A 72,089-nucleotide genomic window follows, 5' to 3' on the forward strand; every position below is an offset into this window, starting at 1 on the left:
TTCATGAAAATCTGGAAAATTACTACATATTGTTCGTACCAATTGTTTATCAGTAGTCATGTAATTTTTGAAAATTTTACTTGAAACACAAAGCTTTTGGTACCTTATTCTATCATATCCCCTTTGAATATGCTTTTTGACTTGGAGTTTGTGTGGTATTGGTGAGAAAGTTTGGAGTTGGTGAGAAAGTTTCATAGATCCTATGTGTCTACGAGCATATGCTTCATCTACAGGTGAGACAAACCCAAGTGTACACTACTAGGGTTCTACCACGTACTAGAGCTGCACATATCCAAAATTGATTAAGTTGGGCGGCCATTGTTAACTTAAGTAAACCAATCTTAGTTTGTTGAGGGAGATTGTCATAATGTGATTTTTATTGTTTCATTGATATGCTTATTCTTTCATTTATTTCATAATAATTGACATTATATTGTGTGATTCCATCTTTTTTTTGGCGGGAAATTTATCACCGTACTTGTCTTTCTCTTTCTATACATATATATATATGTATAGATATGTATGTGAAGCTCCCTCATTGGTTCCCAACTCTCTAAACCCCTTAGAGAAAGCTTCACCATCTCAAAAACACTTTTACCCTTACCATGGAATCATCCAAGTTATGCATCAACCTCTTTCCTAAAGAATATGAAGTGAAAAAAGAGTTGGAATCTCCAACAAAACAATTTCCTATACCATTCCCGGCAGACTTTCTTCTAACTCCATCACCACCAACTAACAACAAGGAAAAGACGACCATCCCTACTCCTTCCTTAGTAACTAGTTTCGCAACAGCCTCCCGTAGTGATAATGGAAAAAAAATTCTAAAAACTAAGCCTAGGTTTCGCGGCAAGTGCAAAAATTGTATGAAGAAAGATGTGCAGATTGAGAAGCTTATGGATTTCAAGCAACTTGTTGGTAAGAAAGCAACGACTTTAAGGCTGAATTCAATGGATATTAAGTCTTTTCTTTTTGACCAGTGCCAGATTATGGATCATGTAGGGACTATGGCGAAACGACAAGAGACAATTAGTGGTGAGTTGCGTGTTGAAGCTACGGAGGAAGGACCTACCAAGGAGATCATATTTCTTGACTGATTTAACTTTAAGATTCTCGTGACATGGGTCTTCATTTTAGTTCTTGTATAAACTAGATGATTCCATGTGTATAAGAGACAATTAGTGGTACTTTTGATTACTTTAAACATTAAGAACCAGTAGGTACTAAAGTTACCTTAAACTATAAGTTAAGGGTAATGGATGTACCTACTATTGGTATTTTGGAAGTCATCATAGTGTGTAGCAGGAGATATATCTCCCTCAACCATCTATCGTGTAGTTAGACATTATGTAATGATGTGATGTTTATCCTTTATTAATCATGTTTATGTTGATTTTGGTTGTTTGCGTCCCTACCGTGAATTTGTATTTTATATGGGATGCCTGCAAAAACATGATAAACCCATTACAACTAGCTTCGATAGAAGATGTATATATATTGATAAAAGGTATAACTGAAATGCTTGCCAAATCAAAAGCAATTATAGTAAGGGTGGTCATATGCTCGAAAAGGGTTAAGTTGGAAAATGGGCAGTTACCTTAAAATTTGTTAATGCTTGAGAAGAGTGACAAGTTGTTTAGGGTTTAGGCCCTGCACGTACCAAAATGAAACTCACACTATAGGTAGAGACATACACGGTAAAAGTATAAAACTTACTATAATTAGCTTATTAACCATTGCATACCTAATCCAAAACTAAATTCCAAACCCATTGGCCCAAAAAAATGAAGTGCTGGAAAAAAATCATCTTTTAATAGGGTTGTGACTTGAAATGACATACATAGGGAGGCAATGTTATTATAAATTGTATAGTTTAATTTTTTGTTTCTTTATTATCCCACCAATACAAAACTAAAATTTTTGTGGAGGCAGAAACACCCCATTTCAAGGTGGGTACTTCAATTTTCTTACATATATCTTCCCGCCCTTCCCATTGGTAAGTTGGGGCTATAATAATCGATACCCTCACTAATTGTATGTAATTTCCACTTTAGTTATCGCTAAATAATTGTGTTTTCTAATGTTTCTTTTACCATACAATAATTAGTGATTTAACAAAAATATGTGCCTAATTTTAATTACATATGTACATTTACTAACGAAACTGAAGTGTCTAGGGTGATAAACATAGACATTCAATTGCATTTCCAATGAATATAAGATTGAGTTAGGTATTTCCATCAAGCCTTATTTTGTATTTGGTATTTCTTTTCATCTTTAACAACTATTTCTTTCGTGTTCAGGAAACGAAAAAATAATTACTCAAACAACATGGCGAACGACATGTCGGAAGCACTCGCACAACTAAATATTTAGAACAAGCTTCCACAACAATTAACAAAGGAAGACATTATAAACAAACACCTACCCACGGTTGGCCACTGGGAAGATTTTTACTACAAATACTCTCAGTCGATGGGGTTTTGTGTTAGAAAAGAAGATGTCCATCAAGACAACGAAAATAAAGAGTGGCAAAGAAAATGGGTTTGCTCTAATCAAGGGTTTAGGCGAGAAAAGTGGACAAACCTAAAGAACCGTAAGAAAAAACCTCGGGTTGTTACTCGCACAGGGTGCCTAGCACTACTGCGCGTTAAGTTCGACAAGTCCGAAAACAATTGGGTGGTGAAAGACTTTAACCCAACACATAATCATGACCTTGCTTTGAAGACAGATATGCAGTTCTTGAGATCTAACCATGATGTCCCAGATTGTATGGGTGCCCAAGTAATGTCAATGAGACGGTCGGGCATACGAACTTGCCACATATTGAATCACCTTGTTGCAGAAAGAGGAGGACATGAGTATGTTCCGTTCTTGAAAAAGGACCTATACAATTGGATTGGACGACAAAGAGAGTTAGAAGAGGAGAACGAAACGGATGCTGAGGGTGCCCTGGGATACTTGGAATGTCTTGGGTTACGTGACCCCAATTTTTTTGAAACACACACGATAGACGCAGAGTATAGGCTCGCTGACTTGTTCTGGGCTGATGGAATATCGAGAGATGACTATGGATGTTTTGGGGAGATCATCGCATTTGACACAACGTACAAGAAGAATGCGTACAACAAACCCCTTCTCCTTTTTGTCGGCGTGAATCACCACTTCAGAACTATTGTATTTGTAGTTGCATTGATGTACGATGAGAAGGAGGACACATACATTTGGTTGTTGGAAGAATTCCTTCAATGTATGAACAACAAATTGCCTCAGGTTGTTGTCACTAACGGAGATAAAGCTATGGCTAAAGTAATAGAGAAAGTCATGCCTAATGTTGTCCATCGTTTGTGTGCGTGGCACCTTCAGAAAAATGTTACCATTAATGTCCCTCACCCGATTTTCAAGACAAGGTTTAATGAGCTCCTATATCAATATTGTACAGAGGAAGAGTTTGACGAGACTTGGAGTGGCTTGGTTACAGAATTTCAGCTACAAGATAGCCAATGGGCAGCCATAACATACAACAATAGAAGGAGTTGGGCAGAATGCTTCCTACGGGGTAATTTCTTTGCGGGCCTCAGAACCACCCAAAGGTCGGAGTCAATGAATTCTTACCTGTCACACTTCTTGACAAGCAAACTTAAACTTAAAGACCTTGTTGGCCAAGTTAATAAAGCCATACAAAGCATACGCCACATGGAACGCGAAGATGACTTCATCAGCAACAACACATCGCCCCAGTTCCCTTCCAACATACTACAACAGTATTACCAGCAAGTTGCTTCAGTTTTGACGAGAAACATGTACAATAAGGTCGCACAACAAATCGACAATGCTCTTGCATACTCAATTGATTCGACAAATGTGGAATTTGGGTGCAGGGTATTTTCCCTAACTCGTTTTCGTATAGGACTAGTAAGAAGTTTAGTTTGCTACCTAATTGATCATGATCACTTTGAATGTAGTTGTATGCTATTCCAGTCAGAGGGAATCCCATGTCGACATATGTTTGTGGTAATGAAGCATTTGAACCTACCCTGCATCCCAAAACCTTTGTTAAAGGAACGATGGAGGAAGGACGCCAAATTGAGAGGTGAATTAAGTAGCGCTCCCCATGATAGGGTCCCCTGTGATGTGTTATTATGTATGTAGAGTCCAAGAACTTTACTTAGCTAATTGTTTAGTAGTATTATAGTATGTTTAGTGTTATCTTTGTTACTATGGATTTTTGGTTCAGACCGGGAATTATTTGGACACTCATAGTAGTACTTATAGATTTTCTAAGTTTAACCTATAGTTTAAGAATATTAAGCATAACCTAAGGTTTGATTATATGACTGATAATTAAGGGTTATATTTATTATATTATAAGGTTTAGACATCAACCAATAGGATTTTAAGCACATGTTATGAATGGTGATTAAGGATTAAAGATTTTTGAGGATTTAATTTAATAAGGAGTAAAGTTTGAATGTTATAGGGTCAGTCAGCAGCTTTGAGTACGTTGAGGGCTTAGTCAAGGCTGTTTACTCCATTCAAACTTAGCTAAAAATGTGTAATTTCGTGTTTAAATATTCAGCATGTGCCGATATATTGCAGCACGTAGATACGGAAAACACGAATCGATGCACGGTCGCCTCGGGAACAATGGTCCAGGCGATATATCGCCTATAGGGGGCGATATATCGCCTCCTCCAACATGTTTTCAAATACTTTTGAATTCTTTTCCTTTCAGCCATTCAAACTCCTCCATAAGTCCAACATCTTCTGAACGAGTCTTCAGCCTCTGCTGAACGATTATTCAAATGATTTTCACCTAAAAAGCCATTATTTTTATTCAAGTAAAATCAAGATACTTTCATTCCCAAACTCTATAAATAGGACCTAGTACCCAGCCATTATTCACCATTTGCTCTAAGTTCAGAAGCTGCTAGTGTTAAGGGAGTGTGAGAGTGTAAACACCTGGTTTGGGGAAAAACTATAAGCTTAAACATCATAAGCTTATCAAACACTTTGGGAAGTGAGTTCTATAGTATTTCGGTGGAGGTTAGATTGATCTTGCAAATCTTTGAGGGAATCCAAGTTCTTAAGCACTTAAGTTGTGGAGTGTTCCAAAAAGTCCCAACTCAGTCCATTTTATCCCGGTAACTTTGGTAAGGAAAATAGGCTAGAATCTATATGTTTATGTTTATGCTATTTTATGTGTTATGTTTTCATATGTTATGAATATGTTATTGATGTGTATGTTGTAGGCTTGGGCATATGCCCTATTTGACTAACAAGACCCCAAAAAGATTGTGGGCATAAGCCTATTTAGCTGGTAGGACCCCACTAATCTCATGGGCATAAGCTTGTTTAGTCTATGGGACCCCAAGTAATAATGGCCATTATAATAAGTGAATTATGTGTTATGATATGTCTTTACGTTATTATGAAATTATGTTTATGTTTATGACTATGTGTTAGATTTTTCCTTGCTGGGCATTAGGCTCATTCCTTTCTGTTTATGTGCAGGAAATAAGCTTTAGTGGTGGAAAGATTCGTGACGCTTGGAGGATGTGTATCGATGGTGAATGGAGTCAAGGGGCCGAGCGTTATTCGATTCGAGGATGTAGTCTCCTTTTAAATTTTTATGATTTTATGTGTATTTTCCGCACCAAATATGTAATGTCTTTTATTTTTAAATCATCTTTTGTTTTAAAAACAATGGGATCCCATAATCCTTCTTAGTATTCTGTTTGTTTGTAAATAACTCTCATTTTGCAAGTTACTCAATAAATTATGGTATTTTCGTAAAAATGTAAGTTTTATGTATAGTTTCGTTAATGGTCCAAATAGTCTAGAGTAGTGGGTCATTACAATGTACCCATTGGGGATCGTTGACATCATGGTTAAATGCAATGGGGTACTATGCCACACAACGTGATGATACATATGAAGAAGCATTAAGCGAAATGTCCCGTTTTGAGGAAAAATTTGTGTGCTCAGCCTAATGATGAGTCTGAATCGAGTCACGTTGTACATGGGGACCACCGATCGCAACAAAAACAGAGAGTAATTGGGGATCCGGCAATTGTGAGAATGAAGGGGAGGGAACCAAACAAAACAAAATCAAAATATAAGGGCGTGGACAATGCGACCCCAAGGAAGAATAGGTGTCGCTGCAACCAATTAGGCCATAATAAGGAGACTTGCAAAGTTGTTTAAGAAATGGACAATCAATCCATGGAGACAGAAAATCCAAGATCTTCCAACTATCCAATCTACTATACTCCGAACGTGGACGACATCAGTCAAAGTCAAAGGAGTGAATTAAGAGGAGATAATGGCCCAAGCGAGCAATGGCATAGTGACCAATGGCCTACTATTTCGAAACATATTCTCAATCCCTCTCTAGATTGTTACATCCCATAGTCATGCGATCAGTTTTATGCTAAGGGTTTAGAATTAGTTTGAAAAAAATTTCACGAATTATGTGTAATTCTTTGTATGTCTCGTTTTTTATCAAATGTAATCTTATGGACGTCAATCTTGTTTACTAAGTTCTACTATGTGGTATGCTCTTACTATGTTTTGAAGAGTCATTTATGGATTGATCGTTATAGGAATCCTTTGTTGACACATTAGTTTAAGAAATTTTGTGGAAAAGATACTACAATTATTCGTTAATAACAAAATTAAGGCATAATTAATTTATTTTTTGCTTGTGTAGCATGCATATATATATATATAGGGGAATTCTCCTATAGGGGCTTCACTTTAAGCCCTACCGGTAGGGCTCTCAGTGCTTACAACCCGTGAACAGTTTTCGGCGCGATTTTTTTTATGACCGTGTATATTTTAGCTATTTAGAGCATCCTGCAAATTTTCAGAAAATTTTGAATAGTTTACAGTACCGAAAACTAGGTTCAAACATGTTGTTGCACGCATGACTAATTTTTTTTATGTGCGTGGAAAACAACATGTTTGAACCTAGTTTTCGGTATTGTAAAGTATTTGAAATTTTCTGAAAATTTGCAGAATGCTCTAAATAGTTATAATATACACGGTCATAAAAAAAAGTCGCGCCAAAAACTGTTCATGGGTCGAGAAACACTAAGAGCCCTACTGGTAGGGCTTAAAGTGAAGCCCCTATAGAAGAATTGTTCTATATATATATAGGACATTTTTTTTATGGGGGCTTCACTTTAACCCCTACCAGTGGGGCTCTCAATGTTTCGCATCCCGTTAACAGTTTTCGGCGCGATTTTTTTTTGGATCGTGTATATCGTAACTATTTAGAGCATCCTCCTAATTTTCACAAAATTGTGAATAGTTTACAGTACCGAAAACTATGTTCAAACATGTTGTTTTCCACGCGCATAAAAAAAATTTGTCACGCGTGCAACAACATGTTTGAAACTAGTTTTCGGATCTGTAAACTATTCACAATTTTCTGAAAATTAGCAGGATGTTCTAAATAGCTACAATATACATGGTCATAAAAAAAATCGCGCCAAAAATTGTTCAAGGGTCGAGAACACTGAGAGCCCCACCGATAGGGCTTAAAGGGAAGCCCCCACAGTAGAATTTCCCTTATATATGATGTTCCTCGTATATTTTGTTTAGTGTGGCCACATTACTACTATCATGTGAGCCTAAATTGCTTGGTATATTATTGGGTCCCACTTGTCCAAAGTTAGTGAATTCTTACACGGTATGGAATAAGTTGTTCATTATCTTGCCTGGCCTATATCATCATAAGGAAGGTGAGGGCAGGTGGAGATTGAGTAAAACAAGTCATTGCTTCTATTCACAATTGATGCATAGTACGTTCAATATTACAATTATGCAAAAGGTATGATTGGATTGGAGACATATGAATTGATTAGTACAATTTATGCAAAAGGTATGATAGGATTGGAGACATAAAAATTGATTGGATCTATGATTTGACAAACCAGTTAACTTGCTCAATGTAGAATAGTAGACAATTATGATTACTTACATCTTGCAATTAATAGTTGTCGACATATATCAAAAAATTTGTAAAAGTTAATTGCTACTACTACAGAAACATTAGAACCATACAAATATTTTGTATTTAAATAATGTCTTCATTAATCCAAGTTATTCGTTACAAACATGTTTAAACCCTAACCATAAACTAAAATAAAATACAAACAAATCGAACCACTAATCTGTAAGGTGAATTAATAATCACCACGCCATCGCACTACAACACTTCAGATCTTCATGTTCTTCTACGTCCAAGTGGGGCAACATCACCAACTATATTGCTAATTTTCTCCTTCAGGTACTCATCGTATCTACTCACTGCTTCTGCCTTAAGTTCCTCTAGTGCTTTCAACACCCTTTCATAGGCTGCCATGAACGCGACATCCCTCAGTTCCTCTAATTTCTTTGTCTTCTGTTCAAGCTTTGTTTCGAGCTGCATTATCCTGGCTTTCATGGACTCGTTATCTTTCTCTAGCATGCGACAATCCAAATTTCTAAAGAAAATTTCTTCATCCTTCCTCTCTAATTTGATCTTGAGATCGTTTATATAGTCTATAGGTTCGGGGGGGAGGGTGTTTATGTTGCTGTTGGTAAACTTCTCCTAATTCGGTCGGTCTACATGATGGTCGCCCCTGTCGGGAAATACCTCAATATTGCACCAGTCAAATGAGGAGTCTGAATCCATGGGGTATGGGTGGAAGGAAAAATTATGGGGTGGAAGGGATGAAGGAAGATATGGCTGCCAAAGTAGTTGGTAGTGGTTTGTGTGATGGATAACTTTTTTTTACTCGTTCAAAATGGGCAGTTGTTGTACAATGTCTATATTTAAGGAGGGCCCCCACGTATACATGACATTTTTGTCATACTGTGACACGCCAAAGGTCAATTTCACATTGAATGCTGAGACATACCGTAAAGATGCATTATTTTTTGCACAAGGTACAATTCCTTGTCTAGGGAAATCATGCCAGGTGTTATGACAAAGTCAAAAACTTGAGAATTATATTTGAATTGGGGATTGGTTAAAAAAACCACTGGACGATAGTTAACCAGAATAAAAAAAACAACATTATTGATGGTTATCGTATATGTGTACTAGTCAAACAAACTTAAAAAAATAATCTATATGTTTAAAGTGTCATGTCATCATTAATGGAAGCACTTCAAACAAATATAAAAGACCATTTATTAGGCAACACAATTAGTTTATGTTCCATGACCAAATATATTATCTCCCTATTTTGTTCTATGGATGCAATGTCCTAATTTTGCTAATAACACTTAGTGGTTTAGGGGGCATAATTGGATGTTGATGTGTTAGTATAATTTAATTGTCATTATATATGTGAATATAATGAGTTATACTATGATGCGACTACTTAAGCATATTTTAGTGTATTAAAAATGATTAAAGGGTCGTATTTGTTGAAAAGGGTATTTATGTAATATTCCCCATGTAAGGGTATATATGTAATTTTATGTGCTTTGTGAGTGGGATCACATTATTATGTATACAATGACTTGAGATGTATGGCTGCAGGCGATCCTAGTGAGCAATTTCGCGAAAAGTCACAAAGGGGATTAATACCCAGCTCGGGTTGAGCGTACATAAAGTCCTAAACCCCAATAAGATTTTGGTCTTAGTAAATTGAAAATCAGTGTAGAGAATTAGAGTTTGTTATTTTATGGTTAGTTAGGATATTTGTGGATTAAATTGTTATGTAGATAATTAAATAGAGTTTTCGTAACTTTAGGGTATTATAACTTTGGAACTCTTTTTAACCCTGTTATTTTATTATTTTTGAGAAATATTTTTTCTAAAAAGTTGTACATAATTGAATTAGCTTTCTAACAGTATAAAGATTGTCGAAATCTGACTTCTACACCTCCAGTTATGTTTATTTTATTAGAACTTAGTCCACAGTTACGAGATTTAGGTAGTTAGAGGTTGAGATATTTTTTCTAGTTTCATGTTAGATTATTTTTTTCAAGTATTTAATAAAAATAATAATAAGCTAATGTATAGATATTTTCTATAGAAGTGAGGATTCAATTTTATTTAAATTAAAATTTGGATTATAGTTAGAATGAAATTATGATTTTTGAGAGACTATAAATAGAGCTTATTCGTTCTCATTTGTCTCTCATTCACTCTTGCTATTCTTAAGACCCAGAGCACACTCTCTGTAATGCCCTAAAATTCCTAATGAGGTTTATAATTGGATTAGAAGGCCGGGAGTGCCTAGGACTTGTATGTTGGGTATTTGGGTTCAAGAACCTTTTGTTGCTCATTTTCATTGACGGTAGTTATATTTGGTTATGAGTAGGTGACCGCAAAGGAATCAAAGGATCGATTGTTCTCAAGGATCGCTCTTTTAACTTGTTTCACGCTCGGACCAGAGGTAAGAAAACTGGACCCAGTATGTGACATGCATGATTATTAACGGGGCATGTTGAGTGTTATGTATGTCGACATTGATTGCATATTAAATGCTTAGCAATCTCGCTTATCTGTTAATTGCGCTGACCTATGACTCAGGAATCGGCAATGGTGTCAGTAGGTAACGCCCTGCTAATTAGGGTCTGTCACCCAATGTGTTTTAAACCAGTGCTGGACTTGCTAAACAAGTCATTTGGACTAAACATGTGATAAAGCCACTAAAGGTTTGGGTATTAAAAATTTTGGTCAACTTATGAACCCTTTTCATTAAATTAAAACATATGTTCTTCACATGGGATCCCAAAAACACCAGTTTAAAAAAAAAAAAAAAAACTACTTACAATACTCAGATTACACAATAAGCCGACCTAGGCGGCAAAAGCTGGGTTTAACCCTAGTTCCTCTGAGCATCTCGGCCGTGGTGGTCGAGCAGATTGCATATGTACATACCACTGCTAATGCCCTCCGACTCATGGTTGGTTGAGCTTCTCTTTACCTTTACCTGCACCACAAAGCACCTGTCAGCCAGAAGACTCAGCAAGAAAACATATTCAACAACTTACAGAATAAAATGATTATCAAACAGTAATAACTGTAACTGATGCATTCATTAAACCAAACTGGAGACCATAGAGTCACACAAGTGCATGTTGCACTTTCTTTCAAATTATTGGCATCCGAGCCAGTCAAGTGTATGTCGCACTCCCAGGGTGGCCCAGCCATGGTGGCCTGCACTCCACGTGCATTATGCCAATCTTAGCTTATAAACTAAGTTCCTTAAGCCCTTGACTTATAAGATAAGCTACCACGTGCCTCCAACTTATAAGTTCAAGCCTTGAGACTCTCAACTTATGAGGCGAGTCTCCTAGAATCCATCATATTCTCAACTAATAAGTTGATCCTCACTTAACACCCTAATAATACTCTAGTTTATAAACTAAGCTTCTCAATCATAACAAACAGTCACATGTTTCATATAGCATACTTATCAACTCCGAATATTAATCTCCGACCTTTCCCTCCTTGGCTAATACATTTATTGACTATTATTGTGTCATTTACTGATCATGCATTGCCACTTGTCACTTCTGATTGCCACGTCATCGAACTGAAATATTGGGGATAACACCTATTAATAACACGTAGATGCACTCTTATAACCAAATGACTGGTTTAGCGAGTTAAGCACGGTTTAAAGTTCACAATAACAATGTTGGAGTAACCAGGGTGTTACACTCTCTCTCTCTCTCTCTCTCTCTCTCTCTCTCTCTCTCTCTCTCTCTCTCTCTCTCTCTCTCTCTCACTATTGTTGTCGTGCACCACCATCAAAACATAAACTCTAAGGCCAAAATCTCCATCACCATCACCTCTTCAAATCTCCAAATAGTCCACACGACGAAGGTTATCTTTCTTATTGTCGAAACCCTACAACCAACATTTTAAGGATCTAGGAATTCTATTCAAGATCAAGGTTGCAGTATAGTTAAGTTTTGAATGTTTTGAGTTTTAGATCTACTACTTTATGTTTTAATAATGGTATTATGTTTATGAAATAGGATTTTAAGCAGGATTAGCATATAAATGTTAAGCATGTTGTATATGATTTATATTTTGTTGGTTAACTATTTATGCTTATTTGGCTTTTCTTGCTGGGAGGTGGCTTACGGGTGCTATGTGGTGCAAGTAAGGGCAAAGATAAGTTGGACCAACCATGAGTTGGAGAGCTCTAGGGGCTGTGTGTACATATGTAGCCTGCTCGACTGCCACGACCGTGATTTCTTTTAAGGATTTAGGGTTATGGTATTTTATGCCACTTAGGATGGCCATTTACTACCCTTTTGCTTTTGTTTTGTGTTACAAACTCTTGTTTGATCCTTTTACATAATGAAACCTTTTTAATGGAATGTATTACTTGTTTGGCACAAATTAATGAACAAACTTTCTTATTTCTTCCCCGCTATTCAATTTTCATTACGCATTACAGTCTGTATTAAACGTTTAACTGGAAAAGCTGGGTTATAGTGCAAAATGTAACACTGCTGGATTTACTACGTCGTTAGACACATCGTTGAAGTCTCATATGTTTATGTACGCCCTGGTTTTCCCACGGGCTGTTAGCAAGCTGAGATTCAGACTAATCATGGGAAATGGCCTAATCATATCTACCACGTGAACATCCCCAAGACCGGAGCTGCCATGGAAAGTTCCTACCTCCTCAGCTCGAGGTAGCCTAAGGGTTCGCCAAGATTAGACTGAGTTTGGACTCTGAAGGCCACAGGTCGAGGGAAGCATCCAGCTCGTGGTACAAGCTAGAGTTGGAGGCTGTGACCTTTTATAAAGTCAGCCTCGCAAGGTAAACGTGCATATATCAGACATCACATGTCTGATATAACCCTGACTTCTCGGAAACGCCGCAGGAATGTGCGCATTCAGATACCCACGACTGGGTTGGGCCGTGCGGCCCATTATCCCCCTTACCTATTGATTAGACCACACTTCATGTGTCAGGTTTTAGGAATTAATCATGAATGTCACAGAGTTGACATGACAGGTAAGAAGGTCACGGGATGACCTTCTTACCAACTCCCAGGTGCCCTCTCCTATAAATATGGAGACCCTGGGAGTTGCAAAGGGTTGGATTCTATTGTGTAAGAAATACCCTGTAAAAGAATACCAAGCATATAGCAATAATATTGACTAGTGCAGTAGAAGGATTTTAACCTTTGAACCACCTAAAAACGTAATTGTGTCACCAGCCCATTCCTAGAAAGATCATTCATCTATTTCGGTTCAACATAAGCACTAATCCCTTCCTCTTATTTTCTTAATTTCCTGTTGGCGAAGAACCGCGTCAACAGTTTGGTGCTTTCGTTGAGTGCAAGTTAGATTGGTGCTGTCGCAAACATCCACTATGGTGACCACTCGATCCAGACATGGTAATGAGACGGAGCAGCATGATGGGCAGGAGGCTCATCATATCGCCATCTCCGGAGAACAAGTCCAACAGCGGCCGGGCAAGCAGCCGGTGGGCCAAGATGACACTGGAAGTTCGGCGCCCCGGCCACCTAATCCAAACCCAGATTATTACACTGCGGTGGAGATGGAGAATGCTCAGCTGAGGAGCCAGCTAGCAACAGCTAATCAGCAGATCAAGGAGGTGTTGGCCCGACTACCCCCTCTTACAACCGACGCTAACGTCGGAAAGAGGCAAAGCGAGACTCATAAGTCCCGCCGGGGTAATCGGTACAAGCCTAGATACTCGGAAAGACCTCCGACAACCAACTCTATTCCCTCATCACATCGTCGAGAAGCAAACTTTGAAGAGATGCCTGGAGCCGAACAACAGTACAGCCGTTCGGTCCGAACTTCAACTCCCAGCTCCCAACCAGCCTCGAGCGCGCCCAGGAGAGCTCGAGGAAATTCCAGAAGGAGATCTAGGGAGGGCTCACAGCATCAGCCCATCCCCACCAGCCGTCCTGCGCCTCGTCCAGATTGCCAGGCGCAGGAGCCGCAGGTTGGCAGGGTCGCGAAGCCCCCACCTAACTTGATCCGCCCTGATGGAACCAAGATCGCATCTCCGGTCAGGCATCCTCCCTCACCAATAAGATATCCTTCTCCACCTCGGCCCATCCGAGATATCCCAGCTCATGGAAGCAGTAGGATAAACCCGCCGTCCGTGGGACCTTCCCGACGTAGGGGGGCACCGAGAGGGAGCCCAGATCCTCACCCCCAAAGGCGGACTCCGAGCTTTTCCAACGGGAGCTACTGGACCGGCAGTCACCGGAGCGACCTTTCTGGCGGAGACCTACGCCAGCGTTTAAGCTCGGCACAAAGTCCTCAAACCACCCAGGGGGGCGACCTGCGAGATCGCCTTAACTCTCATAGAGGAGAGCCAGTAGAAGGCGGCAGCCATGCTCGCTCGAGGGAGAACCTGTCTGAAGTACGTAACGATAGGAATGCCCCAAATAACCTATCTCAAGATAGGAGGGGCAGTAGCCCACCAAATATGTACAATGGATCCGGAGCTGTTGAGCAGCCCCGGAATAACCAAGGAAATCAGGACAAAACCCTCGAGCGCCTGGCTCAGATGGAGGAGCTGATGAGGAAGCTCTTGTCGGAGAAAGAAAAAGATGAATATGATTCAGGGGATGAGATGGAGCTCTTCGCCCCCAGCATAGCAGCAACGGCTTACCCACCCGGTTTCCGTATGCCGCACCTGTCCAAATTCAATGGAGAGGGAGATCCGTCGGATCATCTGGGGATGTTCAACACCCTGATGATGGCCTACAACATCGGCCCCGAGCTGAGGTGTCTGATATTTCCCTCCACACTAACTGGACCAGGCAGATAGTGGTTCAAGCAAAGCAAAAGACAATCAATAAGCTCCTCGAAGACTTTCTCGACTGACTTCAAAAGGGCATTCCGAGCCTCCCAGGCTGCCCGCGTCAAGGTCGATTCTCTGGCTAACGTGAGGCAGCAGCCCGACGAAACTCTGAAGGCTTACCTGAGCAGGTTCGCGAACGTTGTTGCTCGAGCTAGGGACGCGAATGATAGCTCCAAGCTCATGGCCCTAAGAATTGGAATCCTCGTCGGAGGGGAACTCTGGAAAGATATACAAAGGAAGGGAGTTAGCTCAGTGAATGAGTTCCTAAACAGGGCCTAGGAATGGATCAACTTGGAGGAGGCTGAAGCCTCAGCTGCTGGGACCAGCCAGGTTCCTGAGCAGCTCGCTGGAGTAGGGACGGAGGTCGTGACGGCGACCCAAAACTTCACACAGAACAACCAGTTTGGTGGAGGCAAAAGAAAGAGGAACGGCGAGGGCAGCCAGCACGGCCCAAAGAAGAATAAGTCTGTGGACAAGTTTAAGCCCATCTACGTGACTTATACAGAGCTCACCCACTCTAGGGAGAACATCTTCCTAGCTAACTCTACTCGCCTCCCCTGGAAGAGGCCGGAGCCGTTGAAGCACTAGAAGGGGAAGGGGACACTTCCAAGTTTTGTCGTTTTCACAACGATGTTGGCCACAATACATATGATTGTAGGCATTTGAAAGATGAGATCGAGACTCTCATCCGAGCCGGCCCCTTGGCCCAGTACGCGTGGAACAGGGTTCCAGCAAGTCGACCTGCTCCGGAAGTCCCAGTTAGTCAGCCCGGGTCTCGGGTAGATCAGGACGTCCCTCCTCCCGTGATAGGAGGAGAGATATCCACAATATTGGGAGGTCCGCATATGGCTGGCATGAGCAGGGGTGCCCAGAAGAGGTATGTAAACGAACTCAAGGCGCATAATGGAGTAGAGTTCGTCCCTAAATAGCGTCTGCCGAAGCAGCAGCGATTGGAGAGACAACCGATCATTTTTACAGAAGAAGATGTGGGCCATGTCCAGTTCCCTCATAACAACCCTCTGGTCATAGCAGTTCAGCTCGCTAATCGGAAGGTTAGGAGGGTGCTGATAGATAATGGGAGCTCGGTAAACCTTCTATTCCGATCCACATTGGAGAAAATGGGTCTGACTGTCGCTGAGCTGAAGGCGACCTCCATGATGTTGTATGGTTTTTCGGGAGAAGGATCAGCGGCTATAGGGACTATCGAGCTGGTGATCACCCTAGGAGAAGGACCTTGGACAGTCTCCAAACTCCTCAAGTTCGTGGTCATCGACTGCTCCGCTGCGTACAACGCAATTTTGGGACGACCCACACTCATAGCTTTTGAGGCCGTCACTTCCATTCGCCACCTCGCGATGAAATTCCCCACTTCCACGGGAATATGCACTGTCCATGACGATCAGCTCACTGCTAGGGAATGCTACAGTATTTCCATGAAGGGAAAATCGAAACCCGGGTAGCTGGCAATGGCCATCCAGGTGGTGGAGAGGAATCTCAGGAACCCTTAGCTGATCCTGAGATTGAAAAACCTCAGAGCGCCGAAGGGGAAAATATCATCTTAAGTGAGGATATTGACCCCCGAATAGGCAAGGACAGGTCCGAGCTCCAGGCTATCGAGGAGCTCGAGGAAGTAAACATCGATCCGCAGAACCCTTCACGGACGGTCAAGCTCGGGAAAAACCTCTGTAGCGAAGGAAGGTGGAGCTGACTAAATTTCTGCAGAACAACCTGGATGTGTTTGCGTGGTCACACGAGGACATGGTGGGAATCAGCCCAAGTGTCATCATGCACACCCTTCATCTGGATAAAATCATTCCTGCGAAGTCCCAGAAGCAGAGGCGCCTCGCAACCCGGGCTGAAGACTTAGAGGAAGAAGTAGCCCGGCTCAAGAAATGCGGCTTTATCCGTGAAGCCAAGTTTCCGATTTGGGTCGCCAACCCCGTGCTGGTCCCTAAGCCCAATGGGAAGTGGCGGACCTGCATCGACTTCTCCGACCTGAATAAAGCCTGCCCCAAGGATTGTTTTCCATTGCCAAGGATTGACCAACTGGTGGATGTCACAGCAGGGCACGAGCTCATGTCCTTTATGGACGCGTACTCAGGCTACAATCAGATCGCCATGAATCCGGCGGACCAGGAGCACACCAGCTTCATGACCCTGACTAACGTTTATTGTTACAAGGTCATGCCATTCGGGCTGAAGAACGTCGGTGCTACGTACCAAAGGTTAGTAAATAGAATGTTCGCAAACCAGATCGGGAAGAACATAGAAGTGTACGTTGATGACATGCTAGTCAAGTCAAAGACTGCCGATAACCATGTATCTGACCTGGAAGAGTGCTTCAAGAAATTACGGGAGTATGGTATGAGGCTTAATCCACAGAAGTGCACTTTTGGAGTCGCATCGGGAAAATTCCTGGGTTTCATCGTCAATACCCGAGGAATCGAGGCAAACCCCGATAAGATCAGATCCTTGCTCGAGCTTCTCTCACCCAGGTCGCGCAAAGATGTCCAAGGCTTGAAAGGAAGGGTGGCAGCCCTCAACTGGTTTATTTCAAAATCCACCAATAAGTGCTTTCCATTCTACAACCTGCTCTGAGGAAATAAGAAGTTCGAATGGACAGAAGAGTGCGAAAGCGCTTTCCTCGACCTGAAGGCACACCTGGCCGAACTGCCCGTATTATCCAAACCAAAGGCAGGAGAGCCTCTTTTTCTCTACCTAGCCGTCACAGAGGATGCAGCTAGTGTCGTATTAGTCCGAGAAAAAGACCGGGTTCAGAGACCAGTTTACTACATCAGCAAGAGACTTCTCGGAGCTGAATCCCGGTACCTGTTGATGGAGAAATTGGCGTTCTGCCTTATCACGGCCTCTTGAAAGCTCAGGCCGTACTTCCAATCCCACTCAATACACGTCATGACCGATCAACCTTTAAGGCAGGTTTTACAAAAACCTGAAGCATCGGGACGTCTGTTAAAGTGGGCTATCAAACTCAGTCAGTTCGAGATTTTATACACCCCACGAACTGCTATAAAAATTCAGTCCCTGACCGATTTTGTAGCAGAGTGCACAGGATTTTGGGAGGATCCTGCAGAAGACTCACCCCAGGTCACCTCGGCCCAGGCGTCGTGGAGGATCTTCGTGGATGGTTCATCCAATGAGAACGGCTCCGGGGCTGGAATCATTCTAATATCCCCTGAGGGACATAGATTCCACTCGGCGTTGAGATTCGGATTCAAGGCCTCCAACAACGAGGCCGAATACGAAGCTTTGCTGGCCGGGCTAAGAATAGCCCAGGAGCTAAAGGCGAGCTCCGTCCAGTGCTTCAGTGACTCCTAGCTCATGGTAAACCAGGTTTTGGGCGAATATCAAGCACGAGGACCCAAGATGGCTGCCTACTTAGCAAAGGTAAAAGTTGAACTGTCTGCGTTTGGGCGAGGTTTAATCGAGCACATACCTCGGGAGCAGAATGCTAACGCAGACGCTCTCGCCAAGCTCGCCACCTCCGGGGAGACGAAAGCTCTGGGGTTAGTTCCAGTAGAGTTCTTGGAAAAACCAAGTATAGAAGAAGCCCGGGCGGAGGTCGAGATGATCGACGCTAGGCCGACCTGGATGACCCCCATCCTTGAGTATCTCACCGAGGGGAAGCTTCTTGATGGACGTAATGATGCGCGACGAGTACTGTATCAAGCTCCGAGGTATGCGATTATAGACGGGGTGCTATACCGACGAGGGCACTCCCTACCTCTCCTACGATGCGTTCTTCCAGGCAAAGCAAAGGCCATCCTGCAGGAGGTGCATTAGGGTTTTTGCGGAGATCACACTGGGGGGCAAAGCTTGGCCCTAAAGGTCCTAAGGCAAGGATATTACTGGCCCACTCTGTCCAAGGATTCAATCTCGTATGTCAAGAAGTGCGACAAGTGCCAGCGATTCGCCACAGTTGCCCGAGCTCCCCCAGTCGAGCTGAAGATGATCTCTTCCCCATGGCCATTTGCAGTTTGGGGAATTGACTTGGTTGGCGCCCTCCCTACTGGAAAAGGCAGGGTCCACTATGTCGTGGTGGCCATTGACTACTTTACGAAGTGGGCTGAGGCAGAACCTTTGCCAACGATAACTTCCAAAAAAGTCCTCGACTTCGTGGTTAAGAGCATCATTTGCCGATTCGGGCTACCCAAGAAAATCGTTTCCGACAATGGGACTCAGTTCAACAGCGACCTATTCACCGAATTTTGCGAAAATTACGGAATTGTGAAAAGTTTCTCCTCCGTGGCCTATCCTCAGGCGAATGGCCAGGTCGAGGCCATCAACAAGACGTTAAAGGCGAGCCTCAAGAAGAGACCAGACGAAGCGAAGGGGGTCTGGCCAGAACAGCTCCCCCAGGTTCTGTGGGCATACCGGACCTCGCATCGGACTCCTACGGGTCATACTCCTTTCTCCCTGACCTTTGGGAGTGAGGCAGTCCTCCCTGTGGAGATTAAGGTACTTTCGCATAGAGTCCAGGCATATGACTAGGATCGCAACCACGAGCTACTCTGCACTTCCCTCGACTTGGTTGATGAAAGACGAGAAGATTCACAACTCCAGCTCGTGCATTATCAGCAAAAAATCACTCGTTATTTCAACTCAAAAGTCAAAAAGCGCGCCTTTAGCATAGGCGACCTGGTCCTTAGGAGGGTTTTCTTAGCCGGTAAGGATCCCAAAGACGAAGTATTAGGACCGAACTGGGAAGGACCATATCAAATCGTCGAGGTCATTAAAGAAGGAACTTACAAATTAGCTCGGCTTGATGGAGGCACAGTCCCACGAACTTGGAACGCCATCCATTTAAAGAGATATTATCAATGATTCCCTTGTAAGGCCTAAAAGTCCATTTTTTATGTATTACGCAATGAGAATTAACTTTTTCGTTTATGATTGTACATATTTACAAGTGTAATCTAAAGTAACCACGAAAGACCCTTTCCCAGTTACTTGGAGGGCATATGGTGCCTGGATATAACCAGGTCGCCTTAAAAGGCTTAGAAGTTAATTCAAATCAATTGATCGTTGTTCTTCTTAAAGAGCACGAGATATTGATAAAAATTAACGCGAACTAAGTTTTACCCTGGATATAACCAGGTCATAAAACTTAGAAGTTAACTTAAATCGATTGATCGTTGTTTTTCTTAAAGAGCACGAGATATTGATAAAAGTTAACACGAACTAAGTTTTCAAATTAAGTTCCTAGAAATAACCAGGTCATAAAACTTAGAAGTTAACTTAAATCGATTGATCGTTGTTTTTCTTAAAGAGCACGAGATATTGATAAAAGTTGACACGAACTAAGTTTTCAAATTAAGTCCCTGGATATAACCAGGTCATAAAACTTAGAAGTTAACTTAAATCGATTGATCGTTGTTTTTCTTAAAGAGCACGAGATATTGATGAAAGTTAACACGAACTAAGTTCTTTCAAAATAGTAACTAAAGTGCGTAAAGACAAGAAAATAAGTCAATTAAAAATAAAATTGATAATTAGATTGTCTCGAGGTGGAAACACCTCATGCAAAAATTACACAAAAATTTGAGAATATTAAAGGAAAGGGGGCAAAAGAGGAAGGCCCTAAGCTCCGCCAGGCTGCCCTGTGGAGGTCGCCGTCTCGCCCTCCTGCTCAGCTGCGCCGGAGGCTTCCCCGGTCTCGGAGGGTGCTTCTTTCTCGAGGCGAGCTTTAAACCCCTCCAGCAAGGGCTCCCAGACGTCTGCTCCCACGAAGGAGAAATCACCGTCCGAGTTGTAGACCCAGCAGTGATAGAGCATGTCCTCCATGGCGGTGCTGGATGCTGCCTGCTCGGCTTCCAGGGCGGCCTTGGCCTCCTCAGCCCCGGCCTTCATGTTGTCTAGCTCTTCCCGCGCAGTGGCGAGGGCAGCTTTGGTTGCCTCGACCTCCTGAAGCTTGGGACGGGCTTCTTCCAGCTCGGCCTGCGCGGCCACCAAGGCATCCTTAACCTCCTTCAAGGAAGTCTGGCGGGTGGCCACAACCGCCTGGTGCTCGCCCCTCATATCCTCGAGCTGGGCCTGGATACTGGCTATGCTCCTATGAAGGGCCAAGGCGCTCTGCAAAAACGGAGAAGCAACTGCCTTAAGAAAAAGAAAAGGGAGAAAGGAAAAACAGGGCAAGGCATACTAGTCAAAGATCACAAAAGGATAAGGTCAGCTTACATAAGGTCCATGCCCAATGAAGATTTCAGCACGCCCACCGGGCTCATCGTTTCGATGGCCCGTAGCTCCTTCTCTTTGAAGCGGTAGAAGTGGCTGACGGCGTAGTTCGTTGTCTCGTACACTGTCCCCCTAAAGGTATCTGGGATCTTCTCCAGAACCTGGGGGTCCACTGGGATGCGTACCTCGGGAGGCACAATCGCCGAAGTCCCAGGCTCTGCCCTTGTGTCCCGGACGAAGGCCGGAGCTCGCGGAAGGGGTGAGGGCATGCTCCCCCCTACAGCAGGAGGTGCAGTTTTCTCGACCTGGGCGACTGGGGGCTGATCTTTCTCCTTTGCAGGAGACTTGGTTGGGGTCCCGGAAGCTTTCTTTGCTATCCGGAGCTTCTTCATTTTGGGCCCAGAGGCCCCAGCTGAGGGGTTCCCCCCGGCGAACACAGCCCGCAGATTTTTCCCCTCGGACTGAGACATTTCCTCTGGCAAAACAAATATATGGTTAGTACACAAGTTAGCAGTCATGCAAAAACAAAAACAAAGGGAAAAAGATGCGAAGTTCAAGTATATATATGTACTAAAGGGAATCCTACCCCCCGAGCTAGAAGAAGAGTCTATGGCTACGACCATCGGCCCCGGAGCTTCCACAGGGGAATCTAAGGCAATTATTTCTCGAGCTGGCGCAGGTTCTCGATCCGAAGCTGCCTCAAGACTAGACTCTTCTACGTATTGCCTAAGCCCTGGAGCTACGGCACCCTCCCGGAGTGATGGCCATGACCGAAGGTTAGTCCCATACTCCTCGAAGAGGATCAACCTAAAAGCTAGGGTGTTGTCTACAACTATGGTACCCCTAGGGCGGCTACTTTCGTGATCCAACACGAGCTGGTCGACGCAGTGGAGCAAGGTTTCATCTAAGTCTCTGTCACTTTGATGGCGTTGGACGATCTGTCTGGGATTGAACCTAGCTAGCCGAGGGTTTGTAGTGGCCCTATCTAAGTTCCTAAACATGTAAGGGTTACCTTGGCCAGAGGGACCTGCAGTTGCTCTGGACCAGATCCTCTCCTCGTCCGTTCGTTGAGCTTCCTCCAGCGCCCGCTTCCTCCTCACGAGGGGCACCTCGTCGTCCTCGTCGTCCTCATCCTCATCCCCCGCGACCTCCTCCACGATGATAGGCCTCATATCGCGAGCTGGGGGAGGCACCCGGGGCCTCCTCAGGTTCAGAGTCTGGCCTGGGGAGATCAACTTACAGGCCACCATCGTCTCGTCTGTCACGAGCTGACGATAGTCCTTTTCACTGGGGGGCAAGCCCGCCAGTGTCTCGTACTGGCTCCCGAGGATCACAGACTTCTCTGTCCTCATGAAGATAGCTGCAGAATTAAGCTAAGTCAGAAATGGATACAGGAGGAGCTAAATGGTACTTAATTTACGAGCTAAGGTTGAAAGGCACTTACAAGGACAGTTGAAGTAGTGCAGCTCGCAGTTTTGAAACCCCGTCGAGATAAAGAATTGATCTTTGAAGTCGTTGGGGTGGCTGGGCAGCTCGATGACCGCGGCCGTGTTGGGGAACCGGGTTAAGTAATAAAACCCGTCACCCACCCTCGCTGCTTTGGGCTGGCCTTGAGGCAGAAGAAATATAGAATGTCTGCAGGAGTGGGGACCTCCCACTCCTGTTTCAAGAACAGATATCTTAACCCCACCAACAAACGATAAGAGTTGGGGGGGAGCTGGAATGGGGCCAACCTCACGTAATTGAGGAAATCAGTGAAATACTGATCCAATGGGAGGAAGGCCCCCGCCTTGAAATGTTCGTCGCTCCAGGCCGAGAACACCTCATCAAGCGGCGCGCAGCTCCGCTTGCCTTCTAAGGGAGGTCGGGCAACCACGTTTCCTCTCCCCAGCTCGATGTTATGGGAGAGGAATATTTTGTTTACCCTTGCCTGGTCAGTAATCTTCGAGACGATCCTCTCTGCCTCAAAGAACGCGTCGGGGGCCACCTCGAGCTCCCGTTCCACTGCTGGCCCGAAGTGGGGGATTGGGGAATCGACCATCACCTCATTTCCCTTGTTTTGTTGGGAAGACGAGCTGCCTACGGACTTCTTGGGAGCGTTCTTCTTGGGTCCCATCTGGTCGCCTAGCGGACAAAAAGAAGCAATTTTAGAAGAAGGCGACCTAAAAATGGAGAAGAATCTGAATGTGTTTCCTTAACACGAGCTGAGGTAAGCCCAGCCCATGGAGAGTGAGATCCCTGATTACTCGGAATTCATGTGTCAGGAGGGTCAGGATAGAATTTTCCTTGGAGGGAAAGTTTTGATAGGCAAACAAGGCAAAACTGCATGTGAAGCGTGTCCCCTAAGCTACCCGGTTTTGCACCCAAAATACTGGGTACTTTAAACAAGCATATCTAAAATCCTACCCAGAAAAATTCCCCAGAAAACACACCAATGCTCCTAAACAGTTTTCTACTGCAAAGATACCCTAACCTAAAAAGCTTTTACCCTTCATGCCCATAAAAAACCAACAAAACCTTGCATGTGGCTACAGTAAATATTTACCTAAGCTACAGTGAAAAACAATTTCAAAACATGCACAGTCAGGAGACTTACTGAGTGTTCTGGTTGAGTCGAGGGTGAAGGGGTCGTCTGGGTTGGGGCTTCGCCGGAGTGGTTGATTCCAAAGCTTCGAAGGGGCCCTTACACCTGAACTTCTTGAGTGCTGGGAATGACAGCCGGAAAGAAGAGGGTTTTTTCTTTTGAAAATGAAGAGAGAAGAAGAAGAAAATTTCTGAAAAATTTCAAAATGAACGGGTGGCCCATGCGTAAGGTGGCCACCCCTTTTATATACGTGAAGGGCCACTTGAGGAGGGTCGTTGGATTGCCCTGATGAGGGATCCAAGGCTCTCCACTCGAAAGACGAAACAGCGGTTGCATAGGCTAGGCCATTAAATGCGGTTCTCGGAAGACGTACCGTCACCAACCACGATGTTCCATGTATTCGACGCCTGCGTAAAATGTGGAATATGGAGAGTTCATGAGGAAGCCTAAAAGCCCCTACTGTGGCCCTATACGACGTCATGTACCACGAGCAGGGGCTTGGGGGGCAAATGTACGCCCTGGTTTTCCCACGAGTTGTTAGCAAGCTGAGATTCGGACTAATCGTGGGATATGGCCTAATCATATCTACCACGTGAACATCCCCAAGACCGGAGTTGCCATGGAAAGTTCCTACCTCCTCAGCTCGAGGTAGCCTAAGGGTTCGCCAAGATTAGACTGAGTTTGGACTCTAAAGGCCACAGGTCGAAGGAAGCATCCAGATCGTTACGAGCTAGAGTTGGAGGTTGTGACCTTTTATAAAGTCAGCCACGCAAGGTAAACGTGCATATATCAGACATCACGTGTCTGATATAACCCTGACTTCTCGGACACGCTGCAGGAACGTGCGCATTACGACACCCACGACTGGGTTGGGCCGTGCGGCCCATTATCCCCCTTACCTATTGATTAGACCACACTTCATGTGTCAGGTTTTAGGAATTAATCATGAATGTCACAGAGTTGACATGACAGGTAAGAAGGTCACGGGATGACCTTCTTACCAACTCCCAGGTGCCCTCTCCTATAAATATGGAAACCCTGGGAGTTGCAAAGGGTTGGATTCTATTGTGTAAGAAATACCCTGTAAAAGAATACCAAGCATATAGCAATAATATTGACTAGTGCAGTAGAAGGATTTTAACCTTTGAACCACCTAAAAACATAATTGTGTCACCAGCCCATTCCTAGAAAGATCATTCATCTATTTCGGTTCAACATAAGCACTAATCCCTTCCTCTTATTTTCTTAATTTCTTGTTGGCGAAGAACCGCGTCAACAGTTTACATTTTCAGAGGACAAAAGAACTACGGTACATATGAAAATCATAAACAGACACGATCGATGAAAGAAACTGGAAAATAACGGTGTTTTGATTCTCTCGATTTAGTCTGAGTATATTATGCAATATGTTATCACAATTATAGGGGGTTCACTCTCTCCAATTGATTATTTTCGAAAACGAAATTCATCAATTTCATGATCTTTAGTATAGATTTTACGAAATTAGTGGCTGGTTTTGAAAATAATGAAAAATAATGTAAATCTTTAATTTGTTTTAAGCATATATAGGAAAATAAAAGTTTCGATGCCTAAACCTTTTTTTTAGTTGCAGTAAATAGGAATTTTTTATATGAATATATAACAACACTCATATTTATGATAATTAACCTATTAGCACAATTTTCTGTAAGAAATTTAAAGATGTGGGGTCATTTTCCATTAAAAAAAATTCAATGGTAACCACCCTTTTAATATATACTTTATTGGTTTTCCTATGAGCAAAAATTTTCCTTGTTATGCATAATTTTCCTTAAATCTTCTTATTTGTGGTGTATTTGAAATGGAAGACTCAAATCTAAATTAACATAAATTGGATAATTTGTTTTATTAGGATTTAGAAGCCCGAAATGGTTTTTCAAACATGGGACCCGAACCCATTGTAGTGAACCCGATACAAAAAAGTAATTGAGTGGGAATATACCAAGGCATTTGCACTATATTTATTTTTAAAAAAATTCAGAAAAAAGTGTGAGGACAAATTTAGCAAATCATTGTCAGGGCATTGCGTGATTAAGTATATCACCACGTTTGGCAGAAGTGAGGACATTATGTGCCTATGGTACTAGACCTATAAGGACTGTTCAATTTCTCTGTTTGAAGAACAAGGGTTCACATTACTTAATAAACTTGAAAATGTACTCATGAATTCTTTCCCCCTGGACTTTACTTTGAGTTCCCACTCCAAAGAAAATGAGATACAAAGCCTTGGCCACCCGCTCCCCCGCAATGACGGCCGAAAAGATCGAGGACTCTCACAGGCCTCGTTCCCTCCAACGGGTCGGTCGTCCCAGGAAAATACTATCAAAAGTGATGCAAGCCCAGTGGAAGAGTGCGTACAGCCACAGAGTGTGGAAGGTGGCGAACTCCAAGGGCATCCTTCCACCACCCAACCACGACGTAAGCGAGGTAAAGACTTTATGTAGCAGCTGCCCTTCCTCTTGCTAAAGAACATCTTTTTTTTTTTTTAAAAAAGAAGAGGGTAGTCAATGCACGTTGGGTAAACTTTTTTTTTCACATACTGACATTTCTGTTTTTTTGTTTGCTATAACAAAGGACGTCCCTAGAAAAACTCCATCCCTGCGAGTTCTGTTCGTGCTAGACGGGAAAAGTCAAATGCAAAAATGGTCCCTTCCTCCTCTTCAGACTCAGAGATATCGGACCCTGAGATTTACATGAGCAGGAGTACATTCCAGAAAGTGGCTTTCAGCATGTTGTTCAATCTCCGAACGGACATTGGCGAGATAAAGAAGAGAAGGTTTTGCCATTGTTGCCAAGGGGCCAAAATGAAGAGTGTTGACTTATTCAGGGAAAAGTCCCCAAGTCCATCAAGTCGATCTAGCCCTGAGTTGTAAGGTGAGTGGATGTTGAATTTTTAAAGTACTGTACTTTCATGTACCCTTCACTCATTTGGTTTAGTTATTATGTTATTAGTTCCAAGTACAAACCAATCAATGATGTTGTTAGTTATTATTGAAGTTTAATTTTGAAGTATGAGAGTGGTTCATCATGTTTCCAGGTTCAGCAATGGGTCATTTCGCCCGTGTTTGGTGAAGTAGAACTATGATATATTGTGACATTGTTTAGTTCCTTTACTTTCAAGTAGAATTATCATATATATTTTCGTGTTCTTTGTTAAGTTTAAAGTTTTTAAAAATTCATATTGTCTCGTGGGTTTCTATATGGATTCCCTTCAAAAAATTCATCTCTGTCACCGAGGATATTGGTAAGGGTTTTGATCTAATGATCAGTTTAATAAGAATGGACGAATAAGACAGATAAGGAAATTCAGAAAAATGATTACCATGTGAATTCGAGGACGAATTGTACTGCATTAACTGGAAAAATGATACAATGGCATACCTAATTTTACTGGCAGTTTATTCAAGAATTATTGTTATTCAAATACAACATGCACATGCAAGTTTGAAAGTAATATTTTTATAAATAAACTAGAACCAAAACATCTCAGTTTTTGTTACGTTGGCCTTGTGCATTTATTCTCGACCAACAAAGAAAAATCATCTGCGCGTGTATAAAATATTACGTCCATAATATGTTCAATCCGCTTTGTAAAATATAATTTAAAATGAGAAATATTACCCAAACGTCCATAGGTGCACTAACTTTTTCAATTAGATGGTTAATTAATTACCGTAATACATGTGGCAACTTACAAGTCTTTCATTTGGACTGTTTATGTACAAGCAATACCATGGAATTAGTTTTTGTTACTCCGTTATTGAAGTAGAAAGGGTACACACAAATTTATTGGACATATGCGGTGCTCGACCAACACGGCCGGGGTATCTCATAGGAACTAGTGTAAAATCTATTTTGTCCCTCAGGGGTATCTCATAGGAACTAGTGTAAAATCTATTTTGTCCCTCAGGTGAGTTGGTTGTAACTTTTCACATTTTAAACGTTATTTTTGGATCCCATATATGAACGTAAACATTTTAATTAAATAAACATCACTTTTCCCCACAAATTTTAACCGTTAATCACATTTAATTACACATTTATTGCTAATATACTCGTTTAGAGAGTGCAATCACGTTTAATTACACATTTATGGCTAATACTCATTTAGAGAGTGTAACACTATTTAAAATACACAGTGTAACGATATACGCTGCTGTTACACAAACACTATTGGACGAGTTCCCCATCTTTTGTTAATGTACAATGATCATTGCAAAACAAAAAACCAATGGATTTGGAATATCCCAATTTTCTTAACAAATATAAAACAAAACAAAAATGAACTCTTCAAAAACATGTTAGGCAAGATTGAGATTCAGAATATTCTGTCAGAGCCTTGCGTCTCTTACTATCTTACCACATTTGGCAGAGTGGTCATAATGAACCTATGCTGCAAGGCTTATAGGGACTATTGAATTTCTTTGTGCCATGAGCATGCTCATTAAATTTCAATATATCATTTCTAAATCTAACCCTTTTTTTCAATGAGCACCTTCATCTCTTAAGCATTTTCCTAGTTGGAAGGTGAGGAGATACATTGCCTTGGCAAGCCGACCCTCTTCAATAACGGGCAACAACTCTGACGCCTATGAGGAGTCATCTCCCCCGCTAAGGGCCGCCTCTCCGAGGAAGAGGAACAACAAAGCCCATAAAAGGACAGCGAAACAGTTCGTACGTCCCCAATCTTCACAAAGTGCCGCAATCAAACAACATCATTCCACCAGACAGCCACCCCAGAAGCGAGGTGATAAGTTTATGGATCAATAGTTCCTCTTCTTTATGTTAATGTGTTTGCATTGCTATATATAATAGGGTTTTAACATTATGTTAGGAATGGTTACAACTTTTCAGGGACTGACTTTTATATTGTGTTTATACCATAACAAAGGACGACCATGCAAAAATCATTTGCCTGACACTGATGGAATTGTCAATAAGGTACCGCTGGCGGAAAGCAAATCATATTTGCAACCGGTCCCCTTCACCTCTTCGGACTCCAACATCTCAGACCCTGGTATTTACATGAGGAGGAGTAGATTCCAAAATTTGGCTTTGAGCATGTTATTCAATATCCGAACTAACGTTGACGAAATAAAGGACAGAGGGTGTTGCCATTGTTGCCACAGGGACCAAAATAGCAGTCCACCTCGTCAATCCAACCCTAACTTGTAAGCCAAGAATACTGAAGGTTCTATTTTGTATTAAAAGAACTCTATTGTTTAATTAAGCTCTTTATTATATTACAATTTTAAGGTACAAACCAATCAGTGAGGTAGGTAGTTCTTCTTGTTTAATTTGGCAAGCACACAGTGGTTGGGTTATGTTTTGTTTTAGGGGAAATGGCTCCTTCACCTCTTCTAAACCCATGTATGAATTAGTATGTATTATGTGGTGATAATGACTTTCGTTACAGAGCTTGTTTTTCACAAGTATGGAGCATTTTATTAAGCAAAAGAAAAAGTACTAACAATATGATTCTTAGGGCTATAAATGATACAAATCTATGCCTAATATAGATGGAAATATAATATTCAGTTTACTATAAATGCTCCTTGATTGACTGAAACACAACCAAGTGGACTATGTGGAAAATGGAATACTATTTAACACAAGGTTGTACAAGAAATAATTTGTAGAAATAATTTGTTAATTACACTAGTGATAAATTTACTGTCATCGAGCTCTAGCTTAACTGGACATAGGTTTACCAACAAAGGTGTTAGTTGTCATAAAAGGTAAATATTTCCAACAGGTAACGACTTCTAGTGAATCAACCCAAAATATGATACAATCCCAAACCTAATTTAATTAGGAACACATTCAGTGAAAATTTTAATTGATATATAACCTGATCGTTTTAGTTTAATATAAACATGTTTAAGAAAAACAGGCAACCATTAAATAAGTTTGTGTTACGTCGAACTTTCGTTTTGTTCTCCAATCATTAAGAAAAATTACTTAGTCTAATCGTCTCATCTACGTGGATAATTGTACGGTTTGTTCTCATTACTAGCCTTGAACCTAAAAAAACACCTATAACTACTACATTAAACCAATCTTGACATATAACCTATCTATTATTATCACTACTCAATAGTTGATGTACATTGAAATGAGATTCATTTTCTCACTGACATATAACCAATCATGTGAGACACCATGAGTACCCTACCTCTTAAATTACACCATACTATGTCAGAGAAGGGGTAGATGAATACAATCCAAGTCAAAGATATTAGGGAATGTAGTTATGACAAGTAACCATGAGAATATTCTAAACGAAGATCCTCAAATCATTTAGTGCAATCTTTTGTTCACCAAACACTGATACTAAATTCATTTAAGAAGAGAGGGTACAACACCAGGCATATTGGTTGGAATCACTTCTGTCTGACTAGCCTCCACCTGACAAATAGTCCATCATATTGTAAGAACTACATACATGTCTCCATGTGCCCCTCTCATGCATGGCCGACGATCTTTCTTCTAAGGAGGGGTACTGGACATTTTCTACCGCTATAAGAGTCAGATGATTTGGAAAACAATCAGAGCAAGCACCATTCAGCGAAATCGTTTTGGTTCTTCCACTAATAGAAATAGATACATCCATTACGACATATCTTCTGAAAATAACCCGATGGCTTGCTCTAAGGAGGATGAAGAGTTACACATCCACTAGATCCAAAAAAAAATTAAAAACAACCATAACTTTAGCAAACCAACCATATGAGTTGTATAATAGGCCCAAAGCAAATGGTCTTACTGTTTGCCCAGTCTAAGGCCCGAACTCACCCCATTTTCACTCAAAGAAAATTAATATGCATGTGCCAGTACACCAAACAAGAAAAATGAACGACGCATCAAGGAAGTATAACAAACAGTGAAGAAATAAATGTACATTAATATTGCTTCACCGATTGTGCTGTACTATATCAAATATAAAATCATCTCAATGCACCATGTTGTCCCTCTGGTTGTTAGGATGAAGGTCATTCACATTCATACCAACTTATGTAGTGGTGGTGGATCATCTCCATTTCGGTCTCACAAATTTCAAAGCAATGCCCCGTCCATTAGAGTGAAAACCGGTAAAAATTTGAGCTAGTGCAGCGGCAAAGCCACGGACCCCGTGGTGAAGCAATAAAAGTTTTTTTTCTACCAGGGTAACTTACTAATTTACACGATATTATGTAATGGTTCATTGTGCGGGTACTTCTCTAAAAATGGTCGTTCAACTAATACAATTCCACTATAAGTAATTCATTAAACACATTTGAATTTCACTTGACTTTGAAATGTGATTTAGTACTCGAAAACTTGATCTATATTCAAATAAATTTTATCATCTCACTCAACTGTTTCTTTTTTTTTTAATAATTTGGGCCTTTTTTTTATAGCCCACATATAAGTGGCCTACTTCATTTCCTCAAGGGGGTCATAATTTTTTTTTAATGAAACCACAGGATTCATTGTTTCCTAAGTTGGAAAAAATAACATGTAATCGTAATAATAATATTCTAAAATTGTTCACTGCACTAATTAAGCTTTGTTATTAGCTTAAAATAATAATATAACCAATAATATTTTCATAACAAACTTTCAGGGATCCTTATAATCACATAAACTTATGCAATAAATGGGAGAGCCACAACACAAATAATTGGAAACAAAACAAGCTTGAGTAGTAGGCAGTATTGGAAAATAAAATTGTGCTTACCACCCTCAGAGAGACAAGATTCCAACACACCTACTACACCATGTTTCACTTCCAAAATACCATATAGAACCAATATCTCTCCCATTTTCACAATGCACAAACTCCAAATTTATAAATGCAAATGGAAACCTTGGCATGATTGTGTTTGACGAAGGACACTGTGTTGTATACAACCTTCTCATAAGATCAGTAAGTCCTTCAATCTACAAATTGAGATTCTATTGATTCAATTTTAATATCTAATTTTCTTTAACCTGTCTATGTACTCATTTAGACAATGCTCCTTGTAAGTTCATTTATGACTTACGAGGAGCATGGAGATAAGGTTGTAAATATAGACATAAGGGGTGGTAGCAAAATGACAACTTACATACTCTCAGGATCCCCAAAAGACTTGCAATTAGATACCAAAATCAAGCAAGTGTGGTCGTAAAGTAAAAAAGTATTACCACTAAACCAGAAGGGTGTCTATGTTTACAATCGCTCTAGCATATAGTACAAAAGCATGAGTTGGGACGTCCTACTGCATCCAATACAACATACTCATACAATCGACACTTCTCAATTGGTTGACCTCATCTTCAGTGCAAACAATAATAAAATAATAATTTCCTCATCACCTTACTTTAACTCACATATCTCACTATGCATTTCAGCTTAACCAAAAGGAGTGTATTAGTGATTATTTTTACAACCATTATCTCCTAAATGTTATCGCTATTTCTTTGTTTCCACTAAATTAACTAGAATTAAAACACAACCCAAGTATTATTATTTTCTTTAAATATTGTCACACATAATTAGACGTAGATTATGAAGTCGTCCAATACTAGAAGAAAAATGACTTCAAACAAAAACCAAAACATTGAAACTTATTAGAAAAAAAAATGTACAAACTAACACTAAAATATATGTTCTCGTTGTGTTGTACTTTAATTTTCTCACTTAACAAACCCTCAAAAGTTACTTACCAGAATGAAACTTCTTACGTGGCTAATACATATACCAATATGCCTAATATTCATGCAAAATAAAAAGCCCATGCAAAAATTAACTACTAAATGGCAATGCGGTGTGTCATTCAATAATTAATACATTTAAAAAAAACTATTATTTATATTAAAAATTTGTCACCACATTATATTCATTTCTTATACAGCATACAAAAAATATAACAGCTTCAGTTTTTGTTACGTTATTTTATTATACACTTGTCTAAGTCAATTATAATAGTTACTTAGTACCAGTCAAATAGTTACATGTCCACAATCGTAAATAAGTCACAACCCTTACCTATATTTACTGTAAAACCCTCAACTGTACTATTTATTGGACCTAAAATTACACTTCTACCCCCACTGTAACGCCCTGGATAACCAAGACCGTTACACTGTGTGTTTAAAATAGTGCAAGACTTGCTAATCAAGTCATTCAGACAAAGTGTAGACTCTATACCATTATCAGAGTAGGAATAAAAAGATTTTGGTCACAAACAGGCTATTCTCATTAAAAATGACGGTTTAATACTTGGAGACTCAAAATAGGGTTTAGATGTCTTAGTTACAATAAATTCTAGAAATTACAAATAGTTCAAGCCACTCTAATGGCAAAATATACATTTTAGGTTTCCGTTCCTGTACAATTTCTCGACCGTGGCGGTCGAGCAGCTGACGATGTACACCTCGCCCCCAAAGCTCTCCAACTCATGGTCGATTCAGCTTACCCTTGCCTTTACCTGCACCACGTAGCACCCGTGAGCCAAGGCCCAGCAAGAAAGCATAATAACATAGCAAAATCAGCAACACTTATCAAATATTTCACAAAGCTCAACCAAGAATTCAATATTTCATAACATTCATCCAAATAGTGATAACAGTTGTCATCTAGACAGTCAACCAACTATATCCATAACACAATATTCACATGTATAATCAGTAAGTTATCATATCCATCAAATAACATTCAGGGTTGGCGCCCTTAGTCGCACCCTCTATTTAACACACTGTCTTCGGCTCAGTAGGGCCGCCCCCAGTGTAATACTCACTGACTCAGGCCAACTTAACCGAGCTCAGTGACAAATAAGCTGCCTCAGCTCCCAGTGGCCGAGCCGCGCCCCAGTGCGCAATAGTGATTCCGACACCCTTAGGCTGGTAATCGCGTGTCCCATGGCATAATAACACCATCTCTCGACATGATATACAAATGTAGGGAGCTCTTAGTCCCATCGTGTCCACCTGGTTAATCACATTCACATAACAATGCATACAAACATAGGGAACACTTAGTCCCAACCTAGCCACATAATCAGGTGCAGCTTTCTTACCTTTGGCTTTCAAACGAGCTAGTTATAAGCGATGTTCCTTGAGCGCGATCCGATCCCCGAGCCCTAGCTTAGCACCTAGTCACAACCAAGATAAAGGTTACCATTAACAATCTTAAATGAGCTTCTAAGCCAAGTTCTAGTCCTCGGAACATTGAACTTCACCAAATATGGTAAAAGACTCAACCCCGAGCACCCTAGGTTAAATTCCCAAGCCTAAATTCTCAAAATCCCAAAATCCCTTAAGCGCCGCGGCATGGCCCCTGACAGAACCCTTCATGGGCACAAAAACAGGTAAGGGCCGCGGCATTGCTTGGACCATGCCGCGGCCCGCCCTCCTTCCTCAGCATGCTACAACATCGAAGGGCCGCAGCTCACCAAGAACCATGCCGCGGCCCGACCCTTCGAACCCAGAAAAAACCACCATTTTCAATCTCTAAACCTCACCTAAAACCATCCTAAAGCCCCCAACTCAAAACCAATTAATAATAACAACATTATAATGATTTAGACAACACAACCCAACCAAAAATCCAGCCTAAGACTCACCAAAATCCCAACTCCAACTTCTAAAATTTCAAACCTACAAACTCAAAACCAGCCATGAAAACTCTCAAATTCAACCATCAAACTTCAAATTAATCCTTACCTCAGCTGTAGAATCGTTCTAGCATCCAACCAGCTTCAAGCCCTTCAACTCCTCAGGTTCATATCCCTTTATTCCATCCAAAACTCAAACTTAAAAACTATCTCATTAAAACCCAGAAATTCACATCAGAAAACCTTAAAACTTACCTCAATTGACTGGCTTAACTCTGCTAGTTCTTCAAGCTTCACCAAAGTCCCTAGCCCCAAGCTCCATCCTGAGCTTGCTCTAGAATTCCAGCTCCAAAACCCACAAGAAATGGTGAAGAGATGCCCCAGCCGAATGAGAGAGAGTGAGATATCTAAGTGTTCTGTTTTCCTTTCTTTCCTTCTTCTTTTCTTTGCCTTAAGTTTCTAAGTTTATCTACAACCTCCACTAACATCAAAAAGCAGAACATAGCCTAACCTTAAGTAAGCCAAATGACCACCTTGCCCTCCCAATAATAACTAAACCTTTAAACACTCTAAGGGCATTTTAGTCATTGCTCCCGATTCCCACTAGTTCCTCAAGTGTCTTAAATATTTACCACTTAATTCCCAATACCTAACTAATCTCCAAATATATTCCTCGATGTTAAAAATAGACTCCAATATGCTCACTGAATTCCCGTTTATACCCCTAGGCTCACCCCGAGCCGGGTATAAATCCCCGCCATGACTTTTCCGCTAATTTGCTCACTAGGATCGTCTCAAGTCGCAGATCACAGATATATCCACATAATAATGTGGTCTCAACTTTAGCTTACCAATATATACACAAGTATGCAATTACGCTCTCAATGAGCCAAATTACCATATTACCCTCACAGCAGAGTATATAGCCCCATGCATGCCTTTATCATCATATAATAATATGACCCACATAATCATGCATATAATCATATAATAGCACAATAAATCAATTATGGCCCTCCCGGCCTCCTAATCAAGGTCCTAAACCTTATTAGGGATTTTGGGTCGTTACAACCACTTATTTCAACAGTGCCAACTAAAAAAACTCAACCGGTTATACCAAGTCAAAATACTTAAAAGTCAACATTTTAATACCAATGTACATTTGACATTTGGCAAATTTCTAGGCCCCACATAAAGGACTTAGTCCTTTGAGGGACACCAGAATTCTCCTATAAAAATTTATATATTTTTAATTTATTATTATTAGGAGTATAGTTATTGTTACTACAATTAAAAGAATGTTTTGTGAAAATGACTTTTTTTTCTAAGTCATTTTGCACTGACATAATTTTGATAGTTTGTTGTAAAATAACCTTATTCTAAAATTTCGACCAGTTGTCTAAAAACTTCAATCAACTATCTAAACTTTTTTACTAACTCTCTGGAGTATCGGTGGCCATTTTAAAAAAAAAAATTATCAAAACTAAACCAAAGTACAAAATAACTTCAAAAAATAAGTATTTTTTGAAAAAAAAACATACGGTCAACACTCAAAGTTTAAACTTCCACTTCTCTTTCCTGCTAAAAAGCTAAAGCAAAATCTCAATCACTTGATAATTGTCATAATAAAGTTGCGGATGTCTTCATCACAATCATATGATAAAATATGAATAAGTGATACAACAAATTGTTTTTAGAACAGTTAACTTTCATTGCTATTAGACTATGTACAACGTCAAGATGGTGGAACTACAAATTATACAAACAAAGCTCATTTAATGTTGAGCAAAGAATGATATTACTACCTGCATATTTTTGAATTATTATTAGATTATTCAGATGAATATCTGGCTTCTATATCTCTGAAAGAATACTAAAAACACTTGAAAAGAATGTTAAAAGCTGGATGGAACTATGTTTATATATACATTTTACACTTGCAGGCAGGCTTGCAGGCAGTCATCAAAGGATCAGTCCTGTGATGAAGCAGAGTATTCGAAAATAAGGCGTTTTAAAGGCGCAGATTGTAACAGTACACGCAAGCGGCTTGTAAGCTGGTACATCAAAGTCCACTTCATTCCCATTTCTGAGTCCTTCATCTGCCTAACAATGGAAGCCTACCAGAAGAAAAAGAAAAATATATACAATAAAAAAGTTGAATACTTTTGATAAATAGAGGAAAATAATGTCGAAATTGCCAAGTTAACATGATTTGATCGGCTATTAAAAAAACATGTAGGAAGAAAGAAGGGATGAAAACATTCAGTAAAATAACCTGCAGACGTTTCCCAAGCTGCACTTCGAATTCGGTACCAAATGAAATACTACTGGCAAGAGATTTAAGAGGATCAACTGCGCCGTTGTTTGAAAGCAAACTAGGGATTTGTGGTGCATAAACTATCCGCCACCTTGCCTGACCAAACTCTCCTTTCCCTTCAATTCTTGGCATGAGCTTTTCAAGAGTTGTAGTGGCAAGCTTTTGGAATGCAAGCTGACCATTGCCTTCAAGGATGGACTCTGCCAGCTGACTCTCGAAAACTCTTGTAGCCTGTGCAACAGCAAAAACATAAAAGCTAAATGATCACATCAACTTGCAACTCCAGTGTAAACATACATATCATCAACAATTACACCAAAAAAAAGATACATGTTTTGCATATGCAGAACTTTTCATCTTACTGTCTCCCATTTCTAACTTTTCCTGTACTAAAATATACAGCCCAATTACCAATTAGATTGGTTATTTCCTGAATGATGGAAGTCTAAAATTGACACTGGCACGTAAATCTTACCTCAGTGGGTGAACGGGAATCCTGCTCAACAGACCGAGTAGAAGTCACTACCAGTTTATCCTGCCAACTGCTGGCTCGACTTTGAATCCTAAATTGCCACTCAGATCCTACCAAAACAAGGTCTAGCATCGGATCTAGTCCATTCTCGGGCTCAAATTTTGCATTATTCAGATGCTCTTGCTTAAGTCTCACCTGAATTTATTATAAAAGCCAATAAATTAAGGGAAAAATAAGAGATCTAACAATGACTGGAACCTTAACTCTGAAAAGGAAAACAAAATTGATATCCAAGATCACTATAAAAAAAAACTTTGGATTCACCTGCGTAGCAACAAGATTTACATCACCATTCTCAAAAGTGAGGATGCCTTTAGGTTGTATCCTTTTGGGATGAGCTAGGCCATTTAACTCAAGTTCACCACTAACACCGAAATTAAGAATCAAAGGATATACTATCCTCAACTCAGGGCCAAGAAAAAGCTTCAAATCACTAAGCCGGATATCTACATTGGGTATGAAATCCACTTGCTCCATCTTCTTCTCAACTTCAGATGAATCAACTGCCAAATGTGCAAAGGGATTGCAGACATTATTCCTTGTGTTTTTTTATAAAACATATCACAATGATTTGTTCATATGACAAAATGGTAAAGCCGAGTTTTTTTTAAAAACAAAAACAAAAAATAAATGCTAGAGCTTCTTTTGACATTTCAAAAAATATGGTTTAAAAAAATTAACAAAACAAAAGATTTTTTTTTAATGAAAATTACCCAATTTTATTAAATATTTTTGTAATTTTGAAAATTTTTGCAATACTTTTCTTCTTTCTAATTTTCTCTTTTCACCTGACATATTGTGGATCTTTCCTGCATTTTAAACTAGATAGTATCTTCATATAATTGTTGCAACTATCATTATTCTTTTCTAATATAACCAAATAAAAAATCATGCCAAAAACAACAACCATTTTAAAGACAAGTTCAGAATTATAATCTCATACAATTATTCATGACAAGGGTTTGGACATCCAAATTCAACCACAACTGAACGATACAAAAGGCAGACAGCAGAAATTTAGAGAATCCTCACACACTTAATTTTGAAGTAGGACTAATCTCCCAACAAAAAGTTCATATGATGCTTCAAATCTAACATAAGGAAAGGAACTTGACATTTTTAAACTATTTACTATCTAGCAACAAAATAGAGCATTGGACAAAAACAAATCAAGCATTGATGACTTCTTACCTAAGGGTTGAAGGAATCGGGTCCTTGAAGCAGCAGGTTGAGAATTGAAAAAACGAGAAACATATGTCAAAGCAACTTCACTGTTGACACCACCACCGGGAAGTGTAGACTGGTTCGATGCCAATCTATTAGGAGCAGATCCACTACCCTTGTCATGTGGTAGATAGGCTTCTCCATGGCTCAGTTTAATATTCCCAGATATATTTGGTTGTAATATGGAACCTGTTATCTGCATCTGAGAATCAACCTGGGCACTGCGATTACAGGACCACATTAGTGTTTTCTGTTAAGCACGTGAAAGGAAAAGCAGCTAAGCCAGCTAACAAATGACAAATGAATGATACTGTTAACTGAAGAACTAAAATGAACTCCCAGTGTGAAGATTCACACACAAATGCATTTCATAATCTTTAACACATGGACCAGATCCAAAAGTTCGCATGAATTTTTCATATGATAAGAAATTTAGAAGTTAGGCATGAATGTTTCATATGATGAGAAAATTTAGAAGATGCACAAAACATAGATCTAATTTCCAGAGTCAAGTCAAAAGTTTGTTATGCATATAAGAGAAAAAATCAATCAAAAATCAATGTCTAAGAGGATAATGTAAGGAACCTTAGAATATTCTTCGCGCGTACTTCAAGAACTTCACATTTTAACTCTATCTTATCACCAAGGGCTGCTTCACTTGTCCTAAGAGGCAGATTCCCTTTTACAAACAGCTTACCCCATCTACTAACCCTACTCTCCAATGAGCTAATACATAACCTATTTGATTTTATCTGAACTGCACCACCAAAATTTGTCAGTGGTTTCCAGAGTACTGGAGAAGATATTGATGCTCTGTAGAATGATGCAGATCCGTCAAGCACTGGTTGTTCAACTGTTCCTCTCACCTATATTTATGAAACAACCCACAAGTCAAAAACAGTAAATTCGGAACAATTCTAATCAAATTGATTTCTATTGAAATATGGAACAATATTTTCAAATAGATAACTCCTGCAAAGAACCTTTATCGTCTTGGCCTACCTGTAGCATAATATGAGCATTGCCATGAAGCCAGTTGGCATGAGGAGATAAAGCTGTTAGCAACATCATGCCTCCATCTTTAATATCAGCGTCTACCCTAACTTCTCCTACATCTAGTATGTTCCAGTTTAAGCCTTTTAGGCTTTCAGCTAATTGGGTATCCCAACCCTCTTCATTTCTCTCTCTGGGAAGTTTCTTTTCACTGGAATCATCTATGGAACCCCTATCTCTTTCCTTTACCCAACCACGCTCCCAAGTAACTTGATTATTATCACTCTCTACATCTTCATCTTCTGAAATGCTATTCTGGACAAAATTAATAGGAATACTTCCTTGAATATGTACATGACCATTTTGAACAATTGGTTCAAATTTTGCATTGAATAGAAAACGACTAGTTGAAGTCAATGAAGCGACAATTTCAGCTCTTCCAAGATCAATACCTCCAATGGCACCATCCAGGAGCCTTACTTGTACGTCACATTCTGGTTTGGCAAGAGTCCCTCTGAGATCACCTTCCATGTGCAATATACCCCTAATTGGTGCTAAAAATTGCCGCAAAGATTGAATAGCATCATTAGCTGATGATTCAATAACCTGAACCAGTGTCGGGACTAGACTAACAGGAAAATTTAGAACAGCAAAATGAAGATTGTTCTTAGGCCCCAACAAAGTCCCATCTGCATGAATTGTGGCATTATCCTTCTGGATGAAAATTTGCTCCAAATGCAGACCATCATCATTGCTGTAAGCACCAACCGCAAGAACACGCTGAGTTTTGTACGTACCCCACTCCCAGTCCTCACCATGAAAGTCAAATTCCGCCTGAAAACAAGAAAAAAGATTAGCAGTCAAACATAATTTGCAGTAAGTATCAAATAACCAATTCTTCCACACAACAAATGGAAATGGTGGTTTCTATGCTTCAAAATTCCATATAAAATTTTCTAAGACACATCCAAAAAAATAGTATAACTGAATATGGTGATTATAGTGCACAATATAGTTTTTTTTTTTACCGAATTAAAAAATAAATAAATAAACTAGCTAAATTCATCATAGTTTGTAGATCTAATATGATGTGCACATCAGAACCTCATAATATAACAAATTATGAATCTCAAATCCTTTAAAAGAATCTTACATCCTAGTTTAGATTGATCATTTTATACATAAACATCAAAATGGGCAAGGCCCTAAAGAACACATGCACACATACCATTGTATCTCCATTGCCACCACCACTAGCTTCAAGAGAACCATGCCAGTGACCTTTAAGTTCAGCTAGACCGGGAAGACTCAAATCTTCTAGAATAACTTCATTTGATGATATGAAATGGGAATGAATAACCTGTTGTAAATTAACCAAAGTAAAAATAAATAAGCACAAAATTTAATTATACTTGTCATTTGTACAGCAAGGCTTTATTGTTTTGGTAGAAACAATTTTATTAAATATTTAGTGTTTTCTCCTGTTCCAATAAGCAGAAAATGACTTATCAACTTCCCAAAAAAAAGCAAAAATCAGCAAGGCAGTTCCACTGTTTGTGGTAAACTACTTTCTCACACAAATACGTAATTCAGCCTCATCCATCACATTTGCTATCACTCGCCAGTGCTATATCACCACCTTTTTAGCTATCGGATTAACATTTTTGAGTCTCTCATGCAACATATCTAGTCAACTGTTCTTATTATCTTAATAAAAAAAAAACAAGTTTTAGTCTTCTTTTGACCAAAAAAGAACAGATTCTGTGGAACACCCTGTGAAGAAAACAGAGCCAGTTGAACAGAATCAAATAAATACAATCCAGACGCAAACAGCAAATACAATATTTCATTGACAAACTACCTCAAGCAGTTCTTTCACATTTCTAGGGTCCAATCCCACCAACTGCAAGCTTTGAATAAAGAGGTCCTGCAGAAAGCAAGAGAAACATGCACAGTCAGGCACTCATATCTTTTAAAGAAATCAGATCGTTATGATGATACATACTCATTCCTAAAAAAAATTAGGGTGAAATACAACCTTTGATCTTGTATGAACAGCAGGATCTGTACTTCGAGAAATAAGCCTTGCAAGGGGAAGCATTTCAGCGGCCTCGGCTCGGGGAACTTCAAGCCTCATTCTCCACCTTCCCATAGAAGATATGGCACTGCCTAGATGCCCAGCCATTGCCCTTTTAAATAATCCATCTCTCACCCTGTCAGCAAGATTTCGATCTCGGGTGCCAGGCAACACATATTCACCATGAAGTTCATAACGGCTATTGCTTTGTTCCAACACAGTTTTCTCAACAGTAATCTAAACAATAAAGGACAAACAAAATTCAATGTAATTCAGAATGTCAATTTTGCATAAGCAGCTAAGAAACAATTAGAAAAAGTAGAGAAAGTCATTTCTTTATTATCATAATTATTAAATTTGCCACGGGAGTTGGATAATACTTAGCTAAAAAATATTGCTCTGTAAAGGAATTCTAGATCAGTTTGACCAACAAACAAGGACATATTAAATGTACTCACAACGTCACCACTCCATCTGGCAGCCACATCTAAGGCTTCACCTAGCACACCACTGAATTTTGGACGAAGTACAGATAACAGTCCATGACCTCTTCTTTTCTGAAGATTAAGCTGAATTTCCGCCTGAAAGCAAATTAAAAATTTTAAAAAAAAAAAGAGACTAATAGCAATAGAGAATGCAAGGTCGAACATAATGAACCAATTGTTATCACATAAGTAAAGTGGCACATGACAATCAAATATCATCATAATCCATGTAGACTTCTCAATTAGTATATATATATATATAGAGAGAGAGAGAGAGAGATGGAAATCATACTATCTTACTCCTTTCTGTGCATTCTTGAAATCATATTTACTTATTCAGGAATCTCTAAATTCCATGACTGCTATCAATGGGAGTCATCAACACCCAATTTAATTATAAAACACTCACCCTCAGAGATATGGAAGTTTCAGCATACATTTAAACTGTTCTTCATGGTCACTACATAATAATCTAAATGAGCAAACAACCTAAGTTGGAAGAGAAATGGAAGGCATAAAATAACCAAATTAAGAAGTGTTGTGACTGCTTACAGCTTACCTTTTGTATTGTCCCCCGAAGTGAAGCCAACTCCAGTTCATCCAGCGGCAGATGACGCACCTGAAACCAGCAAACATGATGGGTGAAAAACGTTCTACGTGACTTTTTTTCCACCTTTTCAGGTCATAACAAATTGTCTGCGACTTCTTTTCGACCTTTTCAGGTCAGAATAAAATGTCTAAGTATGTATAGTTATACAGATATTTATATAACTCGCCAAATAAAACTCAATTTTCAGAAATTAACACTTTTTTTCTTAAATTTTTTTTTTTTTTTTGAAAAAGAGACAAAGGTCACATGTTCATGGGTGACCTTCTCCCAAGTGTATCAAAAACCCTCACTTATGGCGGAGAAAAACCTTGGTAACAGACAGGAAAGCTAGGGAAATACAACAAAAAAAAGAAAAGAAAAGAAAGAAACAAAACTCTAGCAACACAATAAAAATAAGATAAAACTAAGAGAAAAAATGCACACTAAAAACATAATAACATAAATAAACTTTCATACCTCCAAGCTAGCAGAATGGAAAGGTTGAAAACAAATGTTAGCTTTCAGCTGCCCCTTTTGAAGGGAAAATGACAACAACTTTCCATTTTGCGAATTATCGTCAATGTTAGGGGTTAATGGCCTCACAAACATCACTGCAAGACTTTCATCTGGCCTACCTGTGGCGTCCAACTGCAGTCACCGAAACAGCTTGATTTCAGAGTAGTAACTATAATGGGTACAGAGGAACTTGGTACTATGATGGTAATGAATGGTCTATGACCAAATATACCCGACCACTTTCTCAAACCAGATTTCAGATGATTCAGAGAACATGTCCAATTTACAATGTCAGTCATCTAAGTGTCCCAATTCAGTTAGTGGCAAACCCACTTTTATGTGAAACAATAAGTTTAATTACCAACTTACTATTAAGTAAGCAATAGTAATTTAATTGTCTCATGCCTAATCTTTGATATCAAATAAAGTAGTAAAAATTGCAGGAGAATCAACTGATAAATGTTTATCTAATTGTAAACATATTCACAAATTTAGGCAGCACTCATATATAATTTAAGAAGAGTTCTCCTTTAGCTACCTTGAAACAATCACGTGAAACGCTCAAGAATCCATTCAATTGAGGTCCCAACATCAGCTGATTCAATTTGAGACCTGAGATCAGAACTTCACCAGCAAGACAGCCTGTTTTCCCTTCATTACTATTCACTTGTTGCGTATTATTTTCAAGATTCAAATCTTGCTCACTGGGGCTGCAAGATTTCAAGACCTTTCCCTGAAACTTGACCCTTCCTGTTGCTTTCAAATGCATTGGCTTTGGAGAATCAGAAATATACGCTGACACCAAGCTAAAGAACTCAAAACCACGCATACGCAAATCCAACTCAATCCCCTCAACAGTAAATGGCACAGAAGTCTTTACACTAAAATCTTGTGTGTTTAACCCGTATTCATCACAATAAGATGTTTGAACCTTTGTTGTCAAATCAAAAGCAACAGATGAGGAGTTAATAATTATTGAATCATGTGAAATTATGATATCTCCCCGAGCCTCACTAAATGACCCTTCAGCCTTAGGTGCAGTCCATCTAATGTCAAACTTCCTGTACAAAAAAAAAAATCCTGCATAAGCAATACTGAAAAAACAAAAATTAAAAAAAAAACAAAAAAGCAAACACCTAAAACATCATAGCAGGTTACAGAGATTACTTGGTAGCATATTCTTAAAAAAATTCTAATTAACCATAACTATATATACTACAATGCAAGGAAACACTGAAGTTTATCAATTATATGTAAGAAGCAAGAAAACAAATAAGAGACCAAAGAGGCTTACGGTCTCAACAAAGAACCCGAGAGTTTTGTTTCTCCATTTAAATCCCCTAATTTGAGTGGAATTAGTTGAAGATAACCAGGCATATATCGATCCATAATTTTATCAAAGCACATACTTCCAGAGAAATTCACATCCATTGCAGTATCATCCTCCTCACCCTGAAAAATCAATTATTTAACACCAAGTTTGATTTTCAAAAACTACTCAAGCGGAAGTCCAAAGATTTAAAGGCAGAAAGAAAAATCATATCATTTTTCAATCTTTAACAGCCAATTAGACAAAATCATTAATGCTAGGAGAAAAGATTCCATGCCACAAATGACAAGTTTTTATGAAATGACTGCAAATTAAAAAGAGAACAATAACAAGGCATAATATCATGAAACCACAGATCTCACCGTAAATACAGAAAATTTCTAAGAAGCATACCATTACAAGATCACAAACATTACAGCCTAACGATAAAAAAAAAAAAAAAAATTGAGAAGTAAATTTGTAAAAGGAGAACATCAAAGCATTATGAAGAAGCAATTACGTTGTTCATTTGACTTAACAATATGCGTTAAGTAATGTTTGTGTGCATGTGTACAGACGACCTAGCAAGAGAGAACTCATACTAATAGCAGAACACTCGGTGAGATTAACAACAAGAAAGACAGGCCGTCTCATATGAAAATAATATACCTCTGGGCAAATCCATGCATTCCCTGCACCTCGAATTTCACCACCGTCCACAAGACTGGCTCGAATTCCATACAAGTCAGCAATCTAGAGCACAAAACAGCTTCACAATAATATAAACGGGCATGCATAAATCATGACATACTGTTCAGAACATAATCAGTTAGCCTTAACAAACTTACACAATTGTCAGTGTTGAAGGTGAAGTTGGCGGATAAATACGAGAAAGGAATGCGATCAAATGCGGCCACTGCACCAGCTTCCTTACTTTTTAGAACAGCTTCTGAAGCAGAGGATGGAGGAAACTCAGAAGCTAAATAAGACATCTTTCTAGAAACCATTCCACTTCCTACAAATATTGGAGCATCTAGTGGACCTTGACAATTAAATACAGCAGTCACTGAACCAGCCAGCTGCAATCAATAGAGAAAATTGTGGTAAGCGTAGAAAAAAAGAGAAAAGTATGAACTTTTGTATACTCCCTGCCTAGACCTCCCATTGTAAAGGGAAGGTCTGCCACATTACTGAAGTATGTTTTCTTCATCCAGCACGCCCTACCATTACCACTTGACTAGTGAGGGAAAAGCCCTTTACTAAGATTTTTTCTTTTTTTTTTTTTGTTCGTCAAGCTTTCAAGCATCTCTTTCAACTGCCGCTTAATCTCCCAACATGATAAAGCAACATTTTATCAATTCATTCTTGTTTTTTTATTTATATAACCATTCTTTTTTTATTTATTGCTCATCCATGAGAGAATTATTAACAGCCACTGTACAGATAATTTTTCCATTTTCATTATAAAAATTAGTATGAAGATCCAAAATCTCAAGATGCACATACCGGAAACAAGAGAGGTTTCATCTTGAAAGTTTTCATCAAAGCATTTACTTCGACGCAAGGAACCTACGAATAACAGTTTTATAAATAATATGAGTTTACGGGAGCACTATAAACAGAATAAAAATAACAGGAAAGGATAAGAAGGACCCTATGAATAACAACTTTATATATATATATTATGAGTTTGCTGGAGCATAACGGTAACATCATACTCTGATTAAAGGAGGAGATTTACCATTAGAAAATCTGACTATGATTTTTGCTAATAAAAATTAAGTGTGTGTAGACAGGAATTAGGCGACTGAGGACATATTGATTTGCAACCGTTTTCCCATTCATTCTCTTGTTGGTAAGGAACTTTTTTCCAACACTTGTCGAGGTACTAACTATTAAACATCCAGGCCAATAAAATGCCATGAGAAAAAATGGTTTATTTTAAAATATTTAATTATATTGTTTGTAGAAATTAGAGAAGGAACAGAAAACCAAGGCTGCTTCATCAGGCCTGAGTTAGCTCCTAGAATATCATTGATAACCCACGAGGTCTAGGAATCCTTTATAACATTGTTCAATAACAATGAATTGAAAAATGGCAACTCTGTTCCAAGGTCAAAGGCTGACTACAGGTAAGGCAAAAAGTGGTTGGTTGGGCAGAGGGTGTCAAAAACCAAGTTCCTAATTTTCCTTAAACACCATGGAATGACAAATACTTCAATCTTTGTAAATAATAATATATACATACAAATATAAATATATATGTGTGTACTTTAAACTAAACATGACTCTTTGGTAATAAAAAAAGCCTTTTTAAAACTTCTTGTAATGATTGACGATTGTCATTCAACGTAAGAGACATTTCCAAGAAACACTAACCAAGTAGTTACAAAAAATTGTCATCCGCCTTTTAGCTCATTAAAATTATGCATTCAAACAAGAAGCAAGCTAAGAAGATACCTGACACATAACATGAAACTCCCCTTCGTCAGGATGAATTCCGAAATCTCCTGAGGCCTCTAAAGGAACTGCACCAAAAGACCCATGCGCATTATGTAGGAATATTCGTTGGCCACGGAAACATAAGCTTGCTGAAGTGTCCTGTACAAGAGGCATGCACAACAACACAATAAAACAAAAGAACTCTCTCAAAAACAATAAATAAATAAACTTTTAATACTTTTCTTATTAGCTAAGCCAAAAGATATTAATGTAGCCTAACATTTTGAAAAAATAGCAATGAACAATCCATCACTGTCTTAAAGACTGCATTATCCTTCCAAGTAAGGTAATGATAACCATGAAGCAAATGAGAATAATGTTATGTCAAACAGATATTTATTTACCTAGACTAGAAATAGAAATACTTTAACACATACAAAGAGTAGTTGCTCTGCTTTAACAAAGTACAATTTATTACAGAACAAATGAAGAAATATTTAGATAGGTTTGGTATCTGTTAAAGGCGTCAATTATTTCGTCAACCATCAAACGAAATGAAAGTAGAACGTACAGAAAACCAAGATGGAGCATCCAGTATTCGAAAAGCTAAGCCTGTTACATCAAGCTGTCCATGAAGATTTGGAAATGTTTCTCCCGTAGACATGCACATGTGAACCTGAAAGAAAAAAAATCTCAAGATAAGCCAAAATTTTGTAAGAAATACATAACTAGTGACAGCTGTAAACAATCTGAAACCATACTGGGACTATCAAGTAATAAAACAAATGACAAAAAGAAATATATGACTTGACAACTATAAATCAATACAAGATAGATGCCAAAAATATAAATGAGAACAAAAACGAACCAAGAAAGCATCTTCTGGTACTCAAAAATTCAATGCAGGTAATAACGCATCAAATACAAATATCAGAGTAGTGGCTCAGGGTTCAGGAGTATAAAGTCTGAGACACATGCAATGTAATCATGACAATGACAAGTAAAACTAAAGTTAAAAGCATGGAAAAGCACCTCGCCTGTGGCTCTTCCTTTGGACCACTCGATTGGAATTTCTAAAATTCTCTCAAAAAGCTGCAGAAAAACAAACATTCTTATAGCCAAAAGTCCAAAGAAAAGTTTGACAGTCTCAATAATATATCAACTCAACATGTCATATACCTTACCGGAGCAAATAAATTGGCAATTTTCAAGTTGGCATGCCATTTCTGTTCGACAATGTCAACAAAAACATCTGCAGACAACCAACCACCATCTTCATACATCAAATCTGACAAATCTGATTTCCACATCATACAGTTTCCACTCAATTGTACATGAACTTGGCCATAGTGATTTTGGAACTTCACATGTCCACTGACATTCTCCATCTCCCTATACATTATCAAGATTTCTTATTTCAAAGCTACAATCAGTAAAGTATAATGAAATAAGGATTTCCATCATCACTATAGTCTGGCTTTCTGCTAATATGATGATCAAATAGTAAAACCATTTTAGTGACTTTTTCTTTTTTTGTTTTATATTAATTTCTTATTTATCAGTGCCATTAGAATATCGAAGTAAGGAATGAATGAACCTTATTATAATAAGCAAGCTCATCATAATAAATAAATAAACATAATTATAGAAATCACAACTACTGAAAATATATCTTCAACAGTAAGTCACTAAGAAACATAACAGAAACAGCTTGCACCTTGGTTCCATGTCCCCATATGCAAGTAGCATTAGCGTTCCACCTTTGAAATAGACAGAATCTAGCGTAACTGGAAGCATTTTCTCAATGCCTGCATCCTGCACTGTATCTACCCCATCAACAAGTTCTGCAACAATATCTTCTACTCTAGGACCCATACCTGATGTCAGCTTTTGAATGGGACCAGCGAATAAGCAAGATAACAACTCCTTCAGATTTCTAGAAAAAGTGGGAAATTTTGATTTCAAGGATTGGGGCCAGTTTAAAATTGGACGTTTAACTTCAAGCTGTATGGAAGTTGACTTAAGTGATGAAAGAATCTCTTGGCTCTCGAATACCTCATCATTGGTACTACCATTGACTACATCACCTCCTACATCCTCACTTTTCATACAAGAATCAGTAGCATTAGATCCTGGAAGGCTTTTGATAGAAGTGCCAACATTAGTATCAATCTCATTTTTCACTGTGAAAATGTCAAGATTCGCAACATCATAACCTCCAAATGACTCTGAAGACTCACTAGACTTTCCATGCAATAGTCTCTGAAAATATGCTGCAGCCGCTATTGCACTACGCCCAAGAATTCTTCTTTTGGCAGTGACAGTAGATGCTGAGATATCACTGCCATTAGCTTTCTTCTTGAATTTCTGTCTTTTAGGGCCCTGTATCACTTTGGACCAGAATTTAAGCCCGGAACCTGGAACTTTTACACCAAATGATTTCTCTAAATCTGCATGCTTCATATCGTAATCAACACCTGTGTCTAGGCAATGATGACCTCTCAAGTGCATCTTCTCATCCATGCATAAAAAAGAGTCTAAACTTGTAAATGCTATTAGTTGACTGCCACTTTCCTTCATAACATCACCTCCATATTGACTAGATTCCTTGTCAGAAACAATATAACCCATTTCTGCAGCTTTTTTGGCTGCTTCATCCCTTTCTCTTTCCCAGTGAGAAGCTGCTTCCTCTCTAGCAATCCTCCTGGTTTTTGTACGGTAATCAATTCCTTCTTCAGTTGACAAATGTCTCTTTAAATCATCTCCCGTTGAAGGTATTCCTAGCCAACTAAAATCTTTCTTCTGTGCGACCAATATAGTTGGATGGGACAAAACTGCATCAACCACAATCTTTCCCCTCCTCAAACTAGCAAAAGGACGGATTCGAATTTTCATTGTGGGTACCTCCCCGCAAGAAAATTCCTCATTATGAGACCCTACTGAGCACGACTCTAATGTAATGCTTAAAGGTGAAATGCTTCGTACCTTACCAAAATCAAGTTCGCGTTGTATATAATCACTGAGTGATGAACAAACAGATGGTAAAAGTTTAGCCTCGATAAACCCTTTGGCTTTTGCCTGCCCATACAATACTAATAAGCACACCCCAGAGATCACAGCTACAAAAACAGAACACCTAACAAAAAGTAATCCCTCATTCAACAGAGGGGACAATGAGCTCACCAAAGCCTTGCTTCGAGTAAGATGCTCTTCAACACATTTTACCCTGGTTCCATATCTAGAGCCTAGAGTACTTTTTAACAACTCCACATTTTGTCCACAAAAATGTGAAAACCTAATCACTTGAGTCAACCAATGATTTTGCTTTGCACATACACACCTGCGATATCGCCTTCTCCCCAACAGCCCTCCATCCAAGTAAACAAAACTTCCCACTGTTCTACCATAAGAAGAAGACCCATGAAGTGGAGCCCCAAGAAAAGGGCAATGGAGTCTCAAACTCATGGTCTGGTCTTCTTCGCCTACATAATAGATACACAATTTGGACTCATATGTTGAAAATGGGGACCAAGAAGTTGCTTCTAGTCCCCTGACCAATCACGCCATTACCAAATGAGCACCCACTCCAGCCCTATTCAAGAAGCAATAACATGTTTCATTAACCATCATCTACACCAAATGAAAAGCATTTAAAACACAAAACCACAAAATCAAGAGTATAAAAACAAAAAGAAGACCAAGAAGTATTATTATCATCATTATTTTGGTTTTTTATAATAAAAAAAAAAGTGCACAACTGAGATGAGCTACTTTAGTATGTCGTCATTAAAATCGGCAACTTAATAAGATTGTGATATGAATTTCCCACATATACTTTTCCCCATCAAATTTAGTTTATTCTAACAAGTATTAGAAAACAGACTAGAGGTAAAAACTAAAACACAGACAGTAAATGTACCCTAAATAAAAGGATACTGTTGGACAGTTCAAATATAATGCAAAATTGAAATGAATATGTTCAATCTTTGGGCATTTAACTCAACCCACACATACATACACATAGAGTTCTCCTTTCTCTAACAAAATCATGGGACCTATAACTATAATAATAAAATGGAAGACATTTTCTTTAACATTTTCACTCACCTTCTTTTAGTTTGCAGCACTGAGCTCCCATGGAAAGTCAGGTTTGTTGTCTGGGAACCAATATGCTATTCAATTCCCAAGAATCAAAACTCGAGCATTAATAAAAAAATCAGGAACATATATACATTTATACATATAAACATAAAGACACACATATACATATGAACATGTACAAGAAACTATCAGAAATTGAAAAAAATAATGACACTCACGTAATTTAGGGAAGTAGAGAACGATCGCAGCGGCTGCCCAAACAAAAGGAAAGAAAGATTAGAGTGATTTGAGAGCGAGGAGGAGGAAAAAACAAAAACTTGACGGAAAATTTTACTCGCGGAGGCGATTGGCAGCGAGCTGAGCCAGCATTTTGAACGGAGGAAACTACACGCATTCTTTTCATTTTTTTTTTAAATAAATAAATTAAAAAACATGGGATTTTTATTTTTATTTTTTTTCATGGGATTTATTTTCTCACATTTAAAAAAAAAAATAGGGAAACTTTAACGTTAATTAATTTATATTATTATAAGGTAATTTTTTTTTTATATGTATTTTAAAATATTTTTTTAGCAATGATAACTTAATTGGTAAAAAAAGTAATTCATGCTAGTCTTTTTTTGTTATTTTTATATTAATTAAAGCTTTTATTTTTGTTTGTTAAAAAGAAAAGAAAAAATTGTTTTAAATTTTTTTTATTATTATTTTACTCTCTTCTTTCCTCATTTTCGTCTTGATAATTTTTTGTTGAGATTTCCACCACCACAATTAATAGAGAGATCACAACAATCTATACTCGCAAAGAGCAATGCTTACATGTTTTTTTCCTCGAAATATATGTTCTTCATTGTCTTTTTCTTCTTCTTTTTCTTATTTTTGAATGGGTCTTTTTTATTTTTATTATTGACATTTTAGTTCTTTTAAATTAAGTAACAAGTTACCACTATGTTTTTTGATATGTTTTTAATTTATGGGTTTTCTACTTAGTAATGATTTGTTGTTTTATTACTCTGAGTAATAAAGTAATTAGTTACCATGCTAAAACTGAGAATAATGTTAACCGGAAACTCTAGCGTCTTTTTCAAATCATTAGTAAAATTGTATTTGGCTATTCTAGCGTCTTTTTCGTATTAAAAAAATTGAATTTTATTTAAAAATTAACCAAGGAACCATAGTAATGTTATATTATTTATAATATAATGTTTAGATTAAATAAATGTGACAAAGTGTGTCGCATATTGTAACATAATATATATATATGAGAGTTACATTTTTTTATAGTGTGAATATCTAAATGTGTAACATATTTGGGGTTACAAAAATAATTACAAATTTGTAACTCCCAAATATTACCAAATTATGTGTAGATTTGATGTTACATATTTTGATTTGAATTTGTCAAAGTCATAAGTGATATTGTTGTTGGAGACATGATTTTAACCCCCATAATGTGTTTGGATGTTACAAAGTCATGTAGGAAGAGTATAGAACCGTTTGGAAAAATTGCACAAAAGTGTGTGCTGAAAATGGGTTGTGGTCGCGGCCAAAAGTGTTCCTGGCCGAGCCTATGGAACAGAGGCTCACGGCCGCAGCCAGTGAGGCTGCAGCCAAAGCCATTTATTCATTTCAATTTTGAATGGTTCCAGCAATTCATGTAACTCCCAAAACTCATTTTTAATTTCATAAACATCCAATTAAACATTGGTAATAACCATGGGGGTTGGTGGAATTTGAAATTCAAAGGGTTTCTCAAAATTCTATAAATAGGAGTTTCTTGCTCACTTATAAGATACCAATTTCTATACACTAGAGCATTTGGCTAGAAATTCACCATAGAGGCTTGTTTATTCTGGACAAAAGTTGTAAATCTTGTTCAAGTTGGTGATTCTTAAGCTCTTCACTTTGGTTGTGTGAGTAAGAATGTTTGTTTTTGTTTTTATTCTTCTTTTCTTCTATTGTTTTCATCTCTTTTTTGTCTATTTACATATTTAGTTATATTTTTATGCTATAGAGTTGTACTTCTATTTTTATCTCTTGTTCTTTTCTTTTAGTTCATTTGTATTTATTGTTTAGAGTTGTATTCTCTATTATTCTCTTTATCTACCTATTTCTACATTTACTTGTATTTTTTGTTATAGAGTTGTAATCTTATTTAATCAATCACTTTTGTCTTTTGTATTATTTTGTTTAGAATTGTAAAAGTCTTATATTTTTCCATTTGGCCAATTTATATACCTCTAACAAGTAATTGATAATTAGGAAAATTAGTAAGTGATTACTTTGATATTTTTTTTCCAGATATCTTTTAGGTTTAGGAAGATAAGATTTTCTCTTTACCATATTTTTTACTAGGTTACCATATTTTGGTGAAAATGTTATTTTTCTTATATAATATAAAAATAACACCTAAAAAAAAAACCATTTTGAAAAAATAAATCAAATTGACTCAAAGTGAGGGAAAAGACATATCAAAGTTTCCAGTAGCAAAAGCAAACTTCATATCAAAGCATATAAGGCACCAAACTTCAAAGGGGTGTTTGGTATGGGGGTTTGGTTTGGTTTTGTGGGAATACCAATGTCAAATTTAACCCATGTTTGTTAAATTTATTTTTGATGGCTTGGGTATTTGTGTTTCCAAATGGGTCTCATTTTTTAACTTAATTTTAGGGTAATATTAACCCTTTTAAACACTTGAGTTTCACATTCCCTTAATCAAAACTCTCTCTAACTCTACTCCCACAAACTCAAACCTCATACCAAACACCCCCCAAGTGTTCTTTGCAAAGGGTGTCGAGGTTGAAGAAGAAACAGATGTCGACGTCTTCAACGGCAGGGTTGTGATCAAATTGGAGGAGTCTCGATGTTATGACTATGGAAGAAAATTTATGATATCGTATTTTTTCATCATCTGTTTTTTTTTAACAAATGATAATCTGAGTCGTGAAATTGATATTCCACCAATCCTAAGTGGAATACTAATTCCATCAAAACGATTGAATGAACTTTATATTGGAAAGTATTTTTTTTTTCATTCAAACTTTACAACCACATAATGACACAATTTTCATGAGTAATGATACGAGTACGCAAAATATGCATCGTAATCAAAATATTATATAGAGTGACATTACATATCTTCTTTTTACTAATCACATTTATTTAAAATGAGATTCATTATATATATATAGAAGACTTCTCAATATTTATTACTCATGGATGGTTACCATAAATCACTGTTAGAAATAATATAGTGGAGAATAACGAAATATATATTAATACATTTAATTGAATAACAGAAATGCAAAAAATACAATAGGAAGAATAAACCAAAATTGAGGCACGCGAAACACGCTTTCCTTAAAGCAGATTTGCCCCATCTACCTGAACGGTGCTAGAGGATTCATGAGTAACCACTTCCCAGGATACAACAGCTATAAAGCAGGACGAAAGCACCACTACGTCTGCTTAGGCGAACTCGAAACAAACCTTCCCTCTATCAACATAAAATACTACAGAGACTGAAGAAAGAAAGAGACTATGTGTGTGATACTTTGTATCTGTGTATCCTAGAATGAGAGGAGAAACCTCATTTTATAGGCTTCATGGAGAGTTGAAAATGTGTGTGAATCAAGTGCATTAATGCCCAAATATCCAATAAATCTGGAATCTTAATTTATGAAAATCAATCATAATTAATCACACTTGTTCTAAATAATATCAGCAGTTACCCAAAGTGATTTTCTAATAATCAATCAGAATTAATCACACTTATTCTGGTAATAAGTTGTTACCCAAAGTGATTTTCTCACAGTCAATCAGAGTTAATCACACAATATTCTAATATCTCAATTTTGACCAAAGTGATTTACCAAAATCAATCAGAATAAATCACACAATATTCAGATAATAATCAAAGTGATTTGTTGAATCATTACTATTTTAGACATCAATTTCTCATTCACTCGATTTTTTCCAACAATCCCCCACATGAATGAAATTGATCAACATTAAGAAACAATGATTCGACACGACTCAACGCAACAAGGTGATAGAGTTTTCTGATTGATACCTTTGTTGAATCATTACTATTTTAGACATCAATTTCTCATTCACTCGATTTTTTCCAACAATCCCCCACATGAATGAAATTGATCAACATTAAGAAACAATGATTCGACACGACTCAACGCAACAAGGTGATAGAGTTTTCTGATTGATACCTTTGTTGAATCATTACTATTTTAGACATCAATTTCTCATTCACTCGATTTTTTCCAACAATCCCCCACATGAATGAAATTGATCAACATTAAGAAACAATGATTCGACATGACTCAACGCAACAAGGTGATAGAGTTTTCTGATTGATACCTGCGTAGGATAGGTGGGTGTTAGCCTTTGAACCTTCCCTTGTGATAATATATTTACTTTACTAACTGATCAGTAGACGCGATGCCTTTGAATTGTTTTTTCGTTTATGTAAACGATGATGTAACTCACACATATATCTTTTCGGCATAGTTTCAATTCTCATGGTTATGTTCATTTTTGGTCATGAACATCTGCCTGGTTCTGTGAGAGGTTTTAGAGAATTGAGCCCCCATAATTCTCCTTTGAAGCGACCCCACTTGTAACGTCTCACGTCCCTATGGCTGCTTCCTGTAATGACGAATGACCCTACAAACCAACACGAGTCTTTCCAGCGTGCTTTGTCCTCACTCGCACGCTTCCTGGGAAAACTTCCCAGGAGGTCACTGTAATGCCTACAATTTCCTAATAAGGTTTAGGACCTTGATTAAGAGGCCGGGAGGGCCATAATTGATTTATTATGTTATTAAATGATTATATGCTTGTTTATGTGAATTATATTATTATATGATGATAAATGCATGCATATGGGTTCACATTTTAGTATAAGGGCATTTTGGTAATTTGGCCTATTGAGGGGGTGATTGTGTATTTTCATGCATGTGGGTGAATTATAAATAATACCACATTATATGTGGATTTGTTCAAGCCTTTCGGCATGAGATGATCATTGAATGCAAGTTATCGGTCTAGTCATAACAGGGTTAGTTTCGGGGCTCGGGGTGAGTCTCGGGGTAATTTGGTGATTAGAGCGTTGCCGAGAATTAAAGGGTAACGTGATATAAATTATTGGTTTATGAGAATATTTAGAATAACGGGAATTTGATGGTGTTAATTATAATTAACGAGATAGGCGAGAAATGATGGTTTTGCCCTTGGAAGTCTTTAGAGGGATTTAATTGACCTAGGGGTATTATGGTCATTTGGCAAAAGATATGTATCATTCAAAGGTTGCAGAAAGTATAAAAAAAACAGAGCATCATTATCATCCTCATCTCTCTCTCTCGTACCTCTCATTCTCTTCTTCTTCCTTTGTTTTTTTTAACTTCCTTTGAGGATCCAAGCTAGGAGAGAAAGGCTTGAGGGCTTAGGACCTTGGTTCAACCATTGAAGGGGATCTAAATCAAGCTTGAGGTAAGGAATTCAGCCATGAAAATCTTTGGTTTATACCCTGTTTTTCTATTAGTTTCAGTTGAGGATTTTGAGGTGTTAAGTTGTGAGAATTCATGGAAGTTTTGAGTTTGGTTGCTTAGGTTTTGATGAGGGTGTGTTGTAAATGAAGTTTAGGGGTTGAATTGGATGTTTGGGGCTGGTTTGAAGGGTTTTTTTTAGGGGAAATCGCAAGGAAGGAAACTAGAAAGATTCTAGTCTGTGATTGGCGAAGCAGCGCCATTCCTGGCACAGTAGCGCTAGGCAGGGCAGAGAGCTGGGCCTCTCTTACTTGAAATAGCGCCTCAACGCCATTTAATAGGGCTGCAGCGCTGGTTCATTTTCTAGCAAGCCTATTTTAGGGCTCGGAATGACTTTTAAGGCTCGGGGATGGGTTCCTTTACCCCGTTTGGGTAGATTGAGATTCCCGAGAGTGCGGGATTAATCCTGGGAGCGTGGTTTTAGATTGTGAACCTCTTATTGATTTATTTTATTGATGGGATTCCATATTTGGTTATGACTAGGTGACCGCTAAAGGATCAAATGATTGATTGTTCTCAAGGGTTATTCGTTTACTAATTCTTCCTCGAACCCGAGGTAAGAAAACTGCACCTCATATGTGACATGCATGGTTATTCTTGATGTATGTTGGATGTCTAAATGTGAACATTGATAGCATATTGAATGCTTAACAATCTTGCTCACTTGTGTATGGTTGTTATTGAGGCATGTTGGATGTTTAAGTGTGATGCATGTGATGCACGAGAAACATGTGATTAGGGCATGCCATGAATATTGAAAATGAGACTATTCAGAGCTTGAGTCTCTGTGTTTATGCATGATTCCAATTATGCTAGCAATTGTAAAGTAAGCGTGTTGAATGCCCTGTATTTGGATATTTGACATACGATACATGTTTGGTAGCATTGCTTACTTGTGCGTGGCACTGACTCATTAGTCAGAATTGGCAAAGGTGTCAGTATCAACTGTGAAGCTGTGACTCATTAGTCAAGTTCGGCAGTGGTACTGGGCACTGGTCACACAGTGCTGACTCATAAGTCAGGAACGGCCTTAGCGTATTCAACGCAAGCCAACAAAGATTAGATCTAATCGACATCTGCATTAGATGACTCAACAAAAGCATTAATGCCGGACCGACCTCAAGTTCGATGAAAACTAAAAGCGCTTGTGTGACTTACCCATCAGTCACTCATCTGTTTAAGCTAGTGACTACCCATCAGTCACTCATCTGTTTAAGCTAGTGACTACCCATCAGTCACTCATTTTTTTAAGCTAGTGACTACCCATCAGTCACTCATCTGATTAGAGTCATTGTAGGAAAGCCCAGGTAACAGTTTCGTTACACGACTATGGGCACCGAGCCCCATAGTGACTTGCTTGTCAGTCACTCATTATGGTTTAACAGAACCTCAAAGTGATATTCACTCATCTATTCAGGGCTATAAGCTCTGTATGATCGTTCTGATCATCATTTGCATGGCTTTGGGTGCTGAGCCCCGTAGTGACTTGCTTGTCGGTCACTCAATATGGTTTACCAGAACCTCAAGTGTTAAATCACTCATTTGATTAGGATTGACTTGATAGTCATCCAATTAGGAGGGAAATATTTCTTATCCTTGATTCCCCAGCATTATCTGAATTTATTTTCATGCTTGAATAGAGCTATGTTTTCTAGGCATGCCAGATATGATTTGATATCATGATATGACTGTTTATGAGCATATTGAGTTTTCTTGCTGGGCTTCGGCTCACGGGTGCTATGTGGTGCAGGTAAAGGCAAAAGAAAGCTGGACCATCCTTGAGTTGGAGAGCTTAGGTGACGATGTGTACATATACGGCTGCTCGACCGCCACGGTCGAGGGTTGAAAGAGGAACTAGGGTTAAACCTTATTTTGCCGCTTAGATCGGCTGGTTGTAAATATTTTCTTGTAATAGATCTTTAAATTATATTTTTGGGATCCCAATGTATACAGTAAATGTTCTAATGAAACGTTAGATCTTAACCAAAACTTTTAATCCCTAAACCGCTAATCATACTTAGTTACACGATTTTGGCCAAATGACTCGATTAACGAGTTTAGCACTATTTATAAGGCACACCGTAACGGTCCCTGGAGTTTAGGGCGTTACAACTTGGTATAAGAGCTTGCCAAGGTTTATTTTTTCTGAAGACAAGCTGGGCATGTACACTCATCACTAAAGATAGCTTCACTCAGGGAATGGTAACTATTTCTGTAGTTATGTGCTTAACTGCTTAAATAGAATGTAAATGCTTTACCTACACATTGTATTAGGGAGCATGAGATTCTGATAGAGCCTAGCTCTTGATTATATGATTATATGCTTCGTGTATATGTATATATATGAATATGATCATATGATTACCTTCTCTATGAACATATATAAATGTGATATTTGTATGCTGGAGTTGGAGGCATGGTATGAATGTTGGAAGAGTAGGGATTATGGTTGATGTATGAGTGCCATGGGCATGTTTATAACACTGCAATGGTTTGTGATTGTGGTGTGGTGAGATTGATTCCGTGGGGAAAGCTCTTGATATGCTCATCATGATTAATGGGTCATGTTATTGACTGCAGATTCAATCAGCAAGTTTATATCCAAGGCAGATAATGAGGCCTGGTAGTGGTTATACTGAGGCTAGGGGTTACAGCCAGGGTATTAGTTCATCTGCTCCTATGAGTTTTCAGCAGATGTTTACAGATTTGCAATCAAGATTACAGAGGCATGAGGAAGAGATCAGGTGTCTGAAGCAACAACGGAACCTGTTGGGAAACACTTCTTCCTTTGTTATGCCAGAAGTGGCATCAACTTTGGCTCAGCCTAGGGTTGAGAACAGATGGGAATTTCTTTGTGGAAGATTCCAGGAGTATTACCCTCCAGTCTTCGAGGGAGGCCTAGATCCATTCAGAGCTGAGCAATGGATGAGCATGATCAGTTCCATTCTTGAGAGTATGGGGCTGGTAGGTCACGATAGGGTGGCTTGTGCTACATTTGTATTGCGGGATGATGCCCGGACGTGGTGGGAAGTAGTATCCTAGACACGAGACACAACAGTGATGGATTGGAAAGAGTTTAGGCAGCTGTTCAATGAGAAGTATTATTGTGATATAGCTAAGACCGCTAAGATGAATGAGTTTGTGAACCTCGTTCAGGGAAAGGCAACAGTAACCGAGTATGTTAACAGATTTGATGGGTTGGCCAAGTTCGTTGTTGACATGGTACCCACAGATGTAGCTCGAAAAGAAAGGTTTATTCAAGGGTTGAATCCCAGAGTAGCTCGAGGCATTAGAGTTGCCCCAGTGCATGAAATCTCTACCTTTGCTCAGGTGGTAGGGAAGGCTCTTACTGTTGACAGCATAAGAGAGCATGGAGCTCAGATAGTGGTACCTCCACTTATTGGAGCAAACAAGAATGAAAGCTGTAAGACTCATCCAATATGCACTCAGTGCAAGAGGCGTCATCTGGGAGAATGTCGAGCAAAGGCATGTTTTGCATGTGATATGGTTGGGCATATCATGAAGAATTGCCCAAGGCTAAAAGAGGATGAGCAGAAGGGGATGGAAAGCTCGACTCCAGCTTGAGTGTTTATTCCGAGGCAGTCAGAGACTGAGACTGAGACTAGTTCCTCAGGGGTGGCAGGTCAGCTTTCTAGTTCTGATTTTTGAGTAATGGTGGTTGGATTGGTGCCAGGGATGGATTCAGGTTTAGGGCACTGTTTTGAATGGTTCAACAGGGTTGTAAGAACTCGAGGCTTAGTTATTGAGTAAGATGGCGTTCTCTAAGGTGGATCTTGGATCTGGTTAGTACCAGCTAGAGATCAGGGAGAAGGATATGTAGAAGACTGTTTTATATCAGATAAGGGCACTGGGAGTGCTGAGCTATGTTTTGAGAATTTGTTTAATGTGAGTATTTATGTATCAGATGAACAGAGCATTCAAAGGATTATTTGAATGAGATTTGTGATCATCTTGGACGATGGTATTGTGGGGTTTTCTCTGCGGAGATTTGCCAAGGTGAAGGATCACCTCGGTAGGCAAGAGTTTCCTTGGATGGGCAGGATATTACATGTACCTTGGGAAGATTTCTAAGTCTTCTTACAGATCAGAATCAGTTAGTAGGTGGTTATGACACCACAGTGATAGGGAAAAAGGATTGCTTATGCAACATGTTGGTTAAAGGATCTGACCAGAACTAGAGTAGAGTTTCTGGTGGGCCAGGTAGCTAGTTGTATGCTTGCAATTATTATCTCAGAGAAGATCAAAAGGAAAGACGATTAAGTGAACCACAGATAGGAAGATTGAGGGGGAAGTCTTAGCTGGATTAGCTAAGGGTTATACAGTGTCATGTATGAATTTATTAAGGTATAAAGATTGGATTTGGGATCCGATGGACACTGAGATTGATTGGGAGATTCTGGATGAATCTCATGCTATTCTTTTATTCTCTTCATTCAGGCATCATGGAAATGTAACAGGATATGAAAGTTTTATAGTATAATGGAATGCGGGGTAAAGTTCTTAATCTGTTAGTAGGTCAGGACAGAGCGTCAGAAATTGGTAAGGTCATTGTAGTCTTTGAGTATTCTATAATGGAAATAAGAAAGCATCGCGATGGGTTTCACGGTGGGATTGCCCAGGTTAGTGGGACAACGTGAATTGGTTTAGGTCATTGTGAACCAGTGTTTAAAGTGAGTTCACTTCTGTCAGTAAAGACAAGTAACACAGCAGATCAGTATTCAGATCTCTATGTGAAAGAGATAATGCGTCTTCATGAAATTCAAGGTCTATCTTATCAGATGAAGACTTTATTATTACTTCCAAGTCATGGAAGGGTTAAGGAAGGCAATGAGTATATAGATGGGATTCAGTATAGTTCATTGTCCTCAGACTGATGTTAATCAGAGAGAGAGTTATCCAATGTTGGAAAGGTACCTTATGAGATAAGGTATGGTAGAGCATGTTTTTCACCCATTCATTGGAATGAGATGGGTGAGATGTTATATCTGGATCATGAGATGGTTTAGGGGACCATTGAGATTATTAGAGGTTAAAGCTTGGATGCTTACTTCTTAGAGTAAATGGAAAAGTTTTAGTGAATAGAAAAGTAGGAACATGGAGTTCCAAGTAGAAGATTGTATCTTCCTTAAAGTATCACCATGGAAAGGGGTGAGAGGTTGAGGGCAAGTTGAGCCCTAGAGTAGTATAACAGTTTGAGTCCTGGATAGAACTGGTCAGGTTGACTTTGGTTCGACCTTATCTTTGGTACTGCCAGTTGTATACAATGCATTATGTATTTCCATGCTGAGGACATGGGTTAAAAGAAACTCATAAGTTGAGTTATGAGAATCTGGGGTTTGTGGCTAAGTTATCCTGTAAGGAATAGTCAGTCCAGATATGAGACAGAAATAATAAGGTTAAAGTTATACCTTGAGTTAAGGTATGTCAACGAAACAATGAGGCCGAGGTAGTGACCTGAATAACTGGAGTCAACTGTACGGAATTCTTATTCCGGGAAAGTCAGATAAATTTCAAGGACGAAATTTCTGTAAGGAAGGGATAGTTGTAATGCCCCCAATTTCCTAATAAGGTTTAGGGCCTTGATTAGGAGGTCGGGAGGGCCATAATTGATTTATTATGTTATTAAATGATTATATGCATGTTTATGTGAATTATATTATTATATGATGATAAATGCATGCATATGGGTTCACATTTTAGTATAAGGGCATTTTGGTAATTTGGCATGTTGAGGGTGTGATTGTGTGTTTTCATGCATGTGGGTGAATTATAAATAATACCACATTATATGTGGATTTGTTCGAGCATTTCGGCATGAGACGATCATAGAATGCAAATTATTGGTCTAGTCATAACGGGGTTAGTTTCGGGGCTCGGGGTGAGTCTCGGGGTAATTTGGTGATTAGAGCTTTGCCGGGAATTAAAGGGTAACATGATATAAATTATTGGTTTATGAGAATATTTAGAATAACGGGAATTTGAGGGTGTTAATTATAATTAACGAGATAGGCGGGAAATGACGGTTTTACCCTTGGAAGTATTTAGAGGGATTTAATTGACCTAGGGGTATTATGGTCATTTGGCAAAGGATATGTATCATTCAAAGGCTGCAGAAAGTATAAAAAACAGAGCATCATTATCATCCTCATCTCTCTCTCTCGTACCTCTCCTTCTCTTCTTTTTCCTTTGTTTTTTTTAACTTCCTTTGAGGATCCAAGTTAGGAGAGAAAGGCTTGAGGGCTTAGGACCTTGGTTCAACCATTGAAGGGGATCTAAATCAAGCTTGTGGTAAGGAATTCAGCCATGAAAATCTTTGGTTTATACCCTGTTTTTCTATTAGTTTCAGTTGAGGATTTTGAGGTGTTAGGTTGTGAGAATTCATGGAAGTTTTGAGTTTGGTTGCTTAGGTTTTGATGAGGGTGTGTTGTAAATGAAGTTTAGGGGTTGAATTGGATGTTTGGGGCTGGTTTGAAGGGTTGTTCTTCAGGGGAAGTCGCAAGGAAGGAAACCATAAAGATTCTGGTATGTGATTGGCACAGCAGCCCCATTCCTGTCGCAGCAGCGCTAGGCAGGGCAGAGAGTTGGACCTCTATGACTTGAAATGGCGCCTCAATGCCATTTAATAGGGCTGTAGCACTGGTTCATTTTCCAGCAAGCCTATTTTAGGGCTCGGAATGACTTTAAAGGCTCGGGGATGGGTTCTTTTACCCCGTTTGGGTAGATTGAGATTCCCGAGAGTGCGGGATTGATCCCGGGAGCGTGGTTTTAGATTGTGAACCTCTTATTGATTTATTTTATTGATGGGATTCCATATTTGGTTATGACTAGGTGACCGCTAAAGGATCAAAGGATTGATTGTTCTCAAGGGTTGTTCTTTTACTAATTCTTCCTCGAACCCGAGGTAAGAAGACTGCACCCCATATGTGACATGCATGGTTATTCTTGATGCATGTTGGATGTCTAAATGTGAACATTGATAGTGTAACGCCCTGGTTACCCCATAACAATTACGGTGAACAGGAAATTTGACCCGCTAACCGAGTCCTTTGGTTAAAAACGTGCTCTAAGTGTTATTAACAAGCTAAGGTGGAAAACCAATAAAAAAGAAATGATATATTTTATTTAATTCATAAAACTTTTCATGGGCCCATAAAAAAATTTACAAGTTATTTACAACTCAAAATGGTCATTACTGTTTCAAATTTACAAACCCCGCCAACCTAAGCGGCAAAAATAGGGTAAACCCCTAGTTCCTCTGAGAACTCCTTGGCTGTGGTGGTCAAGTAGCCGCATATGTCCTCATCACCACCTAAGCTCTCCACTCAAGGCTGGGTGAGCTTTTCTTTCCCTTTACCTGCACCACATAGCACCCATGAGCCAAGACACAACAAGAAAACACAATATAGCATGAATATAATATCAACAATGATCATAATAATCATTTTCAGTCCAAAATAGAGGAGTGACAATTGGAAAAGTCACTAAGGTGGATTCCATTTCCAATAGCCATGTGACGATAGGGTCACTGGGGCTTTAAAGATAAGTGATCCATTCACTAGCTTAAACAGGTTAGGTGCATGGTGACTAGTCACCAACATAACCTACCTCATGACCATAGAGTCATAACCATGGAACACCGTTCCCTAGCCATGTGACACGCAGTCACCTAGGCCTTAGGCCCTGGCTCTGAGTAACTAGTCCTAAACTAGCCAAGCGCTTATAAGTTTCGTCGACCTTAGGGTCGGTCCAACGTTAATGCCTTAGATTCATTCAACGCTGATATCGATTAGATCTAATCTTCATTCAGCCCTGCATTCAAGACGCTTATGTCGTTTCTGAATCTTATGTCAGTGATACGCGACCAGTGCCGTCCCTGACTAGTCAATGCCATACACAAGTAAACAACATTCGCTGGCATTTAATATGCAATCAATGTCCACATTTATCAACCAACATGCCTCAACAACAATCATGCATGTCATATACACAGGGTGCAGTTTTCTTACCTCAGGTTCGAGCGAGAATAAAACAAGAATGACTCCTGAGAACGATCGACCTTTTGGTTCCTTAGCAGTTACCTAATCACAACCAATTATAACCTCCATTAATGAAAATCCACAATGAAAGGGTCTTAACCTAAATCCCACTCTCGGGACCTCGAAACATGCCCACACGGTGAGTAAATTCGATCCCGAGCCTTAAGGATTGAAACCCCGAGCCAAAAACCCTTAAAAACACTCAAAACAGGATTCTGGAGGAACAGAATAGCGCTACAGCTAGGGCTGGCAATTTTCGATATGACACGATGACACGACTCGAAAACGACACGAAATAAATGGGTTTGGGTGACACATTTAATTTTCGTGTCATAATCGTGTAGACACGTTTAACACGTTTAAGATGATATAAACATTTTAATTTATTTATATTATGTTAATCATGTCAATTTCGTGTCGTGTTATTACACGTTTAATTGTGTATTAATCGTGTCAGTTTTAGATTTGTGTCAAATGACAAATTTATTAAACGTGTTATCGTATCGTGTGACCTGCTAAGATAAGCGTGTCGTGTACGGGTTTGGATTTCTGACACGAATAATAATCTTGTCGTTCGTGTTTACTCTAATCGTGTCGTGTCATAATCGTGTCGACACGATAACACGAATTGCCAGGCCTAGCTACAGCGCTGCTCCCTAGCGCCCCAGCGCTATACTCAAAACCCCCAAACCGCCCAGCAACATCCTGTGTAGCGCTATAGCGCCCTATGATGGGCGCTGTAGCACTACCCCCAGAATAGCACTCCCCTGAAACCTTCTTCTTCGACTCCTTCAATTCCAACATGTTTTTAATGCTTCCAAATCCCATTTTTGGTGCCAAATGAACCCAAAAACCATCCTCACATACTCCAAGCATCACAACCACAAGAACCCTAGCCAAAACTCCCAACAAAACCAATCATTCAACCTAGAAGTCACAACTGAAAACCAAAACTAAAACAGAGCAAAGCAGGGATTTTAATGGCTAGAAACTTACCTCAAGCTCAGATTATGATGCTCTTCAATGGTGGAACACACTCCCAAACTCCCAAGGCTTACTTCCCAAGCTTGAATCCTCAAGAATGGCTTAAAAATCACAAAGAACAAGGAAGGAAAATAGGTACGGGGAAGCTCTTGAAGTTACTCTGTTTTTCTCCACCTTTTTACAGCCTAAAATGGCTTATATCTATCCTAGGGGTGAAAGGACCAAAATACCCCTAGGTCAATTAAGGGTTTCTAAAGGCTCCCAAGGGCAAAATTGGTATTTCCCACTTATCTCGTTAATCATAATTAACGCTCTCCATTTCCCGCTATTCTCGATAATCTCAAACATCAATAATTCACATCCCGTTACCCTTTAATTCCCGGTAACGCTCTAATCATTAAAATCACCCTGAGACTCATCCCGAGCCCCGAACTTAAACCTGTTATGACTAGACCGCTAATTAATATTTCAAGATCGTCTCATGCCAAATAGCTCGAACAAACCCACATTATAATGTGGTCTCAACATTATATCACCGACATGCATACAAATATACAATTACGCCCTCAACGGGCCAAATTACCAAAACACCCATGTTATCAAACGTGGACTCACATGCATGCATTTATCATCATATTATAATATAATTCACATAAACATGAATATTCTCATTTAATGGCATAATTAAACAGTTATGGCCCTCTCGGCCTACTAATCCAGCCATTAAACTGCATTAAGGATTTCGGGGCATTACAGATAGCATATTGAATTTTTTACAATCTTGCTCACTTGTGTATGGTTGTTATTGAGGCATGATGGATGTTTAAGTGTGATGCACGAGAAACACGTGATTATGGTATGCCATGAATATTGAAAATGAGACTGTTCAGAGCTTGAGTCTCTGTGTTTATGCATGATTCCAATTATGCTAGCAATTGTTAAGTAAGCGTGTTGAATGCCCTGTATTTGGATATTTGACATACGATACATGTTTGGTAGCATTGCTTACTTGTGCGTGGCACTGACTCATTAGTTAGAATTGGCAAAGGTGTCAGTATCAACTGTGAAGTTGTGACTCATTAGTCAAGTTTGGCAGTGGTACTGTGCACTGGTCACACAGTGCTGACTCATAAGTCAGGAACGGCCTTAGCGTATTCAACGCAAGCCAACAAAGATTAGATCTAATTGACATCTACATTAGATGACTCAACAAGAGCATTAATGCCGGACCGACCTCAAGTTCGATGAAAACTAAAAGCGCTTGTGTGACTTACCCATCAGTCACTCATCTGTTTAAGCTAGTAACTACCCATCAGTCACTCATCTGTTTAAGCTAGTGACTACCCACCAGTCACTCATCTGTTTAAGCTAGTGACTACCCATCAGTCACTCATCTGATTAGAGCCATTGCAGGAAAGCCCAGGTAACGGTTTCATTACACGGCTATGGGCACCGAGCCCCATAGTGACTTGCTTGTCAGTCACTCATTATGGTTTAACAGAACCTCAAAGTGATATTCACTCATCTGTTCAGGGCTATAAGCTCTGTATGATCATTTTGATCATCATTTGCATGGCTTTGGGTGCTGAGCCCCGTAGTGACTTGCTTGTCGGTCACTCAGTATGGTTTACCAGAACCTCAAGTGTTAAATCACTCATCTGATTAGGATTGACTTGATAGTCATCCAATCAGGAGGGCAAGATTTCTTATCCTCGATTCCCCAGCATTATCTGAATTTATTTGCATGCTTGAATAGAGCTATGTTTGCTAGGCATGTCAGATATGATTTGATATCATGATATGACTTTTCATGAGCATATTGAGTTTTCTTGCTGGGCTTCGGCTCACAGGTGCTATGTGGTGCAGGTAAAGGCAAAAGAAAGCTGGATCATCCTTGAGTTGGAGAGCTTAGGTGACGATGTGTACATATACGGCTACTCGACCGCCATGGTCGAGGGTTGAAAGAGGAACTAGGGTTAAACCCTGTTTTGCGGCTTAGATTGGCTGGTTGTAAATATTTTCTTGTAATAGACCTTTAAATTATATTTTTGGGATCCCCAATGTATATAGTAAACGTTCTAATGAAACGTTAGATCTTAACCAAAAATTTTAATCACTAAACTACTAATCATACTTAGTTACACGATTTTGGCCAAATGACTCGATTAGCGCGTTTAGCACTGTTTATAAGGCACACCGTAACGGTCCCTGGAGTTTAGGGCGTTATAGTCACCCATCATAAGATTGCTCCAGGTCAAGCATGCTTAACTTTGGAGCTCTCAAGTGATGGGCCACCGAAAAGAAGATGCATCTTGTCGGCATAGGTAGTACTCATCAATCCATTTAAGCCCTCTTCAACTGCGTAGTTCCATACTTACACAATCTTAGAATCATCACAATTGACCTTCCCCAGGCGATGTGGGATTGCACACCTTTTATTCGGTCTTTCCCCCTACGGATCATGGGATTCTGACTATCACACCACTTCCCTCTCACATAGGTGACCTCTTATCTAAGAGCAATCCCACATTACTCTGCTCAGACTTTCGATTCATAAGGGCCATTAAAAGCTTGAGCTTAACATCTTTTACAACGGGCATCACTGTTTCACCATTGGAACGGGTATGGGTAATCCCCCACAATGATCCTACTCAGTCTCAATAACTAGGTTGTCCCATTGAACCAAGATCTTGGGATTTCCAGTTAGCTAGGTTGGGTTTCCTTTATATCGACCTTAATTTCCTTTGGGCTTAAGTCCCTTTCCTTCTGATGTCTTTTCAACTTGATCTTTGTTTAACCTTTTGGTTAGCGGATCTGCAGTGCTATATTTTGATTTTACATAATCAATCGAGATAACTCCAGTTGAGATCCGTTGTTTAACAATATTATGTCGTCAACGTATGTGTCTAGACTTACTGTTATACAAAACATTTTGGGCCCGACCAATTGTTGCCTGGTTATCACAATATATGCATATTGCAGGCACAGGTTTAGGCCATTCTGGAATATCCTTCAAGAAATTACGCAGCCATTTTGCTTCCTCACTACATTTATCCAGAGCTACAAACTCGAATTCCATCGTGGATCTAGTGATTACAGTTTTTTTTTAGGATTTCCATGAAACAGCTGCGCCACCTAGAGTTAACACATATCCACTAGTACCTTTCAAGTCTTGGATGTTAGATATCCAGCTTGCGTCAGTGTACCCTTCAAGAACAGCTGGATCTCTGGTACAACCCATAGTTACGAGTATACCGTAGGTACCTAAGTACTCTTGTAATTGCCTTTCAGTGTTTATGTAACGACCCAAAATTGTTAATAAGGCTTAAGGGCTTTGATTAATGTGTCAGGATGGTATAATTGGTATTTATGTGAATGAATGATTAAATGCATGATTTTATGACATGCATGATTGAATGAGTATATGGATATGATTAGATGCATGATTATGTGATAAGCATGCTTATATGATTATATGAGTATATGAGATGCATGACTATGAGTATTAGTATGCATGTAGGCCCTGATTAGGTTATAAGGGTACAATTGTAATTTTGGCCCATTGAGGGCATAAACATGATTATTTGTGACAAATTGTTGAGGCCACATTATTATGTGGATATATTTGCGGTCTGAGACTTGAGGCGATCCTAGTGAGTGGTTTGGCGGAAAAGTCACAGCGGGAATTTATACCCGGCTCGGGAGAGCTCGGGGGTATTTTTGGGAAATATATTGGAGACTATTTGGCATTGAGGAAAATAATTGGTGAATATTAAGATAACGGGAATTAAGCGGTAATTATTAGAGACACTCGAGGAATTAGCGGGAATTGGGAGCAATGACCAAAATGCCCCTGGAATGTTTTAAGGTTTAGATTATAATGGGAGGGCAATGTGGCCATTTGATTTAAAACAGAGATAAGTATCCATCTGTCTTTTTACACTTAGTGGATTGTTTAGAGGGTAGTGGAAACTGAAAGAAAAAGGGAAAGAGACAAAAGGGAAGAAGGAAAAACAGAACTCTTAAGTTAACTTCTATTTCTCTCATTCGGTTCCTTCTCTTTGCACCATTTCTTGGGGGCTTTTGGAGCTGTGGTACAGAGCAGGATTAGGCCAAAGCTTAGCACCTGAATCCTTAGTGAACCTGGGAGGGTTTACTGGAATTAAGCTTAACTGAGGTAAGCTTCAAGATTTCTGATGAGTTTTTCTGGGTTTTATTGAGGTGATTTTGAAGCTTGAGTTTTGAATGGAATTAAAGGAAATAAACTTGAGGAATTGAAAGGCTTGAGGCTGGAAGGATACTAGAGATAACCTAAGGTCAAAATTCTCCATTAAAGGTAACAAATTCTGGCTTTGAAGTTTTGAATTTATGAGTTTCTAGTTGAATTCTTGAATTCTGGGTTCAATGCTTGTTTTCTTGGTTTGATGATGCATGTGGGTAAGTTTTAGGTTGTTGGGTTGTGTCGGGTGAGTTGTAGGTAATGGTAGACTCAATTTGGTGTGTGGTTGTGGTTTGGAGGAGTTTTGATGAGTTTTGGTTCGAAGAAAATAGAAGGAAAAATCAGAGGGTGTTTTGGTGCTGTGACTAGCGCAGTAGCGCTAGCCTATGGGCGCTACAACGCTATCCTTTGGCTTCTTGGGCATTTTAGGACTCTGTCTGTAGCGCCCTCCTTAGGGCGCTGTAGCGCTACCCTGCCTCCAGAAATGAGTTTTGGGTGTTTTTCTTAGGGATTTTGCCCGGGGGCTCGGGGTTTGATTTCACCACCCTGTTTGATGGAATTAGGGCTTCTCGAGGGCTCGGGATTGGTCCCAAGGTTAGGTTTTGGAATCGAAGTTTAGAGATGCTTCTAACTTGTGGCTGTGACTAGGTGTACGCTAGGGCTCGGACAGGATCGTGGTTGAAGGTTGATTTCACTAGTCAAAGCTATTGGAATCAAAGGTAAGAAAACTGCACCCGATTATGTGGTTAGGTTGGGACTAAGTGTTCTCTGTATTTGTATGCATTGTTATGTGATTGTGATGAACCATGTGAACATGTTGGGACTAAGTGCTCCCTATATTTGTATAATGTCGTGATATGGTATTATGCCATGGGGACATGTGATAAACGACCTAAGAGTGTCGGAATCAATATTTGCGCACAGGACGCGGCTCAGCCACTGGTAGCTGAGGACAACTTATTTATCACTGAGCTAGGTTAAGGTGACCGGAGTCAGTGGGTATAACACTGGGGGCGGCCTAAGTGAGCCGAAGACAGTGGGTTAAACAGAGGGTGTCAGCCCTGAATATTGTGTAAACGGTTGCAATAACTGTTGGTTATGAATGTGATTATCGTTGTTAATCTAATGAATATGATATGTTGATTATTATCACTGGATAGGTGAATGTTATGAATTGTTGAGTACTTGGTTATGCTTTGTGGAATATTTGGTTATTGATATTGACCATGCTATGATATTATGTTTTCTTGCTGGGCCTCGACTCACGGGTGCTTCGTGGTGCAGGTAAAGGCATGGATTTGGTGGTTCAACCATGAGTTGGAGAGCTCTGGAGGCGAGGTGTACATTGTCAGCTACTCGGCCGCCATGGTCGAGGGTTTGTACAGGGACGGAAACCTAAAATATGTATTTTGCCATTAGAGTGGCCTGAGTTATTTACGACTTCTGGATTTTTTTTGTAAACGTGTCTTTTAAACCCTGTTTTGGGATCCCATGTACTAAACAATCATTTTATATGAAAATTATCTATTTAAGACTAAAACCTTTTAATCTTTGCCTAACTATGACTTTAGGATCACGTTCTCAACTATATGACTTGATTAGCAAGTCTTGCACCTTTATAATCATACAGTGTAACGGTCTTGGCTATCCAGGGCGTTACAGTTCAACACCTAGATTACTCGTGAATCGACTAAAAGTACTTACAATATAGGCAATATCTGGTCTTGTACAACTCATCAAGTATATTAGACTACCTATCACTCTAGCATACTCTACTTGAGAGACATTGTCGCCTTTATTTATGGACAGATGATGACTTACGTCAATTGGTGTTTTGGACACACCAGAATCATTTTTACCAAAATTTTTCAAGAATCTTGTCCACATAGTGTGACTGACTCAAACTAAGTCCAAATGGCGTGCTTGTAATCTTTATTCCTAAAATTACATCAGCCAGTCCCATGTCCTTCATGTCAAACCTTGAGTTCAACATATCTTTGGTAGATTTCACCATTCGTTGGTTGCTTCCGACAATGAGTATATCATCTACATACAAACAAAGAAAAATATATCCATCGTTTGTATTTTTGATATAAACATATTTGTCACACTCATTGATTTTGAAGTCACTTGTCATCATGACACTATCAAATTTTCCATTCGCATATATATATATATTACTATATAAAACGTTCATGCTGCATGTAATATATAAAATTTCATATTAAGGTAACTTAAACTTAAATTATATAAAATATGTGCATAAATGTATGTAAAATTCATATACAACTGTATACATATATATATATTAATATGAATAAATCATACATATATGTGGGAAAATAAATCTACATAATATGTTCATAATTATCGTGCCGATAGTATACTTCCACATATATATATATAAATAAATAAATATTTTTAATGACAATACCAATTAGGGTAAGTGAATATGCATATACATTTTCC

At 39.1% G+C, this 72,089-nt stretch overlaps 2 protein-coding genes across 5 annotated transcripts; one reads left to right on the forward strand and one right to left on the reverse strand.

Moving 5' to 3' along the window:
- The first annotated feature begins 2,475 nt into the window (after positions 1–2,475).
- On the forward strand, positions 2,476–4,097 carry LOC133834794 (protein FAR1-RELATED SEQUENCE 5-like). The gene is made up of 2 exons (XM_062264575.1): positions 2,476–3,882; positions 3,966–4,097. Exons 1-2 carry the CDS (start codon positions 2,476–2,478, stop codon positions 4,095–4,097), a joined length of 1,539 nt encoding a protein of 512 aa, XP_062120559.1.
- A 31,737-nt stretch (positions 4,098–35,834) lies between these two features.
- On the reverse strand, positions 35,835–51,193 carry LOC133785324 (protein TIC236, chloroplastic). 4 transcript variants are annotated; one of them, XM_062224573.1, is made up of 26 exons: positions 51,137–51,193; positions 51,021–51,053; positions 50,809–50,873; positions 48,419–50,293; positions 47,886–48,093; positions 47,734–47,793; positions 47,273–47,377; positions 46,720–46,860; positions 45,766–45,828; positions 45,108–45,338; positions 44,929–45,012; positions 44,245–44,402; positions 43,489–44,011; positions 42,912–43,082; positions 42,405–42,464; positions 41,819–41,941; positions 41,322–41,597; positions 41,145–41,210; positions 40,512–40,643; positions 39,293–40,117; positions 38,876–39,156; positions 38,258–38,511; positions 37,331–37,569; positions 37,010–37,201; positions 36,493–36,765; positions 35,835–36,334 (listed from the first exon to the last, which is right to left on the reverse strand). In XM_062224573.1, exons 4-26 carry the CDS (start codon positions 50,164–50,166, stop codon positions 36,188–36,190), a joined length of 6,360 nt encoding a protein of 2,119 aa, XP_062080557.1. In that variant the 5' UTR covers positions 50,167–50,293; positions 50,809–50,873; positions 51,021–51,053; positions 51,137–51,193; the 3' UTR covers positions 35,835–36,187. The 4 variants fall into 4 exon arrangements, with proteins under 4 accessions (XP_062080557.1, XP_062080569.1, XP_062080573.1 ...); XM_062224585.1 differs by having other exon boundaries at positions 50,809–50,858; positions 51,021–51,185; XM_062224589.1 differs by lacking the exon at positions 50,809–50,873 and having other exon boundaries at positions 51,021–51,185.
- Positions 51,194–72,089: the final 20,896 nt, after the last annotated feature.

Source organism: Humulus lupulus, chromosome 1 (assembly GCF_963169125.1).
Source record: "Humulus lupulus chromosome 1, drHumLupu1.1, whole genome shotgun sequence".
Classification (NCBI taxonomy): Eukaryota; Viridiplantae; Streptophyta; class Magnoliopsida; order Rosales; family Cannabaceae; genus Humulus; species Humulus lupulus.

Excerpts from the sequence above, each read along its gene's own strand:
- LOC133785324 (XM_062224573.1), bottom strand. The coding sequence starts at position 50,166 with ATGAGTTTGAGACTCCATTGCCCTTTTCTTGGGGCTCCACTTCATGGG. Across the intron at positions 46,861-47,272 it reads ATGCTCCATCTTGGTTTTCT|GACACTTCAGCAAGCTTATG; the intron begins GTACGTTCTACT and ends CCTCTTGTACAG. Across the intron at positions 36,335-36,492 it reads AGCTTGGGAAACGTCTGCAG|GCTTCCATTGTTAGGCAGAT; the intron begins GTTATTTTACTG and ends TTCTTCTGGTAG.
- LOC133834794 (XM_062264575.1), top strand. The coding sequence starts at position 2,476 with ATGGGGTTTTGTGTTAGAAAAGAAGATGTCCATCAAGACAACGAAAAT. Across the intron at positions 3,883-3,965 it reads ATGTGGAATTTGGGTGCAGG|TTGTATGCTATTCCAGTCAG; the intron begins GTATTTTCCCTA and ends CTTTGAATGTAG.